The sequence below is a fragment of the Pecten maximus genome, chromosome 8 (assembly GCF_902652985.1).
Source record: "Pecten maximus chromosome 8, xPecMax1.1, whole genome shotgun sequence".
NCBI lineage: Eukaryota > Metazoa > Mollusca > Bivalvia > Pectinida > Pectinidae > Pecten > Pecten maximus.
In genome coordinates, this window is record NC_047022.1 from 1,981,822 (window position 1) to 2,053,910 (window position 72,089).

The following is a 72,089-nucleotide window of genomic DNA, read 5'->3' on the forward strand; positions in this document are numbered from 1 at the left end:
GGGACAAAGGGAAACATACATATGAAAATTGAAATAACAAACTTCAAATGTCAAAATCCAAGATGGCCACCTGTCGGCCATGTTCTTTTCCAATCGCTCCCAAAAAGTAATATGCACAACTAGGGACCAAGGTGAACCTACATATGAAATTTGAGAAAGACCCCTTCAGTACTTTTTCAGAAATAGCGATAACAAACTTCAATTGTCAAAATCCAAGATGGCCACCTGTCAGCCATGTTCTTTTCCAATCACTCCCAAAAAGGAATATGTACAACTAGGGACCAAGGGAAACCTACATATGAAATTTGAGAAAGATCCCTTCAATACTTTTTCAGAAATAGCGATAACAAACTTCAATTGTCAAGATCCAAGATGGCTGCCTGTCAGCCATGTTCTTTTCCAATCGTTCCCAAAATTGGATATGCACAACTAGGCACCAAGGGGGAACCTACATATGAAATTTGAGAAAGATCCCTTCAGTGCTTTTTCAGAAATAGCGATAACAAACTTCAATTGTCAAAATCCAAGATGGCCGCCTGTCAGCAAATGTTAATTTCCAATCGGTCCCAAAATTGGATATGCACAACTAGGGACCAAGGGAAACCTACATATGAAATTTGAGAAAGATCCCTTCAATACTTTTTCAGAAATAGCGATAACAATCTTCAACTCTCAAAATCCAAGATGGCCGCCTGTCGGCCATGTTCTTTTCCGATCGCTCCCAAAAAGGAATATGCACAACTAGAGACCAAGGTGAACCTACATATGAAATTTGAGAAAGATCCCTTCAGGACTTTTTCAGAAATAGCGATAACAAACTTCAATTGTCAAGATCCAAGATGGACGCCTGTCAGCCATGTTCTTTTCCGATCGCTCCCAAAAAGGAATATGCACAACTAGGGACCAAGGCGAACCTACATATGAAATTTGAGAAAGATCCCTTCAGTACTTTTTCAGAAATAGCGATAACAAACTTCAATTGTCAAGATCCAAGATGGCCGCCTGTCAGCCATGTTAATTTCCAATCGTTCCCAAAATTGGATATGCACAACTAGGCACCAAGGGGAACCTACATATGAAATTTGAGAAAGATCCCTTCAGTACTTTTTCAGAAATAGCGATAACAAACTTCAATTGTCAAAATCCAAGATGGCTGCCTGTCGGCCATGTTGTTTTCCAATTGGTCTCAAAATGTAAAATGCATAACTAGGCACCAAGGGGAACCTACATATGAAATTTGAGAAAGATCCCTTCAGTACTTTTTCAGAAATAGCGATAACAAACTTCAATTGTCAAGATCCAAGATGGACGCCTGTCAGCCATGTTCTTTTCCGATCGCTCCCAAAAAGGAATATGCACAACCAGGGACCAAGGTGAACCTACATATGAAATTTGAGAAAGATCCCTTCAGTACTTTTTCAGAAATAGCGATAACAAACTTCAATTGTCAAGATCCAAGATGGCCGCCTATCAGCCATGTTAATTTCCAATCGTTCCCAAAATTGGATATGCACAACTAGGCACCAAGGGGAACCTACATATGAAATTTGAGAAAGATCCCTTCAGTACTTTTTCAGAAATAGCGATAACAAACTTCAATTGTCAAAATCCAAGATGGCTGCCTGTCGGCCATCTTGTTTTCCAATTGGTCTCAAAATGTAAAATGCATAACTAGGCACCAAGGGGAACCTACATATGAAATTTGAGAAAGATCCCTTCAGTACTTTTTCAGAAATAGCGATAACAAACTTCAATTGTCAAAATCCAAGATGGCTGCCTGTCGGCCATGTTGTTTTCCAATTGGTCTCAAAATGTAATATGCATAACTAGGCACCAAGGGGAACCTACATATGAAATTTGAGAAAGATCCCTTCAGTACTTTTTCAGAAATAGCGATAACAAACTTCAATTATCAAGATCCAAGATGGCCGCCTGTCAGCCATGTTCTTTTCCGATCGCTCCCAAAAAGGAATATGCACAACTAGGGACCAAGGTGAACCTACATATGAAATTTGAGAAAGATCCCTTCAGTACTTTTTCAGAAATAGCGATAACAAACTTCAATTGTCAAGATCCAAGATGGCCGCCTGTCAGCCATGTTAATTTCCAATCGTTCCCAAAATTGGATATGCACAACTAGGCACCAAGGAGAACCTACATATGAAATTTGAGAAAGATCCCTTCAGTACTTTTTCAGAAATAGCGATAACAAACTTCAATTGTCAAAATCCAAGATGGCTGCCTGTCGGCCATGTTGTTTTCCAATTGGTCTCAAAATGTAATATGCATAACTAGGCACCAAGGGGAACCTACATATGTAATTTGAGAAAGATCCCTTCAGTAATTTCTGAGAAATAGCGATAACAAGAATTGTTTACGGACGGACGGACGGACGGAGGGACGGACGGACGGACGGACGGACGGACGGAGGGACGGACGACGGACCACGGACGCAAGGCGATTTGAATAGCCCACCATCTGATGATGGTGGGCTAAAAATGTGATTTCTCTATATAAACTTTAGTAAAGTTTACCCCCTCCCCAGGGGCAAACGTGAGACCCCAGGGTCATGCAATTCACAATTTTGGTAAAGCACCACAAGACCCTTTCATCTATAAAGAGTGTTTGACTCCACAATATCAGAGAGTAGAGAAGATTTTTGAAGTTTTAGTCAATTTGACTCTTTTTGGCCCCACCCCTCAGGCCCCTGGGGGGTGGGGACCATATAATTCACAATTTTGGTTGACCTTCAGCCATAGTAACTTTTTGCCAAATTTCATTGAATTTTGTTCAGTGGTTTTGGAGAAGAAGTTGAAAATGTAAAAAATTTACGGACGCACGACGGACGACGACGGACGACGACGACAAAAGGCCATTAAAATGCTCCAATTTTAAATCAAATTACAAGATGGCAAAATGCTGATTCACGGACCAAGGTACTAATGGTGAGAAATATCAATATTTGTCCCAGAAAAGAATTTAGACTGATCACAGGTGTTCAGTTGCTAAAAAAATAATATAAACTCATGTGCTTATTTAGATACAAAGTAGTTTATTTATATACACAAAAAGGGATGGAGACAAAAATAAAACAGAATTTAAACAATTCATATATCATATATCATCATTATCAACTCCTTATGTTAACACTGTGGAGTATTAAATATCAACTCCTTATGTTAACACTGTGGAGTATTAAATATCAACTCCTTATGTTAACACTGTGGAGTATTAAATATCAACTCCTTATGTTAACACTGTGGAGTATTAAATATCAACTCCTTATGTTAACACTGTGGAGTATTAAATATCAACTCCTTATGTTAACACTGTGGAGTATTAAATATCAACTCCTTATGTTAACACTGTGGAGTATTAAATATCAACTCCTTATGTTAACATTGTGGAGTATTAAATATCAACTCCTTATGTTAACACTGTAGAATATTAAATATCAACTCCTCATGTTAACACTGTGGAGTATTAAATATCAACTCCTTATGTTAACACTGTGGAGTATTAAATATCAACTCCTTATGTCAACACTGTGGAGTATTGAATATCAAATCCTTATGTTAACACTGTAGAATATTAAATATCAACTCCTTATGTTAACACTGTGGAGTATTAAATATCAAATCCTTATGTTAACACTGTGGAGTATTAAATACCAACTCCTTATGTTAACACTTGGAGTATTAAATATCAACACCTTATGTTAACACTGTGGAGTATTAAATATCAACTCCTTATGCTAACACTGTGGAGTATTAAACATCAACTCCTTATGTTAACACTGTGGAGTATTAAATATCAACTCCTTATGTTAACACTGTAGAATATTAAATATCAACACCTTATGTTAACACTGTGGAGTATTAAATATCAACTCCTTATGTTAACACTGTGGAGTATTAAATATCAACTCCTTATGTTAACACTGTGGAGTATTAAATATCAACTCCTTATGTTAACACTGTGGAGTATTAAATATCAACTCCTTATGTTAACACTGTGGAGTATTAAATATCAACTTCTTATGTCAACACTGTGGAGTATTAAATATCAACTCCTTATGTTAACACTGTGGAGTATTAAATATCAACTCCTTATGTTAACACTGTGGAGTATTAAATATCAACTCCTTATGTTAACACTGTGGAGTATTAAATATCAACTCCTTATGTTAACACTGTGGAGTATTAAATACCAACTCCATTTATTGACACTGTGGAGTATTAAATACCAACTCCATTTATTGACACTGTGGAGTATTAAATACCAACTCCTTATGTTAACATTGTGGAGTATTAAATACCAACTCCTTATGTTAACACTGTGGAGTATTAAATACCAACTCCTTATGTTAGCATTGTGGAGTATTAAATACCAACTCCTTATGTTAACACTGTGGAGTATTAAATACCAACTCCTTATGTTAACATTGTGGAATATTAAATATCAACTCCTTATGTTAACACTGTGGAGTATTAAATATCAACTCCTTATGCTAACACTGTGGAGTATTAAATATCAACTCCTTATGCTAACACTGTGGAGTATTAAATATCAACTCCTTATGTTAACACTGTGGAGTATTACACATCAACTCCATTTATTGACACTGTGGAGTATTAAATACCAACTCCTTATGTTAGCATTGTGGAGTATTAAATACCAACTCCTTATGTTAACACTGTGGAGTATTAAATATCAACTCCTTATGTTAACACTGTGGAGTATTAAATATCAACTCCTTATGTTAACACTGTGGAGTATTGAATATTAACTCCTTATGTTAACGCTGTGGAGTATTAAACAACAACTCTTTATGTTAACACTGAAGAGTATTAAATATCAACTCCTTATGTTAACACTGAAGAGTATTAAATATCAACTCCTTATGTTAACACTGTGGAATATTAAATATCAACTCATTATGTTAACACTGTGGAGTATTAAATATCAACTCCTTATGTCAACATTGTAGAGCGTTAAAATATTAACATAATGGACGAAAACGACTGAATACACGACATGACATTACTTATTCTGACAATTACCAATGTATCTTAACATTCTCAATTATAACATATTACATCGTCTTCATCATAACAATACAAACAAACATACATTATGGCCTCGCAATCTTTCCAAACCTTCAAACACAGCTCGCCACATTATCTCACATCATGGATTCAAAAATCTAGCACTCTTTTTATCTTTCAAAACTAGAGTTCTCAATGGTGTGAAAACACCAATAATTAACAATCCAAGGGAAATAACTCTTGTAAATTATTAACTAAGTGTTTGTTACAGCACAATTTATAACATAGTACATGTCATAAATTTGCCATATCAACTGTTAACAGTTTGTATACTCTACATTCGACCCATACAGGGTCAGAGGTCAGATTTCAAGCCTCAGAAACAAATATTGCAAGGCCTTCTTTTTTAAATTGATATAAATGTCATATAAATACCTTACACAAAGAACTTCTACATGGTAATAACATGCATATGTATATGTCATATAAATGTCTTATACCACAGACTTTAACATGGTAATACTACGTACATATACATGTATATAAATGTCTTATACCACAGATTTTAACACGGTAATACCACGTACATATACATGTATATAAATGTCTTATAAATGTCTTATACCACAGACTTTAACACGGTAATACCACTTACATATACATGTATATAAATGTCTTATACCACAGACTTTAACATGGTAATACCACGTACATATACATGTATATAAATGTCTTATACCACAGATTTTAACACGGTAATACCACTTACATATACATGTATATAAATGTCTTATACCACAGACTTTAACATGGTAATACCACGTACATATACATGTATATAAATGTCTGATACCAGACTTTAACATGGTAATACCACGTACATATACATGTATATAAATGTCTTATACCACAGACTTTAACATGGTAATACCACGTACATATACATGTATATAAATGTCTTATACCACAGACTTTAACATGGTAATACCACGTACATATACATGTATATAAATGTCTTATACCACAGACTTTAACATGGTAATACCACGTACATATACATGTATATAAATGTCTTATACCAGACTTTAACATAGTAATACCACGTACATATACATATATATAAATGTCTTATACCACAGACTTTAACATGGTAATACCACATACATATACATGTATATAAATGTCTTATACCACAGACTTTAACATGGTAATATCACGTACATATACATGTACATAAATGTCTGATACCACAGATTTTAACATGGTAATACTATGTACATCATATACATGTGACTTTACAATATAATTTAAAATGTTGTAAATATTTAATTACATTTTTTTACAACAGCTATATACGACCCTGTACATCACATTATAAACATCTTCATTGTGGTTTCATATAAAGTACCATAACATTATTACTCATACAACATAAACAGTTGTTTACATGTTGCTTTGATAAATATACTTCATTTTAGTCCTACAACATATCAGTGATGTTTGTAAATCCTATGAGTCTATTTATAACATCAAATACTATATAATCACTGTCTCTTCATTGTTTATCTAGTCTGTATACTATTTACACAAACAAAAGCCAACAAACAATAGTAACACAAATAATACAACAAACAAAATTTACATATCAATTAGTAATTAAATTATCTGTCAATCATCACACTCCCGTAAATATCAACTCTCTCTCTTGCTCTGTTCCTGGTAATTTCTGGGAAATCCAATACAGTACCGGTCAAAGTATTGATGTAATAAGTACAGTACCGGTCAAAGTATTGATGTTATAAGTACAGTACAGTACCGGTCAAAGTATTGATGTTATAAGTACAGTACAGTACCGGTCAAAGTATTGATGTTATAAGTACAGTACAGTACCGGTCAAAGTATTGATGTTATAAATACAGTACAGTACCGGTCAAAGCATTGACGTTATAAGTACAGTACAGTACCGGTCAAAGTATTGATGTTATAAGTACAGTACAGTACCGGTCAAAGTATTGATGTTATAAGTACAGTACAGTACCGGTCAAAGTATTGATGTTATAAGTACAGTACCGGTCAAAGTATTGATGTTATAAGTACAGTACAGTACCGGTCAAAGTATTGATGTTATAAATACAGTACAGTACCGGTCAAAGTATTGATGTTATAAGTACAGTACAGTACCGGTCAAAGTATTGATGTTATAAGTACAGTACAGTACCGGTCAAAGTATTGATGTTATAAGTACAGTACAGTACCGGTCAAAGTATTGATGTTATAAGTACAGTACAGTACAGTACCGGTCAAAGCATTGACGTTATAAGTACAGTACAGTACCGGTCAAAGTATTGATGTTATAAGTACAGTACAGTACCGGTCAAAGTATTGATGTTATAAGTACAGTACAGTACCGGTCAAAGTATTGATGTTATAAGTACAGTACCGGTCAAAGTATTGATGTTATAAGTACAGTACAGTACCGGTCAAAGTATTGATGTTATAAATACAGTACAGTACCGGTCAAAGTATTGATGTTATAAATACAGTACAGTACCGGTTAAAGTATTGATGTTATAAGTACAGTACAGTACCGGTCAAAGCATTGATGTTATAAGTACTGTTATAAATACAGTACAGTACCGGTCAAAGCATTGATGTTATAAGTTCAGTACAGTACCGGTCAAAGTATTGATGTTATAAGTACAGTACAGTTCAGTATCGGTCAAATTATTGATGTTATAAGTACAGTACAGTACCGGTCAAAGTATTGATGTTATAAGTACAGTACAGTACCGGTCAAAGTATTGATGTTATAAGTACAGTACAGTACCGGTCAAAGTATTGACGTTATAAGTACAGTACAGTACCGGTCAAAGTATTGACGTTATAAGTACAGTACAGTACCGGTCAAAGTATTGACGTTATAAGTACAGTACAGTACCGGTCAAAGTATTGACGTTATAAATACAGTACAGTACCGGTCAAAGTATTGACGTTATAAGTACAGTACAGTACCGGTCAAAGTATTGATGTTATAAATACAGTACAGTACCGGTCAAAGTATTGATGTTATAAATACAGTACAGTACCGGTCAAAGTATTGATGTTATAAGTACAGTACAGTACCGGTCAAAGTATTGATGTTATAAGTACAGTACAGTACCGGTCAAAGTATTGATGTTATAAGTACAGTACAGTACCGGTCAAAGTATTGATGTTATAAATACAGTACAGTACCGGTCAAAGCATTGATGTTATAAGTACAGTACAGTACCGGTCAAAGTATTGATGTTATAAATACAGTACAGTACCGGTCAAAGCATTGATGTTATAAGTACAGTACAGTACCGGTCAAAGCATTGATGTTATAAGTACTGTTATAAGTACAGTACAGTACCGGTCAAAGTATTGATGTTATAAATACAGTACAGTACCGGTCAAAGTATTGATGTTATAAGTACAGTACAGTACCGGTCAAAGCATTGATGTTATAAGTACAGTTCAGTATCGTTCAAAGTATTGATGTTATAAGTACAGTACAGTACGTATACCGGTCAAAGTATTGATGTTATAAGTACAGTACAGTACCGGTCAAAGTATTGATGTTTTAAATCCTTAAGTACAGTGTAAGAGTTATTTAGATATGAACAGACAAGGTTCTTGTAGTAAATATTCAAATACGACTTTGAGATTATGTTGATGCAGCATTTTATTTAATAATCAAAACAGCTTATGAACTAAAAAAATCACTTTAAAAATAAACTACTGGTTTTTGTTGAAAGGAGACCTTTTGGATTTAACAAAGATTGACCCAATACTAGAAATAAAAAAAATAAAAATAAACATCAACAATAAAATCAATAGCATGTCTAATATTTACAAGGATTTGATATTGATGAGTTTTTAAAAAATTAATATATGTTTTTATCTATTTTTTCAGATAATTTCCTTTTTTTCTTTTCAAATAGTATTTGTAATCAAATACAAATATATATTGTAAATAGCCTGAATGGTTCCCTAGGTCCCTACCGTACCCCAAGTCTACAGGTAAAGACCTGAATGGTTCCCTAGGCCCCTACCGTACCCCAAGTCTACAGGTAAAGGTCTGAATGTTCCCTAGGTCCCTACCGTACCCCAAGTCTACAGGTAAAGACCTGAATGTTCCCTATGTCCCTACCGTACCCCAAGTCTACAGGTAAAGGTCTGAATGTTCCCTATGTCCCTACCGTACCCCAAGTCTACAGGTAAAGACCTGAATGTTCCCTAGGTCCCTACCGTGCCCCAAGTCTACAGGTAAAGACCTGAATGTTCCCTATGTCCCTACCGTACCCCAAGTCTACAGGTAAAGACCTGAATGGTTCCCTAGGTCCCTACCGTGCCCTCAGTCTACAGGTAAAGACCTGAATGGTTCCCTAGGTCCCTACCGTGCCCTCAGTCTACAGGTAAAGGTCTGAATGGTTCCCTAGGTCCCTACCGTGCCCTCAGTCTACAGGTAAAGCCCTGAATGGTTGCCTAGGTCCCTACCGTGCCCCAAGTCTACAGGTAAAGCACTGAATGGTTGCCTAGGTCCCTACCGTGCCCCAAGTCTACAGGTAAAGGCCTGAATGTTCCCTAGGTCCCTACCGTACCCCAAGTCTACAGGTAAAGGCCTGAATGTTCCCTAGGTCCCTACCGTGCCCCAAGTCTGTGTTGAGCTCCTCAGCCGGTTATTAGTATCACCGCTCTCTTTTCACTTGGCTCGCCATAATGACGCGGATAAATAGTTCACTTAAACTGTAACTTTGTTTGGTTCTACATCATGTCATACAATTTAGTGAATAGAAATAGTGGGAATATTTAATTTTAGTTAGTAAACAATTTGTTAAGGTAATCATACAATGGGATGTTATATGAAATGTTCAACTTTCTCACGCTCTCTGTCAATTCCTTTGCCAGGTCTAAACCAGATTTCCCGTGTTTAGTAAGGATGGTCATGATGTCATTCTTACCCCCTGTTGTCTCTACGTGATGTTTTACGTAACGTTCACAATCAGTGAACATGTCTACATCTGATTGCACGGCTACGTCATCTAGAAAATTACATCCAGGGTTATCTACAGCTGTAGTTAAATCTGGGTACGTCTTACCCAGGTATCTACTAAGCTGTCTGTGTCCCCTTCTCATTACTATAGTGTAATACTGTATACCCGTATAACTCGTCCACTAACTGTGACATGTACTGTCCACACACACAACTCTTATGTACCACATGACCATCTTCTGACTCACACTTATGGTGTACATCCTCAACTCTACACAAGGTCTTAAGTACCAATCTCTCCACTATCTGAAATATACTTAAGTTCCCTGTCATTGCCACAAGATGGAGCGTGCTTTGTCCGAAATGATCAGTCTCATGTACCAAGTGTGGGTAAGTGTCACACAACATTGTCACCATCTCTTCTCTCTCAAACAAACACGCCTCATGTAGGACATTGATATTTACAGCAAAATGTGATGATCGTGACCTGTGTGCCCTCGCTGTAGGAATGACGTTCATACTTTAACATTTGTGTCAGTAGTTGTACATTCCCATCCTCCACTACCCTAAACGGTGTATCATTGTCAGATGTGACACCCGCAGAAAGGAGATACGAGACACGATCTTCTAAACCAGTAGAGCAAGCTACATTTAACAAGGCACATTTTATCAGTTGCTGTAAGTTTTTGTCATCATTCTGACTACTTAGCCATCTGATAAATCCCTGTAGAAACAGGGTGTCTGTCCATACATCTAATGTAGCTAAATATTCACACTCACTCAAATACCAGTAACTTTTAGGATCAACAGATTGAAACTCTTTCACTATACGTTTATACATGGCATTGGTTTGATTATCAGAAGATATAATTATTCTGTTTGGGGTGTTTTTTGTTGTAGTTATATAACTGAGGAACTTTTTGGGACAATTCTGTATGTAGCCAATGGGACTTTTCTCTCCATACAGAAGTGCCACTGTTTCCTCAATGGAGTCGTGGTTGAATTTGTAAGAGGGACAATTTCCCCACGGTGTAGATTCTTTTCTCACCAGCCAACCCAAAAGGCATTCTAATGACTCCTTTACAAATTCAACTTTCTCCTCTTTTTTGTAAATAAGCTCAGGTGTTAGGTTAACTTCTACTACATCAAAAGCAAATGCTGCTTTCATTTTCTCATTTTCCTCAATATTTTCAATGGAAGGGTGTAAATCATGTTCTACAACTGAGCCGTCATTGAGGAACAGATACAGCAGACCATAAAATTTCCCGTCTTCTAATTTAGATAAAGAGGATTTAAAATAATGCAAAGGCCTTTCAAAGAATTTGACTCTCTCTGTTTGTAAACTAGGCGTGTCCCTAAATAATCTACAACACTGTGGAAACCCAATGTCTGGGGCCGAGGCCACAATCTGTTTCTCCTCATCATCTGTCCATTCAACAAATTCAGTTTTTGGTTCATACAACCTTAACAATGCAAGTTTTTCTTTTTCTTCTTTGTACTGGCTAAGGTCAACAATGTTTTCTTTAGTAAATGATATTCCCAGGCCACTTAAAGACTTAATAATTCTACTGCGACTTGTAATGACCAGATAATTGGCCTCAGATTCATTTCCAGAAAGTTTTGCAATAATTTCTTTTTCTCGTTTCTCCCATTCTTTCACATCTTCCTGACAAACAACATTCTTTCCGAAGATGTCATCAAAATACATAACTAATTGTGACTTTGGTGCCACTAAATCCAAGTCTTTTATTTCGTGTAGTTGTAGTGGTTGTCGACATTGTTTCTGTTGCCCCTCCTCTTCATCACAGCACAGCAAACGGAGAAGTTCAATTGCAGTAGACGATTTCCCGTCCCCCGAGTTTCCCTGGATTATGACGATCTTGTTCTCCAGAAGTTTTTGATGGGCATCTTGGAGACTTTTGGTAGGAAAAAAAACGCAGGTTTCATTTTCTGTCTGTATTGTTGATTTTGTTACATCTGCAGGGAAAAAGTATTATACTTATGAACAAACATCAGCATGAAAAAGCCAAAATTCATGCGTAATTTTTTTTTACATTAAAAGAAGACGGCCTCAGCCTCTACCCCCCCCCCCCCCCAAAGAAAAGAACAAAAATAACTACAATATATAATTATTTGTATCAATTGTCACATATTACTGAATCTATTAATACATTAAATGTTTCTCTATCAGAAAAACATTTATTCAACTTTTTTTAACACAAACTATGTTTATTACAAAAGGCACACAGAGCCTGCATCGCTCACCTATTGATAAAAAATGCCCCTTACAAACATTTTTCAAGCCCTTAACATTTAAAATTAATAAAAGTTCAGGATAAATGTTCAGGGTTAACAACGATTTTGAAACAATTAGACTTTACAAATAATGTTTAATTATATCGGTCCTTCTTGATAAGTACTATGAAATTTTCCAAATTTTATTTAACAAATTTAATGGATAGAATCTCAAATCTTGTGATGTTTAACCCACGACACTGGGGAAATAATTTCATCACTCCTGGGATTTCTGTGCCAACCAATAATGATCCTGTTTGGTTCTGTGTAAGACTGATCATTTCTTTACTTTTTCTTCTTTCCCCATTTTAAGTTCAGTATTTCTCTCAGTAAGAACAAACATCAAATGTCAAAATATATACTTTCAGTCATTTTGTTTCCCCAAAAGGTCTCAATATTAAATGGGACACAACTTGGGTCTACATATAAGTTGAGAATTACTGTTTTAGTAGCCTTCCAATATTTTTCAAGAAATAGTGATCAACTTCAAACTGTCAAAATATAATAATCAAAAATGGCTGTCTGTTTGTTGTTTGGTTTTTCCAACCAGGCTGTCTTTGGAACGGACACGTTCCAAGAACCTCCATGAAAAGTTTACAAAAGATCCGTCTCCTATTCCTCAGGGCATAGCGACAACAAGGATTTGATGGACAGAAAATGAACTACAAATAAATGTCTATTTGAATTGTCCACTATCTGATATACCTGTAGAGAGGTGGGGTGGTGATGGTGGTGACTGTGGTTTGGTTTGGTTTGGTTTATTTTGTTTAATGTCCTGGTGAGGGTGGGGGTGGGGGTCTAAAATAGTAATTTAAGAATGAGAGGCCTGAGTGGACACCTGCGTTCTAGTACATTTAAGTAAATATGACCCATTTTGTCCGTACTCATAAACCCTTGGGAATCAGTTAGGGCCAATAAGTGCATACCATCAACCTGCCATCCCATAATGATAATTCTAACCAAATTTAAAGGCAATACAGCCAGGATTGTCATGAAAATTGACATGAATAATCTTTGTGTCACCTTTTACTTTCTTACAACATATTAATGCCTAGTATGCCTTTACATGCTAATTTTCTCAATGTCTGGACTTTTTGGAGAAAAAAAGTCATTTTTCAAAAAAGTGATGTTTTCAAAATTAGAATGAAAACATGCCACAATTCTCTTTAAATGTTTAGTTCTTAAAGGGAGAATCATATTTTAGCTAAGAAGTTAACCTTCTCGTAAGAATTCAATTTGTTTTTCTCAGTAAAATTGTTTTGTAAATTTAATTCCTCCCAAGGAAGAATCATGAAATAAACAATTTTCTCAACTATCTTAGACCCTTCCATCTATGAAAAGCAATTTTGATTCTACCTTATTTGGGTCTTGAGAAGAATATTTTGGAAATTTCAGTCCACTGGATGCCTTTTTCTTTTTTGGCCCGTCCCCCAGGCCATATAATTCACAATGTAGGTTGATTTTGGCCATGACAATTTCTGCAAAATTTCATTAAAGTTGGTTGGGATGTTCTGAGAGAAGTAGAAAATGTTAATGGTTTGAGGATGGACAACGATGGACAAAAGGTGATTAGAATAGGTCATTTTGGACTTTATCTCAGGCGACCTAAACAGTTGACAGACAACAGATGCTGGCCATGACAATAAGACAACCTATTTCCATCAGCCAGACTACATGACGTATCAGATAACATGCATGTGGCCTTGACCTTTGATGGATGATTAATGAACTATTATTCAAAATATTTTTTGTGTGCTTTTTCACACATAAACATAAATGTTTCAACTTTCAATATCTTCTCATGTTGTTCCTGGTGAATTCGGTACGGATACTTTGCTGCATTTCACTTTCATCAAACAAATATCTTCACGTTCGACCTAGTCCTGCAAACTCACCTATCTTAGCTGCAAGCTTTACTGTAAAATAGAAAGATTCATACTATAAGATATATTAAACTAAACAATAATTTACATAATATGACACAGACCTCACTATCTTATATGCGGTGGACTTTGTCTAAATCAGACTCCATTGGGACTATAATTCACATAATATATGACACAGATCTCTTATGTACAGTGGACTCTGTCTAGACCAGACTCCATTGGGACTCTATGATTTTGCTGGTTTTCAGAGAGCTCGGGATTGTAGAGAGTCTGCTTTTATTTCATTTCATGTACAATAAAATTATAATGTAATATTTAATTGTGTTATATACATATATATTTTAAAGTATACACACAAATCACATGTTCTGGTTGTTAATCCGATTTTATCAGTCCAATCTTGTTGAAGATTTCAAATTTAACACGGCTATAACATTTGTCACATATCATTATATTGTCAAGTGGGACAACATTGACAATTAATATTTTCTTTTATCGCATTTCCCATTCAGAAGAAATACTCTCAATTTCAAATTAATCTTTTATATTGGTGGCTGTGGCGTTATCAATAACTTGAGCGAGCTATCATCATTCTCGATTTCCTCATCTAGGTATTCCGCAATTGTGATGCCCTCGAGAGGATGTCTCGCTTGGATATTTAAACATATTGTAATTGTATTAGACACAAAAAGGACCCATTGGGCCCGAATCGCTCATCTGATATCCAGTGATCTATTTCATGAATAAAAATAATTAAGAACAGGTGTATCAGAGACCATATATAATATCCAAGGCCAATTTAACTCTTTCAAACTTAAATTATGATCAAGGTCATTCATTTGAACAAACTTACTAGCCTTCATCCAAGAATGCTTAAAGCCAAATATAAGGTCTCTAAATATTTCACTTATTGAAAATAAGTCTTGGAATTTGTTTAGCCTATTTGACTGCTCTCACTATGAAAGGTCTAGGTCATTCATTTGAACAAACGCGGTAGTCCTTCACCCCAGCATGCTACAGACCCAATATCAACTCCCTGGAACTCATGGTTATTGAGAAAATCATTAAAATATTTCAGCCTATGTAATCCATGTGACCTTGATTGAAGGTCAAGGTCATTCATTTGAACAAACTTGGTAGCCCTTTACTCCAGCATGCTACAGACCCCATATCGACTTCCTGGGGGACTTGGTTAATGAGATGAAGTCGTTTACAGATTTCGGCCTATTTGACCCCTGTGACCTTGAATGAAGGTCAGGGTCATTCATTTGAACGAATTTGGTAGCCCTTCATACCAGCGTGCTACATACCCAATATCAACTCCCAAGGACTCATGGTTATTCAGAAGAGGTAGTTTAAAGATTTCAACCTATTTGTTCCCTGTGACATTGAATGAAGGTCGAGGTCATTTATTTGAACAAACTTGATAGCACTTCACCCATCATGCTATAAACCCAATATCAACTTACTTGGCCTTTGCGTTTTTGAGAAGAAATTGTTAAAATATTTCAGTCCATTTAATTTGTGTGACCTTGAATGAAGGCCAAGGTCATTCAGTTGAACAAACTTGGTAGGCCTTCATTCTAGCATGCTTCAGGCCCAGCATTAGGTCTCTGGGCCATTTTGCTATTGATAACAAGTTGTTTAAATGTTGATGCCGGATGGACGGCAGGGCGTCGGACGGACGACGGAAGGACGACGGACGCTGCGCCACGGCATAGGCTACATTAAAATATGTTTTGATTAACAAGGCAGCATTCTGTATTATACATGAAAAGAGTTAAAGAGTTTGGCTGATGGTGTCGACCTTCACAGTGACAATGTAGGGTTAAATGATAATTTATCTATATCGATAATGTATAAACACCGCCAGGCGCCCTGAAAGCCACCGCAACACAGAATAGATTAAGAAAGAACAGCATCATCGAAATATGGCTGGATTACAGTTAAACTTCTACATATAAAGAAGGAATTTTTCAGGACTAAATCATCTGATCGGTATAAACAGAGATCCGACTGGAGAGAGTCCGGTTCAGACAAAGTCCACTGTATAAGTATATAGATGTATAAGGCATACACTATCTGACACAGGTCTGAATGTCTTGTGTATATCTATATAGATGTCTTATACACAATCTGACACCGGTTGCACTGTCTTGTGTATATATCTAAATAGATGTCTTATACACAATCTGACACCGTTTTCACTGTCTTGTGTATATCTATATAGATGTCTTATACACAAAATCTGATACTAATTCGTTCTGTTTATAATTCAAACATTGTTTTCTTTGATATCAAAACAGAATAACATAAGGCTATATCCTCCTCACTACCTACCGTTCAGGACTCTTTCAGTTCTCGGTCTTTTTGCTGCTGGTGGTCCTGTAAGTAAATGAATGGTATTATATACCGGATAAATACTCATAGACAACCAGCCATCAATACACTGTGTTACCATTAGGAATCAAACTATTACAAACAGGCATCAAATAATAAGTATTTTCTTATATCACAAGGACCCACCAATGAATGATCATTATTGTTTCTATGTGATATTGATGTTTTCTCTATTTTTTATTATTCTTTCCTTTTTATCTTTGGAGTCTCTTGGCTATGAAGAAATCATTCTTTAAAGATTCTAACATATGGAACTCCTGTAACATTGAATGTAGGCGAAGGTCATTTATGTTTTTATGTTTGTCTTGCGGATAATTAATGTTGGAGAGGTATCGCAGCTTCCGAAATATCTTTTGTTATCTATTTCTAATGGAATGTCTTCATCACCTTCTATTTTAAACCACTGAATTGATGTAACCTTCGGTGATGCAATGACGTAGGATTGGATGATGGCCGTTTTCCCGACGGGAACAGTGAACTCGGTGACAAATTGTGTCACCAAGGCAAGGTGTTAAGTATCGATAATCGAGAGTTTGCATACCTGAACGTAAACAAAATTAGCCGTCCGATAATATTTTGTTCTCTTCCGCCAATTTATTCAGCCTCGAAATAAGGACACTAGTGAATAGTTTCAGGATGCGACTTAAAAGATTTTCTTAGTTTCAAAACTGCCGTTTCAATTTCTGGAAGTTTGAAATTCTCATTAATTAAATAATTAGTTAAATACAACACCACCATGAACCGAAATCTCTTTCACCGCCTAATGTCTTGAAATAAGTATAGAAGTCATCAAAACTTGCGTTCGGTTTCAATTTCTGTAGCTTGTTGTACCTAAACAATTCTTTTTCATGGGGTTACATTGGTTATATGAATGAAAAGGTAGCATATTGGTTTTAATAGTATCTACCAAGGAGGTAAATAAACCAGTAAAGTGAATAAACTCGGTAACCCTTCATCCTTGCATGCTACAGACCCAATATCAAATCCTATGGCCTCTTTGCTATAAATAAGAAGTCATTAACATTTTGAGCCTATTTGACCAATTAACCTTAAATGTAGGTCAATGTCATTTATTTGAACAAACTTGATAGCCTTTCATTTGCTAGGGACAGGACAGATGACCCTTTTAAGGGCAGGCACCAGTGCCTCTATAACATTTACATGTTCACTCTTGATATTTAAATCATACATGAATTATTCAGGAGTACGACATCACTGAATTGGTCATCTCACTTTTTGACAATTGTTTAAAATCAGCTATCATAATGTGGACTTGCCCTCTAAATGAGCCTCGGATTATATTTAAGGGGCATAGAAGATAACTTGAGAGGTGAACGGACGGACCGACGGACTGTCGGACGAGAGTCATATCTGATATTCCTATATACATACACACTGGTTTTAGTCATCTAAAACGAAGCCTTCCTCCAAGGTTTATGGAAGGATATCAAAACATATCTGATAGTACAAAACTGATCATCCCACTAACAATGGTTTAAAGGTCTTATCAACAGATAAAACTTTTTGAAAACAATGCACCCCTTAAGTTGTCTTCTCACTTACAATAGTTTAAAGGTCTTATCTTGATCAACGGTAATTCAATGAGCTGTGAATGTATAGGGGGTCATTACGGGTAAACATTATACCCATCAACATCTTTTGCGGGGCATCCCCTTGGAGCCATTCATCAATCGGGAGAGGCGCCTTGAAGGACAGTGAATATTAATCTCGAGAGGTAACCGCTGGGAGTTAGGGTCAGAAGACCCTTTGGGTCAGGTAACAATATATACTTAAACCCCTTGTAATATCCCTGGGGGTATTGTGGGTAGGGGGCTACCAGTTTGGGGGCACACCATTTGATGGCACACCCTAAGGGGATAGGGGATCTTGAGGGGTCGGGGCATACCCCCAAAGGCGCAGAAACCATATACTATGCTACTGATGTTTCATTAGTTCTACGGTAAAGATATATATTTAATCATATAACAAATTAAAGAACAAGAATTCCACAAAAGTGGAGGTGTCGTATGCATAGCAATCAAAATGATTTGCTCCACAAATCAAAGCAAGTTTCATGCAAAATTTAAGTTGTTTTCATACAGAAACCAGTAAGCACTATATGGGTTTTTAGGTTGATTGACCCAATGAGTTTGAGTTTGATTGGCCAAAGGGAATTCGAGCTATTGCATAGAAACCATTTTTCTATCAATAGTAACAGTGATTTTGACCTTGGACCTTCAAACCTGAAAAGTAATACCAAGCCAGCAATTTTGATTAGATTACACTATCTGACACAGGTCTGAATTTCTTGTTTATATCTATATAGATGTCTTATACACAATCTGACACAGGTCTGAATGTCTTGTGTATATCTATATAGATGTCTTATACACAATCTGACACAGATCTCACTGTCCTGTGTATATCTATATAGATGTCTTATACACAATCTGACACAGGTCTAACTGTCTTAGGTATATCTATATAGATGTATTATACACAATCTGACACAGGTCTGAATGTCTTAGGTATATCTATATAGATGTATTATACACAATCTGACACAGGTCTCACTGTCTTGTGTATATCTATATAGATGTCTTATACACAATCAGACACAGGTCTCACTGTCTTGTGTATATCTATATAGATGTCTTATACACAATCAGACACAGGTCTCACTGTCTTGTGTATATCTATATAGATGTCTTACACACAATCAGACACAGGTCTCAATGTCTTAGGTATATCTATATAGATGTCTTATACACAATCAGACACAGGTCTCACTGTCTTGTGTATATCTATATAGATGTCTTATACACAATCAGACACAGGTCTCACTGTCTTGTGTATATCTATATAGATGTCTTACACACAATCAGACACAGGTCTCAATGTCTTAGGTATATCTATATAGATGTCTTATACACAATCAGACACAGGTCTCACTGTCTTGTGTATATCTATATAGATGTCTTACATACAATCAGACACAGGTCTCAATGTCTTGTGTATATCTATATAGATGTCTTATACACAATCTTACACAAGCTTCACTGTCTTAGGTATATCTATATAGATGTTTTATACACAATCTGACAAAGGCCTTATTGTCTTGTGTATATGATTGTTCTTTATTACAGTATACACTGTCCCATCTATATGACTGTATGTCCTTCATTACAGTATTAACTGTCCTATCTATATGATTGTATGTCCTTCATTACAGTATACATTGTCCTATCTATATGATTGTATGTCCTTTATTACAGTAAATACTGTCCTATCTATATGATTGTATGTCTTTCATTACGGTAAACTTAGTTATAAGCTGCTGAAAATCATACAAATCAACTTGCTTCAATTAATCGGATTAATATTGTTATCCTATTATAGAAACCAGGATTTCATTGCACTACCTGTGGCCCCTAACAATATGAGGTTTTATTCCCTCACATATAGATATCCCCCCCCCCCCGCCCCCCAAAGGGGACAGGGGTTAGATGTGCACCATTTATACACAATTATATATAATGTTTCCCTCACATATATATATATCCCCCCATGGGACAGGGGGTTAGACACACAATATACACAATTATATCAAATATTACCCTCACATATAGATATCGCCCTTCACGGGACAGGTGTTAGACACACCATTTCGCACAAAAGAAGGATTTAAACAAGAGACCAAAAAGAATAAACTGAGTTCAGATATATTTCAGTCAATTTGACCGTTTTTGCTCAGCCCTTCAATCCGTGGTATTGAGTATCTATCATTAAACTACCAAATCTTTGAAAACATCAGCAATGACAATTAAAAAACAAGTAATTTTCAAATTTATAGAAAATGCTAGATCCTTAATAGAGGCAAACCGGAGACCCGGAGTAAAAACATTACACATTTTCTATATGGAAAAGTATCTGAAGATATTTACATCTATCATGTGTATTTGATTCAACCATAATTTGGGACTTAAAGGGATATTTTTTTTTTAATTTAACCCAACATATCTGTCAATCATACCTTTGTCTTTGAATTGATATTGTTCGGTGGCAGTGGGATCGCCTCCCCTAATGGCATCATCGTCTGTTCTAACGGCATCACCGTCACCGCTAACGGCACCATCGTCAGTTCTTATGGCATCACCGTCACCGCTAACGGCACCATCGTCTGTTCTAACGGCACCATCGTCTGTTCTAACGGCATCAGCGTCACCGCTAACGGCACCATCGTCAGTTCTTATGGCATCATCGTCACCGCTAACGGCATCATCGTCTGTTCTAATGGCATCATCGTCTGTTCTTATGGCATCATCGTCACCTGTTCTAACGGCATCATCGTCTGTTCTAACGGCACCATCGTCTGTTCTAACAGCACCATCGTCTGTTCTAACGGCACCATCGTCTGTTCTAACAGCACCATCGTCTGTTCTAACGGCACCATCGTCACCGCTAACGACATCATCGTCAGTTCTTATGGCACCATCGTCACCGCTAACGGCACCATCGTCTGTTCTTATGGCATCATTGTCTGTTCCAACGGCACCATCATCTTTTTCAATAGAAATGACGTCATCATTTCCTGTCGAAATGCAATGATGAATTTTATGTTTCATACACATGTTTTCAATCGTCAGACAAAACCTTGTGAAATGGCAATTTATCATCAGGTTAAAATACATTCTAATGAACCTAAGTTTTAAAATATAAGCCCAGTTTCAACATTAAAACCTCGGGAATAACTCGGGTACTGGAATATTCTATTTCCTTTTTCTACCGAGGAAACCTCCACCAGAGAATCGTGCACACCATATAGTTTTTTAGCACATTTTATACAATTTATGAATGAGTGAGGGTCCACTATGGAAACATTCACACAATTTATGAATTAGTTAGTGTAGTCTATGGACACATTCACACTATTTATGAATGTGCGAGTGTCCATTATGGAAACATTCACATAATGTATGAATGAGTGAGGGTCCACTATGGAAGCATTCACACAATTTATGAATAAGTAAGCATCCACTATGGAAACTTTCACATAATTTATGAATAAGTAAGTGTCCACTATAGAAACATTCATACAATTTATAAATGTGTGCGTGTCATCTATGGAAACATTCACACCATAGCTGGTCGTGTGGGTTAATGCTGCATTTATAATTAAACAAAACGAATATTGTCAAATTGTCCATCTTACCTAGAAAATGAGGAAAAGTGCCGTTAATACCTCTATTTATTCACGTACAGTTATATAACGGCGTTATAAACTGGTATTAATTGTCGAAGTGCCGACTAATTTACTCATTCTAAAAATAATTTTGTCGATGTTTGTCATTTTCGTAAGAAGATACAGCACTTTTTCTTTCATCACGTACAAATACTTTCATGCTCTTATCTGTTATTGATTTATAGTGTTATGGGGTGCTGCGATCACAAATGCACTGATACAGTGAAAGTTGAAGACCACATTCAAACCTGGTATTAATTAAGGTAAAATACCTCGTATTAATTAAGGTTGCTTTACCATATTTGATCAATTAAAGTTTAATATAACTAACAAAAACACTAAGCAACACAGAATAAAGCCTTCGTGCCAGGTAGTGCAGACACAACGAGGGATCTGTAAACAATATGACGTCATCGAAATGTACCAGTTGCAACAATGAGTTACAGAATAGAACGCAACATTAATCCACATGCGTGTAGGGTGATCGGGAAACGTTCATCAAATAGCTGGGGGATAAGTTTTCACTACGAAAACTTCAACACCATTGTGGGGTAAATATTTAGTCGGGGAACCTTCACACCATAGCTGTGGGATAAGTGTATAGTCGGAAAACCTCCGAATTATAGCTGTGGGTTACGAGTTTAGTCGGGAAACCCACAAACCATAACTGCGGGGTAACTGTCATGTCGGGAAACCTCAACACCATAGCTGTGGGATAAGTGTTCACTACGGAAACTGGCCGGATCACAGAATAGACAGAGTTAAACTTCTACATATAAAGAAGGAATTTTTCAGGACTAAATCATCTGATCGGTATAAACGGAGATCCGACTGGAGAGAGTCCGGTTAAGACAAAGTCCACTGTATAAGTATATAGATGTATAAGGCATACACTATCTGACACAGGTCTGAATGTCTTGTGTATATCTATATAGATGTCTTATACACAATCTGACACAGGTCTGAATGTCTTGTGTATATCTATTTAGATGTCTTATACACAATCTGACACAGGTCTGAATGTCTTGTGTATATCTATATAGATGTCTTATACACTATCTGACACAGGTCTGAATGTCTTGTGTATATCTATATAGATGTCTTATACACAATCTGACACAGGTCTGAATGTCTTGTGTATATCTATATAGATGTCTTATACACTATCTGACACAGGTCTCACTGTCTTGTGTATATCTATATAGATGTCTTATACACAATCAGACACAGGTCTCACTGTCTTGTGTATATCTATATAGATGTCTTATACACAATCTGGGACCGGTTGCACTGTCTTGTGTATATCTATATAGATGTCTTATACACAATCTGACACAGGTCTGAATGTCTTGTGTATATCTATATAGATGTCTTATACACAATCTGACACCGGTTGCACTGTCTTGTGTATATCTATATAGATGTCTTATACACAATCTGACACAGGTCTCGCTGTCTTGTGTATATCTATATAGATGTATTATACACAATCTGACACCGGTTGCACTGTCTTGTGTATATCTATATAGATGTATTATACACAATCTGGGACCGGTTGCACTGTCTTGTGTATATATCTATATAGATGTATTATACACAATCTGACACAGGTCTCACTGTCTTGTATATATATCTATATATATAGATGTATTATACACAATCTGGGACCGGTTGCACTGTCTTGTGTATATCTATATAGATGTCTTATACACAATCTGGGACCGGTTGCACTGTCTTGTGTATATCTATATAGATGTCTTATACACAAAATCTGATACTAATTCGTTCTGTTTATAATTCAAACATTGTTTTCTTTGATATCAACACAGAATAACATGTAGGCGAAGGTCATTTATGGTAGGGCTTCACACAAGCATTCTACAGGCCCAATATTATCTGTTTCTTTTACATTGATAGAAAATAAAATCGTATTTACCAGATTGTATGGACAGGACCGAAACATCGCTCCAACCTGTTCCGTTACAGTTGGTAGCTGTACACCTGTACTGTCCCTGATCGTCGATGTTTGTCTTGCGGATAATTAATGTTGGAGTGGTATCGCAGCTTCCGAAATATCTTTTGTTATCTATTTCTAATGGAATGTCTTCATCACCTTCTATTTTAAACCACTGAATTGATGTAACCTTCGGTGATGCAATGACGTAGGATTGGATGATGGCCGTTTTCCCGACGGGAACAGTGAACTCGCCATGGCTGATGTTGACATACGGAAGATCTATTCAACGAAAGAAATATAAAGTAAATATCAAGGACACGTAACAATTTGCTTCATAATCTGTATCAGATATATTTGTTCATTTGTTATCTCTAAGGTCGTATAAAGACCGTACTCGGTGACAAATTGTGTCGCCAAGGCAAGGTGTTAAGTATCGATAATCGAGAGTTCGCATACCTGAACGGAAACAAAATTAGCCGTCCGATAATATTTTGTTCTCTTCCGCCAATTTATTCAGCCTCGAAATAAGGTCACTAGTGAATAGTTTCAGGATGTGACTTAAAAGATTTTCTTAGTTTCGAAACTGCCGTTTCAATTTCTGGAAGTGTGAAATTCTCATTAATTAAATAAGTAGTTAAATACAACACCACCATGAACCGAAATCTCTTTTACCGCCTAATGTCTTGAAATAAGTATAGAAGTCATCAAAACTTGCGTTCGGTTTCAATTTCTGTAGCTTGTTGTACCTAAACAATTCTTTTTCATGGGGTTACATTGGTTATATGAATGAAAAGGTAGCATATTGGTTTTAATAGTATCTACCAAGGAGGTAAATAAACCAGTAAAGTGAATAAACTCGGTAAGCCTTCATCCTTGCATGCCACAGACCCAATATCAAATCCTATGGCCTCTTTGCTATAAATAAGAAGTCATTAACATTTTGAGCCTATTTGACCAATTAACCTTAAATGTAGGTCAATGTCATTTATTTGAACAAACTTGATAGCCTTTCATTTGCTAGGGACAGGACAGATGGCCCTTTTAAGGGCAGGCACCAGTGCCTCTATAACATTTACATGTTCACTCTTGATATTTAAGTCATACATGAACTAATCAGGAGTACGACATCACTGAATTGGTCATCTCACCTTTAAATAATTGTTTAAAATCAGCTATCATAATGTGGACTTGCCCTCTAAATGAGCCTCGGATTATATTTAGGGGCATAGAAGATAACTTGAGAGGTGAATGGACGGACCGACGGACTGTCGGTCGACGGACGAGAGTCAAATATAATATTCCTATATACATACACACTGGTTTTAGTCATCTAAAACGAAGCCTTCCTCCAAGGTTTATGGAAGGATATCAAAACATATCTAATAGTACAAAACTGATCATCCCACTAACAATGGTTTAAAGGTCTTATCAACAGATAAAACTTTTTGAAAACAATGCACCCCTTAAGTTGTCATCTCACTTACAATAGTTTAAAGGTCTTATCTTGATCAACGGTAATTCAATGAGCTGTGAACGTATAGGGGGTCATTACGGGTAAACATTATACCCATCAACATCTTTTGCGGGGCATCCCCTTGGAGCCATTCATCAATCGGGAGAGGGGCCTTGAAGGACAGTGAATATTAATCTCGAGAGGTAACCGCTGGGAGTTAGGGTCAGAAGACCCTTTGGGTCAGGTAACAATATATACTTAACCCCCTTGTAATATCCCTGGGGGTATTGTGGGTAGGGGGCTACCAGTTTGGGGGCACACCGTTTGATGGCACACCCTAAGGGGATAGGGGATCTTGAGGGGTCGGGGCATACCCCCAAAGGCGCAGAAACCATATACTATGCTACTGATGTTTCATTAGTTCTACGGTAAAGATATATATTGAATCATATAACAAATTAAAGAACAAGAATTCCACAAAAGTGGAGGTGTCGTAATTGCATAGCAATCAAAATGATTTGCTCCGCAAATCAAAGCAAGTTTCATGCAAAATTTAAGTTGTTTTCATACAGAAACCAGTAAGCACTATATGGGTTTTTAGGTTGATTGACCCAATGAGTTTGAGTTTGATTGGCCAAAGGGAATTCGAGCTATTGCATAGAAACCATTTTTCTATCAATAGTAACAGTGATTTTGACCTTGGACCTTCAAACCAGAAAAGTAATACCAAGCAAGCAATTTTGGTACTAAAGCACTGTACGAAGTTTGAGTTGGCTCATTAGAACTCAAGTTATCGCATTAAAACCGTTTGTGCAGACGCAGCCGCAGCCGAGACCACGAACGTCGACATATAGTGATACCTTTTTCAGGCAATATAAAAACTATCTGTCTGTTGATTGCAACAATTCTATCAATTGATGAAGGTTTGTCGACAATCACAATTTTCTCGGAATTGGGTCGTTTCACTAGGTCGATGGAGTTCTTTATCTTGATTGTGTATTTGGTGTATTGAGACGAGGCCTGTGGTTGTTAGATATACTGTTGTATATATGTTGATTTTATAGTATACAAAATGTACTTATTACCGTTGTTTATCGATTCGATGATGCATTGGTGAATATCATAAATATACGTCATTACACTGATGCTTTTTCAGTTTGTAAGCTGATATCAATTGTTCAATAAAATAATAACTTACCATCCTCTCTTGCCTTATGTGGTATTATCTGGAAACTATCGTTGTCTATATCTAACACTGTCTGTGATTCGTCAGTTAGTTGTATGGTTCCACCATCCAGCAGGTAATGCTTAAACTCTTCAGCGAGATGTACAGAAGATGGTTCTGATGGACTCCTAGCACCCGTAATATATATACATACTTGTACAGAACCTGTATAGTAAAATTACAAAGAAAAACACTTTTTGAAAGGAATTTCACTATCTTTAGCGAATAGTATAAGTGTTTGAGAAAGTGCAAATCTTCCCCTTTTTAACATAAATGTAATTAACGTTATGATCTGGATATCGAATCTTCATTTTAGTGACATAAACACTTCATAATTACATTATCACTAAATATTACATTTAAAAGTTCTCCTAGATAGCTTAGATATAGCCATGAGTAAACTGAAGTGAACTTTTAGTTATCCTTGTACTGTTTCAATGATATCTACGAGTATTTATATTTTGGTTCGTATTTGCTTTCTGTTTGAATTACATGGTGATTGTTTTAGAGAATATGCCTCATAACATGTAGAAACTGTACTGTTAAGCTGGCTTCATGAGGGAAATTGTGCATGTGTCAACTAAACGCATAGTAATGTTTAATTTGATGAATTGAATTTAAACACTCTAGTTGTAACGCATTTGCCTTTCACCTTGGCGACCGGGGTTAGATTCCCCAATCGGACGTGAAAAAGGAATTGGGTCACCTGCCCAACCACAATAACACCCCTCGTGCACTTCCATCCGGGCCAATAAGCGTGATTAATATAAGTTGATATAACCTGTTTCGCAACTGCTGTTAACTAAATAAAGTTTACAAAGTCAGAAAGTTATTTTCAATTTAATTTCAAAGTAAAACCTGCTACTACTTCTTCATGCCAACGTAACAAAACCACGACAAGACTTTGTTAGTATTCCGAGGAAGCAGTTGGTGTCTGTTAGGAGTAAAACTTCTATGCTAACCTTTAAGTTTAGTACAAAACAGTAAAAGGCGATTGAAATTTGTTTTTACTACAATATCCGGGACTGTGAGGGTAACAAAACTATTGCCAGCAATAAAGGATTTTTATCAAGTTTGATACCTTTGGGGAAAAACCTGACAGGAACAGAAGATAAAGAGACTGCATATGCAGCCAAGAAATAATTAGCTGCTCAATCTTAAGTAGTGACAACAAGCTGAAGTTGTAGCCCGGAAAGGAAAGTGAACAGCAGTTTTCTGTTGTTGTTTTTTTTACTTTGTTTCTATGATAACATATATTATATAGAAATGAAATGTCATCAATAGTAAAAGGTACAACTAGGACACTAACCTTTATACAGAAAGTTTTGTGATGTTGAGTTGAACGGTTTAGAAATTACAGCCAAGAAAAGCCCTCAGACGGACAAACGGACGAAGATATAATGATAGAACAACAAACATATAGTACAATGTAATATAGCTTAGAGGAAATGGGAAGGAGGCAGGCTCCTATGTGAAATTAGCACTTCTGGAAATATGTCAACATACCAGTCTCAAAGCGGTTCACTAATTATCATATGTAGTTCTTTGGCATTAGTAACCAGCAAATGCCATTCCTAACTCCCATTTCGGCGCTAACAACTTACATGCTACATTTCTTGCACTGCCCTATACCAGGTACTCAATTACAGCGGAGTCGCCTAGAACACAATTGAGTAAAGTATCTTGTTCAACGATACATCGCCCGTGCCAGGACTCGAACCAGCGACATGTCTCCTACGTAGCCCCGCGTTCTACCATTTAAATATTACACTTACTTTCACGAGTTACCAGCTAGTTATATGCAGGAATGTAAATTCTCAAAGATAGCTAAAATATAGTCATGCGTAAAACTTCAATTAACTTTTAGTTATCCTTGTTCTGCTTCAAGGGTCTCGACGATTATTTATATTTTTGTTTGTATTTGTTGTCGGTTTGTGCGATGGTGACTGCTTTAGAGAATATGCCTCATAAAATGTAGAAACTGTAATTTTTAGCTGGCTTCTTGAGGGAAATTGTACGTGTGTCAACTGAACGTATATTAATACAGTATTTAATTTGATGAAGTGAATTCAGAAACTCTATATGTTTCTGATTTATTGTGATATTTTAAGGTATTTCTAGTGAATATTGTATTGAATATTTTAATTTGCCTGGTTTTTGCCTGCAGGACAGTTTTTGTATGTAAAAAAATCTACTTAGTTCATTGGTTTCAACGCGATTTTGTATCAAAGATGTAAGGGCATCACAATCATCAACTATGTCTATAAATAGGTACTCATTATTGACATTCCATGCCTACCTAACATAACTAGCTCAACACTTATAATTAAGTGGGCTTATCGACTGGTAAAAATTTCAAAGCGTTTGTTCAGCTTTCTCTTCTTGTAAGTTAAAACGCGTACTACTTTTTAAATATATATACACGTATATGGACCTTGGGCTGGGAATCGGTGCCCAGTCCATATGCTTTGATACGACGATTTGGTATTTTCAAAATGTACAACACACTTACCAGTTTTCAGTTGGACATTCTTCACTCGTTCTTCCTGATGAGTTCTTTTTGCAAATGTGCTTTCAATGTCTTTTTTCGACTCTTGTCTTTCCATGTCAATGTTAGCATTTCTAGCTTTAAACAACATCAAGCAACCTTGGTTAGGACTACAGATGTCTGCAAAAAACAACAACAAACCAATGTATATTAGTAGTGTGTTGACTGTTTGACAGTACACCGCACAATACAAGTTGGTAAAGTTGGTAAAACTGTTCATAGTATCCCAAGACAATACTGCCTTGAAAGGTTTTGCTTGAAAGGAATATATTTCATGAATAAAATAGACAAAAAGTAAGAACAAGAAGTAAAATATTATCTCCCTTCGTGAAGCGTTTAAATTCTTTTAATGTTGTTATATTCTGCCGAATGTTATATTTTCTATATAAAATTTATTATTTACATAGTGTGGTTAACGTTCCTACCTCCAACAAAAGGATTTGGTTTGTTTTGGTTTGAAACCAATGAACCACCGGCCTACGGTCAGTACCTAGCAACTGCCCCACGTAGGTTTCGAACTCGCAACCCAGAGGTGGAGGGCTTATGATAAAGTGTCGGGACACCTAAACCACTCGGCCACCGCGGCCCCATCCACGCATCTGCTCTACATACGTGCTATTTCAGACAACCACAATTGTGTAATGTCGATCTGAATTGTACACACAGAACTGGGGATGCTATAGACATGTCTGAAATACTGTGTTTGTCTTATTTCATGCAATGTGCACAATTTTAATGAACATATTCCACGACCCCAGCAGTACGTCTACACCCAGAACTAGAGATGTCTTATAAAAGTATGAACTGAATCTGCATGTCTAGTTTCATACACAATGACTTATCAAAACTTTTGAATCAATCACTTTAGTCAGATTTCCCGCTGACAGAAAATTTCCTGAAATAAATCGAAATTTTGTGTTGATAAGTCGAATCTTTGATTTACTAACTTGACTTTTTTGGTTAAAGTCACGTGACAGCAACACACTTTTGTAGAATGATGTATAATGTGAAATGGTTGTGTGTAATTTCATGGTATAACAACCCGAATATGATACATATATATGTAAATTCTTGGATAATTTCGCGAAAGTTTCTTTCTTGAATACCCTATATAAAACAAGGGGCCCAATGTTCCTGTATCGCTCACATGCTTCTGAACCAAATTTGAGTTGTCCAAGTCGTTTATGCAGATATTAAGGTGATAACGACTAATAACCAACATTCATTGTAGTCTAGGTTAATTCATGTCAATAAATTGTGTAGCCCTTCATTCCAGCAAATTTTGTCCCAGGTCATTGAGAAATCATTGTTTAAATATTTTATTTTTTTGGCTCCCTACGACCTTGAATGAAGATCAAGGTCATTCATTTGAAGAAATTTGGTTGTCAAACTGAGCATGCTGCAGGGACATATCAGATGCAAGGGCCTTTTTGATAGTTTAAAGATGCTAGCCATTTCAACGCCGCGCCCTTGAATCCAATTATTTTAACAAACTTGGAAACCATTCACCCAAGCATGTTACAGGCTGATATCTTATCTCTGATGTTGTTTTAATTACATAACAAAGAACAATGGCATTATTCTTTCCTAACTCGATGAACATTCAAAAAGACGTTAATCAAGTTCTCTGTTTTTGAAGGTTGAGGATTCAATGTTTATGTTTGTTTCTTACAAAGACTATTACGATACCAAAGCATGCTGTCATCAAGTGAAAATGAAATACCGGTAGATACCTTTGAAACGACACCAGAGCCAATCGGAAAATAGAGCTGCCACCGTAGAAACAATTAAAGTCCATCCATTGCTTGTTAGATATGACAACGAGGATCCATGATCATAGTCAAACAGCACCCTTTGTATTCCAGAAATGACCAACACCAAGGCTACAGTGTAAACTGTCTTCATCTTCATTGCTGTAATGATTATCAAGTCATTCACATTAAGGGTAATTTATAGCAGAATCATGTTGCATTTCAAGCACGAATCAATTTCCCCAAAAAAAATGCATAAAACTAGTCATGTAACATACCAAAACGTTTCTCTGAATATGTAGTTTGTTAAAATTACCAATTGTTATTGTTATGCTCATAAGTATATCTAACACAGGGAAGGGGCATCTCTTTGACTGGATTTGACTTCATGCATTTATTAACACTTTTTTGTTTTTATCTTCAAATGCTAATGGCGGCTGTGAATAACATTACAAAAATAAGGTACAAAAGTATACCCACCTCGTTCACCCCTCTGTTGTGGATGAAGTTCTGTTGTACTGAAAAAAGTACACAACATTAGTCCAGTCTTAAATTTCTAAATTCTTAACGTTGTGAACAGCTGTGTGTCTGAGAACATTCTACTGAATAGTTTCTTTGAAATAAAATCTGAATTTCTGAAACATTAATTACAAGTAACGTCTAAAGAGGGTTTTACTTAAATTGAAAAAAAAAAAATCAATAGGTTTGAAAGTACTGATGGTAAACCAATGTAAGCATTCCTTCATCCTAGCACAGAAGATTTCTGTCGGCTTATGTAACGTCAGATGAATGTCCGGGATGGGTAGTTTTACGTTCCTCACAAGTGTCAGTTTGTGTTTCTCGGGAAACTGAGGAATGCAGCGGTTTGTGGTGACGTGGTTGTGTCATTGGACAAGACACATTACCTAATTAATCTGAATGCGACGTAAGTCGCGTATGTGGTTTAATAAGGTATCCACCAGCTACTAAAAAGAGACTCCGCATCAAAGTGTCTCTTGCTATTCAAGAGGTGATAAAGCCACCCAACCAACAAACGACAAACCTAATACAGAGCGTTCCTGGTTGCACTTATATGTGTAACACACAATTTCGTTAACACATAAATCGGGAACATGGATGCCTTCTATCAAAGGATAATTACGGTTACTGTCAGTGAAGATTATTTCCAAGACCCAGATATGACATTCTAGTGACCAGACAAAATGCGGGCGGACAAAAGAACAGATTGACACAGCAGAAAAATAGTCCCCCACCCGTGGAACTAGTAAGGGGAGTAACAATGACTTTAATCTCGGACCTTTTGATTAAAAAAGTTATTCCAAGCAAGCACTCCCAAAAGGGGAGCAATGTTCATGGTTTAAGATTGACATGTCGGTATGAACGTGAGTTATTTTACGGTAAGGGAATTTACAATATCCCTTCCTATTTTCGACTGGGGATAACTAGCATATTGGGGGTATCTTTTAATCAATTACATGTCCTCGTTTTGCCTCCCCAACATCTTCATAAAAAATGGCAAATTTCGGAACATGCCAAATTCAGCAAAAAAAAAAAAAAAAAACCAGCAATGTTTTTCCTGTTTCGCAATCTGCAACAATAATACTTGACTCCAAAAGTGTCAGCATCATATTTAGTTAGGAAACAAGAGGCCCAGAGGGCTTTTATCGCTCAACAGTATATTTCAGTAGTTATGGCAAAATATTCTTAGCTTATATTTCAAATATCTCCTTCTTTTGAACTGCCTCTCCCAACAATAGTTCAAACCACAGGTCGACCAATTACTATCATTCTTGAACAAATCCCCCCCCTGCTCCATGAGTACCACATCCTTTATTAGATCATTTCATTGAAATCAATACCCGTATTTCCCTATTTGGCCCAGTCCCTCCTGCTCCAGGAAAACAACATCCTCAAGTTTTACAAGATTAATTTTTTTGACCCAATAATGCTCAAGACGAAATTTCATCACATTCCATTCAGACGTTCAGGATTAGTAGGGGTTTAAAGTATTTATCTAAATTTCCCGATTGGACTCCGCCCCTCTGGCCCCAAGGGAGTCACACCTTCCGTTTAAACCACATTATATCTCCTTTTCAAAATAATTTTCATCAAAACCCATTCAATCGTTCAGGGCAAGTAGGGATTTAAAGGCTTTACCTCAATATCCCTATGATAATATGATTGAAGGTACAACAAAAACTAAGAATTTCTAAAATATAAAGTTGTCAATACTTATATTACAGGAGCAGTGATCAATTTCTGTTACCCTTACCTATATTCTTTGTTGTTTAGAATAATTAATATCATGTAAATTGTTAATAGTCCAGAGAGTTCTGAAAGCCTTCTTGAATATATAACTTCACCTGTATGTAGGATGATCGATTGTCGTCATTACATACCTACTCTCCCTTGGTTCATCATCAGCTGTAGGAAAGAAATAATAATCAAAATGCAGGTTTAAATGTAGGTCTTATTTCATCTGATTTTAACTACATTCTCTTTCAGTTTACTATTCGTTGACATTCCCCTTAATAACTATTCAGTTCCGACCTTTTATTATCAATTTGTGCTTTCGTGATATATAAGTTGAAATAAGTTTGAGAAGTAAGGCAGTAACACGCAGAGAAGTGTAGAAGGTAGAAAGAGATCAATTCAACTCGATTCCCCAACTGTGGACAGGACACAAGATGTTTGGACTCAATATACACCACCTTAGGACAGGACTCAAGATTGTTGGATATTTGTCACCCGAAATAGTCATAAATATATCTGTTTAAATATTAAAGGTGGTGTAGTGTTAGAGGAAATTTCATCAAAATTTATACGATTGAAATATTATATTCTACCGCAATCGGTTGGTGTTATTAAACTCCCAAGGCATTAAATAACCAATACAACTGTTTAATAACAAACAGTTTATACCACGCGTGAAATAAACTCTAAACGCGTTTGGATTGGTTGACACGTTGATCTTTGACTGGGACCATTTTCTAATCACATGACTATGTGTGTTTTCATTGGCTAACGCTTAAAGGCCGTTTCACGATGTCTTGGAATTGATAACACACAAGAGTTGTTCGCAGATGTCTTATGCCATATTTTAAAATATATATTAGGATTTCTTTCTTATGCGCTAAAGCTCGTGTTTTTTGTGACTTTGGAAAAATAACTTACTTGAGTGAAAGAAATACTATAAAAACGACTAATGGTTGTGTAACATCTATTTCTTTAATGAAGTTATTTCATTGTGATTTGAAGAGTCTGTAACCTTATATATTTGTAACATTTATATTTTATTTGTTTTGCTTCGTCTACCATTTAATTTGGTGGTAAAGTAGATATTTATATAAATGGTATTTCAATATTATTTACAAATTTGTTAGATAATTCGCAAATAAACTGTTGAGGGTGTTTTTGATTGCTCCTAATACAATTCTCAGTGTTTTGATTTGGATCCATTTTATAGTATATAGAGCATTGCTTTGAGCAAAAAGATATATTTGAAAACTGTTATAAGTTTGAGATATTTAAGTACTTTATATATCTCTTTTAGAGTAAAGTTTGTTTATCTCAGTCTACTTGTTTTGTACCTTTATCCGTTTTATATTAGGAAAATAAATATCAATGTACCACAAATCTAGCTTGAAACCATGAAAGAAATTATCTGCAAACGTGCAATAGTCTATACTTACACACTTTTAGTTCTACGATATCGCCATATACTCTATTTCCATTGGCTTCTGCCGTACATTGATAGTGAGCTTCATCATATATTTTGTTCGGGTTTCTTATCATAAGTGTAGGCGATGTTGTCCTATAATGGTATTTACGATTGTCAGCAAAAAGTTTTCCCGTTGGTGGTGGACTTTTGTTTCGTTTCCATAAAATTCTTTCTGGTACAGGATGCACTGTACAATCCAAGAATGCCGTGGATCCTACTCTGGTGTGATATTTTGGCTCGTACATCATAATAACCGGATCTTCCGCCGCTGTAAAGAATCATGTGAAATAATGTATATGATGGTATCATCAACCCAGTCAAACACAGTATTGCGTAATGTTTTAATTTTGACTAAAGCAAAAGCTTAACACAAACTTCATCCAAGCATGCCACTGGCATAGTCCAGGGCCTCTTTCTTTCAATTTGTTCGATTATTTTCACACATTTGAATCCTGCGACTATGAAAATGGTCAAGGTCATATACTTGACCAAAACTTTGTACTCCTTTATATTTGCATGTTATGCTGGAATGTAGCCCTTCATCCAAGCATTTTCTGCCTCAATATCATAACCCTGGATCTCTTGGTAATTGAGAAGATATGATTTAAAGATTTGAACAAAATCATTAATTGAAAATATATATATATATATTTATATATTTTATTATAAATATTTCTCTCGGTACAACTACGACAGGAATTCAAATCTAAATCTTCGGATCACCAACACATAGTGTATAACGTATATGATACATTGTGCTAATCAATAGATATATAAATAGCAACACAAATGACGAAGGAAGACAACTTTTTGACTCGTGTCCTGACCGGGCCTCGAACTCACGATCTGCGGCACCCAATCGCCTAGCCAGAAATATCCGCAGCCTATACCGCTGCGCCACATCGGCGTTCTTAAAAAAAGAACGTTTCAATGGCGCAGTGATGGTCGGCCTGATACCCTGACATGATCATTGTGGAAGTCGTCTATAAGATGATATAGAATACCTAGATCGCAATGTATTTACATACATGTACATGGATATGAGTTGTACATATAATGTATATACACATATATATATATTCTCGCCACACACAACAAATATTGTGCACAGGTTCATAGCATATAGGAGCACATGTGTTATCAAAGGACCTTTCAACGGACGGGGAAACCCCCATCTGGGGAATTCCCGCCTTTTTTCCACCTGTAGTCCTACGTATATATACGCCATCCTTTTTTTAGTAGGGATGTATATGTTTGTTCTTCAAACCTTATTCCTATAATCTCTATTCTCGCTTATAGGAAGTACCCACTCCATATGTTAATTAATCAGACCAACCCCTACAGGCCCCACAAACACACTTTCCTTAGGGACTTGGGTTACATGAAACAGCAGCTGATCATGATTGGCTGAATAAGTTGGGCGAGTACATGTTGTCGGTTTGTGACGAGTCGTCCTGACATTCGGTTTTCGTCACGATAATAGGATCTTTCGACCACCTTTTTGTTTGGTTTCTAATGCCTAAATTTTACCTTTCTACACAATAACATCTATATGTTTTTAATATTTGTTCCATTTCGTTTAAACGAACTAATTTTAATATGGGATTGGCCACCCGATATTGTCACTGCAACCCGCTGTTTGGGCCGAGTTTTGCGGGACGAAATGTATATATCGAGGGGACAAAAAAAAAAAAAAAAAAAAAACATTCATGACATAACACGCGCTGCGCATGCCATCACATCGAATCGACCCGCGATGCTTTTCTGTTAAACCTTTAAGTTATATTATTTATTTATTTATTTATTTATTTGTTCATTCATTCATTCATTCATTCATTCATTTACTTTTAGCATCTGTTCACCACCAAAGATGTTTCCTTATTAATCATAATAGGCCCTCGGCGAATTAAGTATCGGCCGAGGGGGATCATTTTTAAAACATTACGATATTTTTTGTTGTTTATACCTACCATATTTGTGTAACTGTTCCATGTTCTATGTCTATATGTGATCGTATGTAATTTACCTGTGTCTTGATAAAGGGGCAGATTGCCTCGAAAATTGGACAATTTACTTGTCTGTACTGTCGTTATTACTACTTGACATATATATATATTGGTACAACTACGAGTTCATTTTCTGAAATAATTAAACATCAAAAGGGACTGTTACCAGTCCTGTCAATTTTGCTTTATTTATTAACACATTTGATTTAGATGGGATTACAATTATTACTTACCTACACAATATGTAATTATTGTAGAACTTCAAACTGTATATGAGTTAAAATATTAGCTGTATATTTCATATGATGTAAAAAAAAAAACAGAGTGGAACAATGTACGCCCGTTTAATGTCATCTATTGTTATATACTATCGTCTAATAATTTAATTTTGTATGAAACAAGCATTTTCATTGGCTGAAATAATTTTGTTATACCCCCATAACAAAATTTTTGACGTTGCGAAATGTAACATCATTTTTTATTGGCTGATGACGCTGCGTAATAATTTATCACAAAAAAAGAGTTCGTCAAAGAAAGTGAAATATCTTGCGCCACTATTTGGGAGGAACACAACCACAACACAGCTCGTAGTGCGAGAGGAACATTTAATAATGATAAACCGGAACATGAGGGGCGAGTATAAACAAGGGATCAACAAATAGATCCGGACTGCAATCCGGAATGTACTAAACGTTCATGTTCTAATACTGGCGTTGGTGTGTATAAGACGAAATCAAATTATAAGAATTAACATTAATTATTTTTTCTGTTATACTGTCATAAACCGCTTCGCGGTTTATTTAGAGTACACTCCAGTTTTTTCTGTTATGACTGTCTAACAGAAAAAATAATTGATGTTAATCCTTAATTAAAATAAAATTGACATCACCTGAAGTGTAGTGTGGCTATCTGGCATGCTATATATTTCACTGTTCACTACAAAGTCAATATTTAATTTTCTGACAGTTTAATTGAGGAAAACAGGCACTTAAGTGTGCAACATCAGAAATTGCCAGCAATAACTTTTGAAAAAATAGTTGAATAAGAATTTATGCGTGGAAACATAATATTATATCATGACTTTAATACATTCTACGTTTCAAAGAATTCGGTCGAAAAATATAGGCGGTGATATCCAAACAAATATTAAATACTGAAATAAACAATAGGCAGTAAAAGCCAGGAAAAAACAGTCGAATAAGCAGCATGCCTATAACCACGACGCGTGTTTCATTAAGCATAATTGCATTATGTTAAAGTACAATCATAATTTATCTTTACCCCCGCACATTCGTTTTTGTTAACGAATTAAGTCAAGGTCATTAATTTAAACAAATATTGTAACACTTTACTCCAGCATGTAACGGGCTGAATATCAGGTATCTGGGACTCTCGGTTATTGAAAAGATTTGGTTGAAAGAATATAGCCTATTTGACACTATGGCCTTGATTGGAGGTCAAGGTCATTCATTAAACCAAACTTTGTAGCCTTAATTCCAACATGCTAAAGGGTTGATATCAGATATCTGGGCCTCTTTGTTATTGAGATTATTTGACCCATGCGACCTTGAATAATAATTCGAAGATGTTTTATGTCATATCTTAAAATATATATTAGGATTTCTTTCAATTTGGTGCTTTGAGAATTGATTATTCGCTAAAGCTCGTTTTTTTTGTGACTTCTGAAAAATAACTAGCTAAAATGAAAGAATCAAAGTACTGGAAGTACTGTAAACGAACATTATTGTTTAATGCAAAATCAGTAATCTTCTAAGTTGATAAATTTACTGATATTGGTTTAGGAATTAATTGCAAATAATTTGAAATGTTTGCAGCCGTTCTGATATGATTGAACACATGCATGTTTCTGTCAGGTCCTAATTGAAATTGGAAGTTTGTTGATCTATCTTGGATGGATGAAAATAAAATATGTCTTCTTTCTTTCGGGAAGGCATTATCAGTTATAATACAGCCAGGACTCTGTGACCTTATTGATGCCAACTTCTAATATGCACTAAATTTAGGCTAGTTCCATCGTTAGTTAAGCATATTTCAACTTAATATGATGAAACACACATAAAGAACTACTGAAAACCAAAACCAGAGCTGCTAATCAAGGCCCGGATTAGGAATGTATCCTATTGAAACTGTACTCAAGGATGTATGGTACTTCAAAACAAAAAACTTGACTCCTTTTGTTCAGGAATCATTTGATGTTAATAAGTCTTTATATGAGAAGATATACTTCTGGTATAATTACAGTATTGTACACAATGTGATAAAGAATAACAACCATATAAAGACTATCTTCATCAAATAATTCAGCAAACAGGAAAAGAAAACTTCAAGCTTCATTTTCAACTTCAAAGCTGATAAAGGTTACAGTCTATTCGATGGGATGACGCATTCCCTATTTATTGTCCCTTTCCTATGTTGATCATCCAATCATAGTGATTAGGAATGTATCCTATTGAAACTGTACTCAAGGATGTATGGTACTTCAAAACAAAAAACTTGACTCCTTTTGTTCAGGAATCATTTGATGTTAATAAGTCTTTATATGAGAAGATATACTTCTGGTATAATTACAGTATTGTACACAATGTGATAAAGAATAACAACCATATAAAGACTATCTTCATCAAATAATTCAGCAAACAGGAAAAGACACAGTTCAGCAATGTAATTGCACAAATCGCATCCTTTATGTGGAGAGAACATTTTTCGGGGTGTTATAAGATTCCATAACTGTATATGCAAATTTGTGAATCATTCCATATCTATATCTATATATATACCATACGTGTATATATTTACACATCAAAATTGGAATGACACAGGAGATTTGCTAGTTTAAGTTCACCATCAGTCATGGGAGGTTTATGTAAAATGTTATATTTACCGGGGTAATTAGTAATTTTGATAATATATTTATGAAGCTCTATTCTGTACTTTCTACCAGTGCTTATATTAGAGAATGGACACAATTATATGTTCTCCAATGTCAGAATTAATCATATGTAAAATATCAGGGGTTTATTTGACCGAGACGTATTTAAATTTTGTGTAATCATTCGTCATTCGAGGCCTGATTGCCGTCATAGTTGAATTACCAAAATGGACCTGAAATCAATATTTTAAAAGAGAATGATCTGTGACTTGAATATTTCATAAAATTAATTTAATACATTGCTTATTAACTTCATTCAGATCTTCAGACACCACATAATTTGTGAAGTTATATATAGAAATATATGAACCATTTTGTTATTGATTTATAGTTCACACAAGTAAGCACTAGATGTAAGCAGTAAGTATATGTACCGCTATCTACTGGCACGACTTTGAGTACAGTAGACTACACTCGCTTTGTGGATATTGACATGATAACATATATTTACATACTAATTCAATTTTAGAATTGTAACTGAAATCTTGTAACAGCATGGCACAAATAGTCATCTGAAGATTTGTTGTATATTGAAAAAATATTTAAGGTAAATATTAACTCATTTGCTTGACTTCAATTTTCAGTTTATCAATTCATTGATTACTCCGTGTTTGAAGTATGGTTTAGTGAGAATTTCAAGTCTTGATCATGACTTGATGAAAACTCTAAATTAACAAATTATTAAAATGAATTTGTTTGAAAAATAACACAAGTTCCACAGCAATATTATATAGAGTATCAATCACAATATATAGGAAGTTACAGATAACAATTAACGGCTGAATATCAAATTAAGTGAATATCACAAGTATTTTTGCATTTGTTTTTAGGTAATCCGGATCTCCGTCTTTAAAAAAAGTTACCTCGTAGACGTAGTAAACGTAGCCATGTAACAGCTGATTTTAATCAGATTGACTTAACATGAACTTAACACCGTCTCAGTAGTTCGTCACTATCGAAAATTTGGTCATGAATTCGGTATTTTACAAATTATTTCAAAATACTTCCAGGTAAATGAAAAAAAAATTCTCGTAAAAATATCGATTTTGGGTCCACTATCGGCCATTTCGGTAATTCAACTCTAACGACCATCGGGCCGCGATTCGCAAATGAATAATTAATTTAAAATTCGGTCAAATAAACCTCTAATATTTTATACATGATACAATTAGGCATTGAAGAACATATATTTTGGTCAACCTTCTAAAAATAATGCCAATTTATATTATAATAAAGCCCCATTTTTCTTCGTTTCGGTATTTCCAAGTCCGCTTCACGTGTTGTCTGTTTCAGTAAATATTCTCGTCTTTGCCGAAATAAAAACAAGCTATATAATTGTTCATTTTAAGCATGACAACTGCCAACCACACGTATCCAAAAATGTTATTGTTGATATCATCTGAATATTGCCGTAGTTATCTGTCACTTCGATTGTAAACCCCCTGCCAAAGTCAAGGAAGAATCGACCAATCAACATTGGTTTAACTTTTGATTTCCGTAATCTTGCAGTTACCTCCCTTACAACAGTAATTACGCTCCAAGTATCGCCTACATAAGCAATCCCGTGCACATAACAAGATATTATCATTTGCATTTGATTTTTTGGTCATTTTCGTCAAAGGAAATTGGTATATGGAAATCGATGACAACGTTAACGCTATGACCAGTCACCCTTGACCACAAATGCCACCTAATTGTAAGGCTATACATATGTACAGTTCTTTCTCGCAAACACCGTTAACACGTACAGTAACCTATAGTATGATACAATGTATCGTCTCGTATGCCGTTATTGATATATTTCTTTCTCTAAATTATAGAAATACATACCTAGTTGATAATGATGTAACATTCTAGAATATTCATATTACACATTTAAGTAAATCGCGGACATATTTTCAGACCTATGCTATAATGTCAGCCGTTTTGGAATGAACACGGAAGAGCAAAACTTTCTAAACATCCGGAGACGAATGCGCCTGCGCAATAGTTGTTTACATAAATATAGATTGACCTGGAGTTATTCGCAAAGTTCAGGTTCATTTAGTCTTAACATTTCGCTAGCGTTATGCATTTCTCAAATCGTATGCATCTTGAAAACATCTACTGAATATATTTCAACATGTTTGGTAAAACTACTACATTTGTATATAAAACGAAGATGTTTTGCAAGTAAATTATTTGAAGCGTAAGGCAATGGGGGCAGCCATATTACATTGAAACAGACAGTAGATGGCGTATTGGTGAATGTGGTTACCAAATATGGTCATATTTCTCAGTCCAGTTCTTGATTGCAATAACCGAACATTAATGTTCGTTTAAAAACTATCTACAACGACTACTAGTTGTGTAACATCTATTTTTTTAATGAACTTATTTATATGAAGATTTGGAGTCTTTTATCTTATATTTTATGCATTTGAACCAACTTTGTAGCTCTTAGCCCCCACATACTACAGGTTTAATATCAAATCTCTGTGCCTCTTGTTTATTGAGAAGTTGTTTAAAGAATTCAGCCTACATGGCATCTGTGACCTTGAAATAATGTCATTAATTTGAATAACTCGGTAGCCCTTGATAAAAAAAACCATGTAATTGTAAAGAAATCTTACCAGGTAACAGAATACACAGATATTTTTTACCGATAATCTGTCATACATGTATATATGTGTTACATTCAACTGGAAACCAATCAATAACATACATGTATGTGTACTTATCATTCTGTTGAGATCATATACTGAAAATAATGAACTGAATGATTGAATCATAGGTTGTTTGCTTCTCCCAATCCAGATTTTCATATTTTGCCAACCTTATTTTAGTTTTTTGGTCGCCTTTTAGTTACTACCACTTTAGGGCCTTAACATCACTGACGAGTCCTGGATATACGGAACAGCAGTATGATGGAGTGTTGTTTATTTCGACTGCATTTAACTTTCAATTTGTTTTTAAAGGTACTGACAAGCTTGTGCGTTTTGTGCAATACTTTGACGATTCCACATTATGCTCATGGTTTCGTTATGAAAAAGACTTAGTTACATATATATATACAATACTAGTGTGTGTTAACAAGTTTAGGGAAGTACATACAAAAGTAAGATGATGTACAGTTTAAGCTCTAATTCGCTTTGTCTACATCATGCTAACTTTAGTACAGTTGAAAATTACATATCCAAAAACACAAATTTAAAACATGCATGATCAAACCAATTAACCTTATTACCACTTACCTGTCTTTTCGGTTTCTGGTTCCGATTTGAGTATTCTCCTGATATCCTCAGTGCACTGATTTACGATATCACACAGTATAGGCTTCACTGACTCCAGTTTTGGTACTAAGATTTTGTAGTCTCCATAAGAAATTATTTTTTCGTCCATGAGGCGAGTAATCAGAACAGGCACTGTGTTTATTGTTATCATATCAACTCGGGTAAGTGGAATATTGTTATAAAGATCTTTTAATCTCTGTAAATCCTCTGGTGTTGTATTTTGCGACAATTTATCAACCATGGTGTTATGGATGTCAATAACCGTTGTGGGTAGGTTAGTAGCCATGGTGTAGGTGGCTTATAATCTGAAAACAAACAAAATGTCACTTTTAGTTGTTATTACCTGGTATTGTATTTTAGTTGGTATTTTATTTATCAAATGTTTATCATGATGTAAGTATTGTTAATCTGTTTGATTCTGTTGTTCTCTTTCCTATACAGCAAGTTACATCCATAGATAACACGCATATCCATAAACATGTATCTTACCTTACCCGAGGATGAGATATAGAAGTGACAGGAATACTTGTATATCCTCCACCAAAGCCTCACAGAACTGGTCACTTCTGTCACCTCCTGGCAATTACATGACATATAGCCATGTTCTATTATGGCTACCCATCAGGTTTCCGGGAGTGATTCATCATGGAATCTCTTATTGAATTCAAACTGGAATGGTATGGAATCCTTAAATAAGGTCAACTACATGTACTCAAGGTTGAGAAGGAATTGTTTGCTCTTGTCGTGCATCTGCAATAATAAAAAAAAAGTGTATTAATTACATTCCTACTCCAACAATGTAAGAGAGTGAGACAACGGGAAACTTATATTGTGCGTCGTGCAACCTGTATTATTTCTTAAGGCGGATTCACACTGCCAAGACTGTCAAAGTTTAGAATTTGATCATATCAAACAGCAAAATTACATATAAACAGCTTTTACGGTACAATGCTATATTTTCTTTTCATAAATCTATTATTAAATCCACATTTATAGCAATCAAAGACACAAAATCATCACTATTGACATTTTCTGGCCTTCTTCTGCTAACAACTCGGAATTAAAAACGGCGGTCCGGTAAATACAAAAATAAAATTAAATGAAAAAACAAACGAAAAAATATTTTCTTTATATTTTCTTTTTGTTCCGCTTAATACATGAAAAATAGAATGAAAAAAAACATGTTTTTGACTCAAATGCCGCGCCCCTCGGGAATCAAATAATGATGCCTGTTAGTACCATTAAATTTCAAACCCTGTCCTGTCTTTTCACAAATTCAAATATTTCTCTTTGTTATATATTGAAAACTCAATTTGATAACTTCTGTAAGGATACCGCTGCAATACAAAAAAAAAATAATAATAGAACAGCTTCCTATTGTTTTCTCCATTAGTCACATGCGATCAGAATTGTAGTCACGCATAAAGTCAGTCTAAGAAAGCAGGATTTTGCACCATTTATTCGAGAGCTTCTAGGGGCACGTCAAGGTGAAAAAAAGGCAGCCCCAGACCCCTCGCCCTATTCCTTTCTGTCCCATGTCCCCTTAAGATAAAATCCTGGAACTTCGACAAAGAAATTGGATTTTTTCCTAACTGAAATGCTGACACAAACTTTTGTTTCTAAAAAGTTAAGTAATTATTTTTTTGACAAACTCCGTATGCAGAATTTTTACAATATCTTCGAAAGCTTCTATATGGGTTTTGTGATTTTACTTACATTTGCGTTTTGACCAATAAAATAGATAGAAAATAGCGCAAGCGCATAATTCGAGATTCTTACTGTATACAAGGTGAAAGTATATATAGAAGATGTACGGTAACTTTATACAATGACGACTAAGTTTCTGAATAGTAAATATGTTCGTGATTACACAATTCTTTAAAGAAACAGAGAAAATGGCTACCTCGGTAAAGATACATCAGTCATGTATAGGGTCACAGTGTGTGTATACCGAGGACCGTTAGGGATCTATTTATATGTCGATGGAACAGTCGGGTATATGATAATAGCATATCAAAACAGCAGAGCAAACTCAACCACGAACAAAACAAAATTACCTTCCAGTAAGGTACATTATACTAACATTATACAACAGTACAGATAATACTACATATATATCAGAACACCCATACAAACTCACCGGTGTACCAATACACACATATCAGTATACCTTTACATAGATGTCAGTATACCCATACACACATATCAGTATACCTTTACATAGATGTCAGTATACCCATACACACATATCAGTATACCCATACACACATATCAGTATACCCATACACACATATCAGTATACCCATACACACATATCAGTATACCCATACACACATATCAGTATACCCATACACACATATCAGTATACCCATACACACATATCAGTATACCAATACACATATATCAGTGTACCAATACACACATATCAGTATACCCATACACATATAACAGTATATCAATACACACATATCAGTATACCCATACACACACATATCAGTGTACCCATACACACATATCAGTATACCAATACACACATATCAGTTTACCCATACACATATATCAGTATATCAATACACACATATCAGTATACCCATGCACACATATCAGTGTACCCATACACACATATCAGTATACCCATACACATATAACAGTATACCAATACACATATGATTACACCCATACATACATATCAGTATACCCATACACATATATCAGTATACCCATACATATATATCAGTATACCCATGCACACATATCAGTGTACCCATACACACATATCAGTATACCCATACACATATAACAGTATACCAATACACATATGATTACACCCATACATACATATCAGTATACCCATACACATATATCAGTATATCAATACACACATATCAGTATACCCATGCACACATATCAGTGTACCCATACACACATATCAGTATACCCATACACATATAACAGTATACCAATACACATATGATTACACCCATACATACATATCAGTATACCAATACACACATATCAGTATACCCATACATATATATCAGTATACCAATACACACATATCAATGTACCCATACACACATATCAGTATACCAATACACACATATCAGTTTACCCATACACACATATCAGTATACCCATACACACATATCAGTGTACCCATACACACATATCAGTATACCAATACACACATATCAGTATACCAATAAACACATATCAGTATACCCATACACATATATCAAAATACCCATACACACATATCAGTATACCCATACACACATATCAGTATACCCATACACACATATCAGTATACCCATACACACATATCAGTATAGCTATACACACATATCAGTATACACATACACACATATCAGTATACCCATAACACATATCAGTATACCCATACACACATATCAGTGTACCCATACACATATATCAGTGTACCCATACACACATATCAGTATACCAATACACACATATCAGTGTACCCATACACACATATCAGTATACCAATACACACATATCAGTATAGCTATACACACTAATCAGTATACCAATACACACATATCAGTATACCCATGCACACATATCAGTGTACCCATACACACATATCAGTATACCCATACACATATAACAGTATACCAATACACATATGATTACACCCATACATACATATCAGTATACCCATACACATATATCAGTATACCCATACATATATATCAGTATACCCATGCACACATATCAGTGTACCCATACACACATATCAGTATACCCATACACATATAACAGTATACCAATACACATATGATTACACCCATACATACATATCAGTATACCCATACACATATATCAGTATATCAATACACACATATCAGTATACCCATGCACACATATCAGTGTACCCATACACACATATCAGTATACCCATACACATATAACAGTATACCAATACACATATGATTACACCCATACATACATATCAGTATACCAATACACACATATCAGTATACCCATACATATATATCAGTATACCAATACACACATATCAATGTACCCATACACACATATCAGTATACCAATACACACATATCAGTTTACCCATACACACATATCAGTATACCCATACACACATATCAGTGTACCCATACACACATATCAGTATACCAATACACACATATCAGTATACCAATAAACACATATCAGTATACCCATACACATATATCAAAATACCCATACACACATATCAGTATACCCATACACACATATCAGTATACCCATACACACATATCAGTATACCCATACACACATATCAGTATAGCTATACACACATATCAGTATACACATACACACATATCAGTATACCCATAACACATATCAGTATACCCATACACACATATCAGTGTACCCATACACATATATCAGTGTACCCATACACACATATCAGTATACCAATACACACATATCAGTGTACCCATACACACATATCAGTATACCAATACACACATATCAGTATAGCTATACACACTAATCAGTATACCAATACACACATATCAGTATACCCATACACACATATCAGTATACCCATACACATATATCAGTATATCCATACACACATATCAGTATACCCATACACATATATCAGTATACCCATACACATATATCAGTATACCCAAACATATATATCAGTATACCCATACACATATATCAGTATATCAATACACACATATCAGTATACCCATACACACATATCAGTGTACCCATACACACATATCAGTATACCAATACACACATATCAGTATATCCATACACACATATCAGTGTACCCATACACACATATCAGTATACCCATACACACATATCAGTATACCCATACACACATATCAGCATACCCATACACACATATCAGTATACCCATACACACATATCAGTATACCCATACACACATATCAGTGTACCCGTACACACATATCAGTATACCCATACACACATATCAGTATACCCATACACACATATCAGTATATCCATACACACATCAGTATACCCATACACACATATCAGTATACCCATACACACATATCAGTATACCCATACACACATATCAGTGTACCCATACACACATATCAGTATACCCATACACACATATCAGTATACCCATACACACATATCAGTGTACCCATACACACATATCAGCATACCAATACACACATATCAGTATACCAATAAACACATATCAGTATACCCATACACATATATCAAAATACCCATACACACATATCAGTATACCCATACACACATTTCAGTGTACCCATCAACATATATCAGTGTACCCATACACACATATCAGTATACCCATATACACATATCAGTATACCCATACACACATATCAGTGTACCCATAACACATATCAGTATACCCATACACACATATCAGTGTACCCATACACATATATCAGTGTACCCATACACACATATCAGTATACCAATACACACATATCAGTGTACCCATACACACATATCAGTATACCCATACACATATATCAGTATATCCATACACACATATCAGTATACCCATACACATATACATGTATCAGTATACCAATACAAACATATCAGTATACCCATACACACATATCAGTATACCAATACATATATATCAGTATACCCTAAATATATATCAGTATACACATACACACATATCAGTATACCCATACACACATATCAGTATACCAATACACACATATCAGTATACCAATACACACATATCAGTATACCCATACACATATATCAGTGTACCCATACACACATATCAGTATACCCATACACATATATCAATATACCCATACACACATATCAGTATACCCATACACACATAACAGTATACCCATACACACATATCAGTATACCAATACACACATATCAGTATACCTATACACACATATCAGTATACCCATACACATATATCAGTATATCCATACACACATATCAGTATACCCATACACTTATATCAGTATACCCATACACATATATCAGTACACCCAAACATATATATCAGTATACCCATACACATATATCAGTATATCAATACACACATATCAGTATACCCATACACACATATCAGTGTACCCATACACACATATCAGTATACCAATACACACATATCAGTGTACCCATACACACATATCAGTACACCAATACACTTCTATCAGAATACCGATATACACTTATCAGCATACCCATACACATATATCAGTGTACCAAAACACATATCAGTACACCCATAGATATATATCGGTATACCAATACACACATATCAGTATACAAATACAATAATATCAGTACACCCATACACACATATCAGTTTACCCATACACACATATCAGTATACCAATACACACATATTAGTATACCCATACACACATATCAGTATACCCAAACATATATATTAGTATACCCATACACACATATCAGTATACCCATACATATATATCAGTATACCCATACACATATATCAGTATACCCATACACACATATCAGTATACCCATACACATATATCAGTATACCCATACACACACATCAGTATACATATACACATATATCAGTATACCCATACACACATATCAGTATACCAATACACACATATCAGTATACCCATACACATATATCAGTTTACCCATACACACATATCAGTATACCAATACACACATATCAGTATACCCATACACATATATCAGTTTACCCATACACACATATCAGTATACCAATACACACATATTAGTATACCCATACACATATATCAGTATACCCAAACATATATATCAGTATACCCTTACACACATATTAGTACCAATACACACATATCAGTATACCCATACACATATATCAGTATACCAATACACACATATCAGTATACCCATACACATATATCAGTATACCCAAACATATATATCAGTATACCCTTACACACATATTAGTATACCCATACACACATATCAGTGTACCCATACACATATATCAGTGTACCCATACACATATATATTAGTGTACCCATACACACATATCAGTATACCAATACACACATATCAGTATACCGATACACACATATCAGTATACCCATACATATATATCAGTATACAAATACACACATATCAGTATACACATACACATATATCAGTGTACCCATACACACATATCAGTATACCAATACACACATATCAGTATACCCATACATACATATCAGTATACCAATACACACATATCAGTATACCCATACACATATATCAGTGTACCCATACACACATATCAGTATACCCATACACATATATCAATATACCCATACACACATATCAGTATACCCATACACACATAACAGTATACCCATACACACATATCAGTATACCAATACACACATATCAGTATACCCATACACACATATCAGTATACCCATACACACATATCAGTATACCCATACACACATATCAGTATACCAATACAAACATATCAGTATACCAATATACACATATCAGTATACAGATGCAAATCAACAACCAAACGCGTATGATAGCAAGTCCCTAATATTTTTATACTGGATACACGAGGTGACATAAGTCATTGTAAGTGTAATGTTGTATAAGTACCTACCTTTATAGAGGATTTAGGATGAACAACTGTAAGGAGGACAACGTTTCTGAATCGTGGTATTTTTTCTCGCTTATGTTTTGTTGAAATACAACAAACAAAATGGCTATCTGTCCTTAGTAAAGCTACCTCAGTCGTGTATAGGGTTACATAATCACGTGACAAGAATTAAAAAAGAGTCAATCGAGTATGTCGCTGTTGTATGGAATGTATAATTTGTGTATTTACCGACGGTTGTTATGGGTGTATTTATATGTCGATAATAAACTTTGGCCAAACTTGTGATCATATAGTAGACATCTCATCAAAGGTTTTAATTCATGGAACATCTTCAAGATTTTATGGTCCAGTTATTGTAATTAAGCTATATGGACATACTGGAAATGTGGACTTTTTAGTTTTGTATATATGTAACTTGATATAGTTTGTCAAAAAGTATCAATGCGTTTTCAACCAAACTTGGCATTGTGGTATGCATATATCTTGACACACCCTATAGAGATTACATGAACATTAATTTCTGCTGTATTTTTGGATTTGGATTAGATTTTGAAAAATTGATAGACAAATGCACATTTAAAAGTTTCTCCAATTGGTTTATGAGTACTTTATAGCCGAAACAGAATGAATTCTATAAGAAATCAGAACTTATTGTGTTTTGACCAGTCTGGATTAGTCTAGAATTGTCTTCACTAATCCAGATTAACTTAGTATAACTCAGGTTTATTACAAATGTTTTAGCATTTTCATTTTCTTTATTTTTGCTGTCAAAGCAGCTGTCATCAATGAGAGAAAATGCCGGAAAAACAAGGACAGCTTTTGTTGCATGAAAAAAGTGAAACTAAGAATAATTAAATACTATACCTTGAACTATATTTTAGTGTTTAAGTAATTTGTTTTAGCTGAAAGACTATAAATTGGTTCAAAGATACAGACTCACTGTCAGGGATTTTCCACTAAAATATCTATAACCAACTGGAGGACTAGGTTTGTCAAACACAAACCACTTTTTTAGAGATTTCAATTCAAACAGCACCATGAAAGCTGCATTTTCAGGTAGCTTCCTGTTGGATATATATTCACTGGAAAAGCTGTTACAGTTAAGCTAGGTGCTGGAGTTCCACTTGAAATCCCCTTAGTATAACCACTTTGAACCCACTTATGATACACTTGGAATCCCCTTAGTATAACCACTTTGAACCCACTTAGGATACACTTGGAATCCCCTTAGTATAACCACTTTGAACCCACTTATGATACACTTGGAATCCCCTTAGTATAACCACTTTGAACCCACTTATGATACACTTGGAATCCTCTTAGTATAACAACTTGGAACCCACTTAGGATACACTTGGAATCCCCTTAGTATAACCACTTGGAACCCACTTAGGATACACTTGGAATCCCCTTCGTATAACCCCATACACGTATATTAGTATACCCATACACACATATCAGTATAACAATACACATATATCAAAATACCCATACACACATATCAGTATACCCATACACACATATCAGTATAACAATACACATATATCAAAATACCCATACACACATATCAGTATACCAATACACATATATCGGAATACCCATACACATATATCAGTATACCCATACACACAGATCATTAAACTTATACACACATATCAGTATACCAATACACACATATCAGTTTACCAATACACACATATCAGTATACCCATACACACATATCAGTATACCAATACACACATATCAGTATACCAATACACACATATCAGTATACCAATACACATATATCGGAATACCCATACACGTATATCAGTATACCCATACACACATATCAGTATACCCATACACACATATCAGTATACCCATACACACATATCAGTATACCAATACAAACATATCAGTATACCAATACAAACATATCAGTATACCAATATACACATATCAGTATACAGATGCAAATCAACAACCAAACGCGTATGATAGCAAGTCCCTAATATTTTTATACTGGATACACGAGGTGACATAAGTCATTGTAAGTGTAATGTTGTATAAGTACCTACCTTTATAGAGGATTTAGGATAAACAACTGTAAGGAGGCCAACGTTTCTGAATCGTGGTATTTTTTCTCGCTTATGTTTTGTTGAAATACAACAAACAAAATGGCTATCTGTCCTTAGTAAAGCTACCTCAGTCGTGTATAGGGTTACATAATCACGTGACAAGAATTAAAAAAGAGTCAATCGAGTATGTCGCTGTTGTATGGAATGTATAATTTGTGTATTTACCGACGGTTGTTATGGGTGTATTTATATGTCGATAATAAACTTTGGCCAAACTTGTGATCATATAGTAGACATCTCATCAAAGGTTTTAATTCATGGAACATCTTCAAGATTTTATGGTCCAGTTATTGTAATTAAGCTATATGGACATACTGGAAATGTGGACTTTTTAGTTTTGTATATATGTAACTTGATATAGTTTGTCAAAAAGTATCAATGCGTTTTCAACCAAACTTGGCATTGTGGTATGCATATATCTTGACACACCCTATAGAGATTACATGAACATTAATTTCTGCTGTATTTTTGGATTTGGATTAGATTTTGAAAAATTGATAGACATATGCACATTTAAAAGTTTCTCCAATTGGTTTATGAGTACTTTATAGCCGAAACAGAATGAATTCTATAAGAAATCAGAACTTATTGTGTTTTGACCAGTCTGGATTAGTCTAGAATTGTCTTCACTAATCCAGATTAACTTAGTATAACTCAGGTTTATTACAAATGTTTTAGCATTTTCATTTTCTTTATTTTTGCTGGCAAACCAGCTGTCATCAATGAGAGCAAATGCCGGAAAAACAAGGACAGCTTTTGTTGCATGAAAAAAGTGAAACTAAGAATAATTAAATACTATACCTTGAACTATATTTTAGTGTTTAAGTAATTTTTTTTAGCTGAAAGACTATAAATTGATTCAAAGATACAGACTCACTGTCAGGGATTTTCCACTAAAATATCTATAACCAACTGGAGGACTAGGTTTGTCAAACACAGACCACTTTTTTTAGAGATTTCAATTCAAACAGCACCATGAAAGCTGCATTTTCTGGTAGCTTCCTGTTGGATATATATTCACTGGAAAAGCTGTTACAGTTAAGCTAGGTGCTGGAGTTCCACTTGAAATCCCCTTAGTATAACCACTTTGAACCCACTTATGATACACTTGGAATCCCCTTAGTATAACCACTTTGAACCCACTATGATACACTTGGAATCCCCTTAGTATAACCACTTTGAACCCACTTATGATACACTTGGAATCCCCTTAGTATAACCACTTTGAACCTACTTATGATACACTTGGAATCCCCTTAGTATAACAACTTGGAACCCACTTAGGATACACTTGGAATCCCCTTAGTATAACCACTTGGAACCCACTTAGGATACACTTGGAATCCCCTTCGTATAACCCCATACACGTATATTAGTATACCCATACACACATATCAGTATAACAATACACATATATCAAAATACCCATACACACATATCAGTATACCCATACACACATATCAGTATAACAATACACATATATCAAAATACCCATACACACATATCAGTATACCAATACACATATATCGGAATACCCATACACATATATCAGTATACCCATACACACAGATCATTAAACTTATACACACATATCAGTATACCAATACACACATATCAGTATACCAATACACACATATCAGTATACCCATACACACATTTCAGTATACCCACACACATATATCAAAATACCCATACACACATATCAGTAACCCATACACATATATCAAAATACCCATACACACATATCAGTATAACAATACACATATATCAAAATACCCATACACATATATCAGTATACCCATACACACAGATCATTAAACTTATACACACATATCAGTATACCAATACACACATATCAATATACCAATACACACATATCAGTATACCCATACACACATATCAGTATACCAATACACACATATCAGTATACCAATACACACATATCAGTATACCAATACACATATATCGGAATACCCATACACATATATCAGTATACCCATACACACATATCAGTATACCCATACACACATATCAGTATACCCATACACACATATCAGTATACCAATACAAACATATCAGTATACCAATATACACATATCAGTATACAGATGCAAATCAACAACCAAACGCGTATGATAGCAAGTCCCTAATATTTTTATACTGGATACACGAGGTGACATAAGTCATTGTAAGTGTAATGTTGTATAAGTACCTACCTTTATAGAGGATTTAGGATAAACAACTGTAAGGAGGCCAACGTTTCTGAATCGTGGTATTTTTTCTCGCTTATGTTTTGTTGAAATACAACAAACAAAATGGCTATCTGTCCTTAGTAAAGCTACCTCAGTCGTGTATAGGGTTACATAATCACGTGACAAGAATTAAAAAAGAGTCAATCGAGTATGTCGCTGTTGTATGGAATGTATAATTTGTGTATTTACCGACGGTTGTTATGGGTGTATTTATATGTCGATAATAAACTTTGGCCAAACTTGTGATCATATAGTAGACATCTCATCAAAGGTTTTAATTCATGGAACATCTTCAAGATTTTATGGTCCAGTTATTGTAATTAAGCTATATGGACATACTGGAAATGTGGACTTTTTAGTTTTGTATATATGTAACTTATATAGTTTGTCAAAAAGTATCAATGCGTTTTCAACCAAACTTGGCATTGTGGTATGCATATATCTTGACACACCCTATAGAGATTACATGAACATTAATTTCTGCTGTATTTTTGGATTTGGATTAGATTTTGAAAAATTGATAGACATATGCACATTTAAAAGTTTCTCCAATTGGTTTATGAGTACTTTATAGCCGAAACAGAATGAATTCTATAAGAAATCAGAACTTATTGTGTTTTGACCAGTCTGGATTAGTCTAGAATTGTCTTCACTAATCCAGATTAACTTAGTATAACTCAGGTTTATTACAAATGTTTTAGCATTTTCATTTTCTTTATTTTTGCTGGCAAACCAGCTGTCATCAATGAGAGCAAATGCCGGAAAAACAAGGACAGCTATTGTTGTATGAAACTAAGAATAATTAAATACTATACCTTGAACTATATTTAATGTTTAAGTAATTTTTTTTAGCTGAAAGACTGTAAATTGATTCAAAGATACAGACTCACTGTCAGGGATTTTCCACTAAAATATCTATAACCAACTGGAGGACTAGGTTTGTCAAACACAAACCACTTTTTTAGAGATTTCAATTCAAACAGCACCATGAAAGCTGCATTTTCATGGTAGCTTCCTGTTGGATATATATTCACTGGAAAAGCTGTTACAGTTGAGCTAGGTGCTAGAGTTCCACTTGAAATCCCCTTAGTATAACCACTTTGACCCCACTTATGATACACTTGGAATCCCCTTAGTATAACCACTTTGAACCCACTATGATACACTTGGAATCCCTTAGTATAACCACTTTGAACCCACTTATGATACACTTGGAATCCCCTTAGTATAACCACTTTGAACCTACTTATGATACACTTGGAATCCCCTTAGTATAACAACTTGGAACCCACTTAGGATACACTTGGAATCCCTTAGTATAACCACTTGGAACCCACTTAGGATACACTTGGAATCCCCTTCGTATAACCCCATACACGTATATTAGTATACCCATACACACATATCAGTATAACAATACACATATATCAAAATACCCATACACACATATCAGTATACCCATACACACATATCAGTATAACAATACACATATATCAAAATACCCATACACACATATCAGTATACCAATACACATATATCGGAATACCCATACACATATATCAGTATACCCATACACACAGATCATTAAACTTATACACACATATCAGTATACCAATACACACATATCAGTATACCAATACACACATATCAGTATACCCATACACACATTTCAGTATACCCACACACATATATCAAAATACCCATACACACATATCAGTAACCCATACACATATATCAAAATACCCATACACACATATCAGTATAACAATACACATATATCAAAATACCCATACACATATATCAGTATACCCATACACACAGATCATTAAACTTATACACACATATCAGTATACCAATACACACATATCAATATACCAATACACACATATCAGTATACCCATACACACATATCAGTATACCAATACACACATATCAGTATACCAATACACACATATCAGTATACCAATACACATATATCGGAATACCCATACACGTATATCAGTATACCCATACACACATATCAGTATACCCATACACACATATCAGTATACCCATACACACATATCAGTATACCAATACAAACATATCAGTATACCAATATACACATATCAGTATACAGATGCAAATCAACAACCAAACGCGTATGATAGCAAGTCCCTAATATTTTTATACTGGATACACGAGGTGACATAAGTCATTGTAAGTGTAATGTTGTATAAGTACCTACCTTTATAGAGGATTTAGGATAAACAACTGTAAGGAGGCCAACGTTTCTGAATCGTGGTATTTTTTCTCGCTTATGTTTTGTTGAAATACAACAAACAAAATGGCTATCTGTCCTTAGTAAAGCTACCTCAGTCGTGTATAGGGTTACATAATCACGTGACAAGAATTAAAAAAGAGTCAATCGAGTATGTCGCTGTTGTATGGAATGTATAATTTGTGTATTTACCGACGGTTGTTATGGGTGTATTTATATGTCGATAATAAACTTTGGCCAAACTTGTGATCATATAGTAGACATCTCATCAAAGGTTTTAATTCATGGAACATCTTCAAGATTTTATGGTCCAGTTATTGTAATTAAGCTATATGGACATACTGGAAATGTGGACTTTTTAGTTTTGTATATATGTAACTTTATATAGTTTGTCAAAAAGTATCAATGCGTTTTCAACCAAACTTGGCATTGTGGTATGCATATATCTTGACACACCCTATAGAGATTACATGAACATTAATTTCTGCTGTATTTTTGGATTTGGATTAGATTTTGAAAAATTGATAGACATATGCACATTTAAAAGTTTCTCCAATTGGTTTATGAGTACTTTATAGCCGAAACAGAATGAATTCTATAAGAAATCAGAACTTATTGTGTTTTGACCAGTCTGGATTAGTCTAGAATTGTCTTCACTAATCCAGATTAACTTAGTATAACTCAGGTTTATTACAAATGTTTTAGCATTTTCATTTTCTTTATTTTGCTGGCAAACCAGCTGTCATCAATGAGAGCAAATGCCGGAAAAACAAGGACAGCTATTGTTGTATGAAACTAAGAATAATTAAATACTATACCTTGAACTATATTCTAATGTTTAAGTAATTTTTTTAGCTGAAAGACTGTAAATTGGTTCAAAGATACAGACTCACTGTCAGGGATTTTCCACTAAATATCTATAACCAACTGGAGGACTAGGTTTGTCAAACACAAACCACTTTTTTAGAGATTTCAATTCAAACAGCACCATGAAAGCTGCATTTTCAGGTAGCTTCCTGTTGGATATATATTCACTGAAAAAGCTGTTACAGTTGAGCTAGGTGCTAGAGTTCCACTTGAAATCCCCTTAGTATAACCACTTTGACCCCACTTAGGATACACTTGGAATCCCCTTAGTATAACCACTTTGAACCCACTTAGGATACACTTGGAATCCCCTTAGTATAACCACTTTGAACCCACTATGATAAACTTGGAATCCCCTTAGTATAACCACTTTGAACCCACTTATGATACACTTGGAATCCCCTTAGTATAACCACTTTGAACCTACTTATGATACACTTGGAATCCCCTTAGTATAACAACTTGGAACCCACTTAGGATACACTTGGAATCCCCTTAGTATAACCACTTGGAACCCACTTAGGATACACTTGGAATCCCCTTCGTATAACCCCATACACGTATATTAGTATACCCATACACACATATCAGTATAACAATACACATATATCAAAATACCCATACACACATATCAGTATACCCATACACACATATCAGTATAACAATACACATATATCAAAATACCCATACACACATATCAGTATACCAATACACATATATCGGAATACCCATACACATATATCAGTATACCCATACACACAGATCATTAAACTTATACACACATATCAGTATACCAATACACACATATCAGTATACCAATACACACATATCAGTATACCCATACACACATTTCAGTATACCCACACACATATATCAAAATACCCATACAAACATATCAGTAACCCATACACATATATCAAAATACCCATACACACATATCAGTATAACAATACACATATATCAAAATACCCATACACATATATCAGTATACCCATACACACAGATCATTAAACTTATACACACATATCAGTATACCAATACACACATATCAGTTTACCAATACACACATATCAGTATACCCATACACACATATCAGTATACCAATACACACATATCAGTATACCAATACACACATATCAGTATACCAATACACATATATCGGAATACCCATACACGTATATCAGTATACCCATACACACATATCAGTATACCCATACACACATATCAGTATACCCATACACACATATCAGTATACCAATACAAACATATCAGTATACCAATATACACATATCAGTATACAGATGCAAATCAACAACCAAACGCGTATGATAGCAAGTCCCTAATATTTTTATACTGGATACACGAGGTGACATAAGTCATTGTAAGTGTAATGTTGTATAAGTACCTACCTTTATAGAGGATTTAGGATAAACAACTGTAAGGAGGCCAACGTTTCTGAATCGTGGTATTTTTTCTCGCTTATGTTTTGTTGAAATACAACAAACAAAATGGCTATCTGTCCTTAGTAAAGCTACCTCAGTCGTGTATAGGGTTACATAATCACGTGACAAGAATTAAAAAAGAGTCAATCGAGTATGTCGCTGTTGTATGGAATGTATAATTTGTGTATTTACCGACGGTTGTTATGGGTGTATTTATATGTCGATAATAAACTTTGGCCAAACTTGTGATCATATAGTAGACATCTCATCAAAGGTTTTAATTCATGGAACATCTTCAAGATTTTATGGTCCAGTTATTGTAATTAAGCTATATGGACATACTGGAAATGTGGACTTTTTAGTTTTGTATATATGTAACTTTATATAGTTTGTCAAAAAGTATCAATGCGTTTTCAACCAAACTTGGCATTGTGGTATGCATATATCTTGACACACCCTATAGAGATTACATGAACATTAATTTCTGCTGTATTTTTGGATTTGGATTAGATTTTGAAAAATTGATAGACATATGCACATTTAAAAGTTTCTCCAATTGGTTTATGAGTACTTTATAGCCGAAACAGAATGAATTCTATAAGAAATCAGAACTTATTGTGTTTTGACCAGTCTGGATTAGTCTAGAATTGTCTTCACTAATCCAGATTAACTTAGTATAACTCAGGTTTATTACAAATGTTTTAGCATTTTCATTTTCTTTATTTTTGCTGGCAAACCAGCTGTCATCAATGAGAGCAAATGCCGGAAAAACAAGGACAGCTATTGTTGTATGAAACTAAGAATAATTAAATACTATACCTTGAACTATATTCTAATGTTTAAGTAATTTTTTTAGCTGAAAGACTGTAAATTGGTTCAAAGATACAGACTCACTGTCAGGGATTTTCCACTAAAATATCTATAACCAACTGGAGGACTAGGTTTGTCAAACACAAACCACTTTTTTAGAGATTTCAATTCAAACAGCACCATGAAAGCTGCATTTTCAGGTAGCTTCCTGTTGGATATATATTCACTGAAAAAGCTGTTACAGTTGAGCTAGGTGCTAGAGTTCCACTTGAAATCCCCTTAGTATAACCACTTTGACCCCACTTAGGATACACTTGGAATCCCCTTAGTATAACCACTTTGAACCCACTTAGGATACACTTGGAATCCCCTTAGTATAACCACTTTGAACCCACTTATGATACACTTGGAATCCCCTTAGTATAACAACTTGGAACCCACTTAGGATACACTTGGAATCCCCTTAGTATAACCACTTGGAACCCACTTAGGATACACTTGGAATCCCCTTCGTATAACCCCATACACGTATATTAGTATACCCATACACACATATCAGTATAACAATACACATATATCAAAATACCCATACACACATATCAGTATACCCATACACACATATCAGTATAACAATACACATATATCAAAATACCCATACACACATATCAGTATACCAATACACATATATCGGAATACCCATACACATATATCAGTATACCCATACACACAGATCATTAAACTTATACACACATATCAGTATACCAATACACACATATCAGTATACCAATACACACATATCAGTATACCCATACACACATTTCAGTATACCCACACACATATATCAAAATACCCATACACACATATCAGTAACCCATACACATATATCAAAATACCCATACACACATATCAGTATAACAATACACATATATCAAAATACCCATACACATATATCAGTATACCCATACACACAGATCATTAAACTTATACACACATATCAGTATACCAATACACACATATCAGTATACCAATACACACATATCAGTATACCCATACACACATATCAGTATACCAATACACACATATCAGTATACCAATACACACATATCAGTATACCAATACACATATATCGGAATACCCATACACGTATATCAGTATACCCATACACACATATCAGTATACCCATACACACATATCAGTATACCCATACACACATATCAGTATACCAATACAAACATATCAGTATACCAATATACACATATCAGTATACAGATGCAAATCAACAACCAAACGCGTATGATAGCAAGTCCCTTATTTTTCTATACTTGATACACGAGGTGAAAGACATAAGTCATTGTAAGTGTAATGTTGTATAAGTACCTACCTTTATAGAAGATTGATGGTAAACAACTGTAAGGACGCCAACGTTTCTGAATCGTGGTATTTTTTCTGGATTATGTTTTGTTCAAAAACTCCAAACAAAATGGCTATCTGTCCTTAGTAGGCTACCTCAGTCGTGTATAGGGTTACATAATCACGTGACAAGAATTAAAAAGAGTCAATCGAGTATGTCGCTGTTGTATGGAATGTATAATTTGTGTATTTACTGACGGCTGTGATGGGTGTATTTATATGTCGATAATAAACTTTGGCCAAACTTGTGATCATATAGTAGACATCTCATCAAAGGTTTTAATTCATGGAACATCTTCAAGATTTTATGGTCCAGTTATTGTAATTAAGCTATATGGACATACTGGAAATGTGGACTTTTTAGTTTTGTATATATGTAACTTTATATAGTTTGTCAAAAAGTATCAATGCGTTTTCAACCAAACTTGGCATTGTGGTATGCATATATCTTGACACACCCTATAGAGATTACATGAACATTAATTTCTGCTGTATTTTTGGATTTGGATTAGATTTTGAAAAATTGATAGACATATGCACATTTAAAAGTTTCTCCAATTGGTTTATGAGTACTTTATAGCCGAAACAGAATGAATTCTATAAGAAATCAGAACTTATTGTGTTTTGACCAGTCTGGATTAGTCTAGAATTGTCTTCACTAATCCAGATTAACTTAGTATAACTCAGGTTTATTACAAATGTTTTAGCATTTTCATTTTCTTTATTTTTGCTGGCAAACCAGCTGTCATCAATGAGAGCAAATGCCGGAAAAACAAGGACAGCTATTGTTGTATGAAACTAAGAATAATTAAATACTATACCTTGAACTATATTCTAATGTTTAAGTAATTTTTTTAGCTGAAAGACTGTAAATTGGTTCAAAGATACAGACTCACTGTCAGGGATTTTCCACTAAAATATCTATAACCAACTGGAGGACTAGGTTTGTCAAACACAAACCACTTTTTTAGAGATTTCAATTCAAACAGCACCATGAAAGCTGCATTTTCAGGTAGCTTCCTGTTGGATATATATTCACTGAAAAAGCTGTTACAGTTGAGCTAGGTGCTAGAGTTCCACTTGAAATCCCCTTAGTATAACCACTTTGACCCCACTTAGGATACACTTGGAATCCCCTTAGTATAACCACTTTGAACCCACTTAGGATACACTTGGAATCCCCTTAGTATAACCACTTTGAACCCACTTATGATACACTTGGAATCCCCTTAGTATAACCACTTGGAATCCACTTATGATACACTTGGAATCCCCTTAGTATAACCACTTGGAACCCACTTAGGATACACTTGGAATCCCCTTAGTATAACCACTTGGAACCCACTTATGATACACTTGGAATCCCCTTAGTATAACCACTTGGAATCCACTTATGATACACTTGGAATCCCCTTAGTATAACCACTTGGAACCCACTTAGGATACACTTGGAATCCCCTTAGTATAACCACTTGGAATCCACTTATGATACACTTGGAATCCCCTTAGTATAACCACTTGGAACCCACTTAGGATACACTTGGAATCCCCTTAGTATAACCACTTGGAATCCACTTATGATACACTTGGAATCCCCTTAGTATAACCACTTGGAACCCACTTAGGATACACTTGGAATCCCCTTAGTATAACCACTTGGAACCCACTTAGGATACACTTAGAATCCCCTTAGTATAACAACTTGGAACCCACTTAGGATACACTTGGAATCCCCTTAGTAAAACAACTTGGAACCCACTTAGGATACACTTGGAATCCCCTTAGTATAACCATTTTGAACCCACTTATGATACACTTGGAATCCCCTTAGTATAACCACTTGGAACCCACTTAGGATACACTTGGAATCCCCTTAGTATAACCCCATACACGTATATTAGTATACCCATACACACATATCAGTATAACAATACACATATATCAGTATACCCATACACACATATCAGTATACCCATACACACATATCAGTATACCCATACACACATATCAGTATACCCATACACACATATCAGTATACCCATACACAAAATTATATCAGAATACCCATACTCACATATCAGTATACCAATACACACATATCAGTGTACCAATACACACATATATCAGTATACCCATACACATATATCAGTATACCCATACGCACATATCAGTATACCAATACACACATATCAGTTTACCCATACACACATATCAGTATACCCATACACACATAACAGTATACCCATACACACATATCAGTGTACCCATACACACATATCAGTATACCAATACACACATATCAGTATACCCATACACACATAACAGTATACCCATACACACATATCAGTGTACCCATACAAACATATCAGTATACCAATACACACATATCAGTATACCCATACACACATAACAGTATACCCATACACATATATCAAAATACCCATACACGTATATCAGTAACCCATACACATATACCAAAATACCCATACACACATATCAGTATAACAATACACACATATCAGTATACCCATACAAACATATCAGTATACCCATACACAAAATTATATCAGAATACCCATACTCACATATCAGTATACCAATACACACATATCAGTGTACCAATACACACATATATCAGTATACCCATACACACATATAAGTATACCCATACACACATATCAGTATACCCATACACACATATCAGTATACCCATACACACATATCAGTATACCCATACGCTCATATCAGTATACCAATACACACATATCAGTTTACCCATACACACATATCAGTATACCCATACACACATAACAGTATACCCATACACACATATCAGTGTACCCATACACACATATACCAATACACACATATCAGTATACCCATACACACATATCAGTGTACCCATACACACATATCAGTATACCAATACACACATATCAGTATACCCATACACACATTTCAGTATACCCACACACATATATCAAAATACCCATACACACATATCAGTAACCCATACACATATATCAAAATACCCATACACACATATCAGTATAACAATACACATATATCAAAATACCCATACACATATATCAGTATACCCATACACACAGATCATTAAACTTATACACACATATCAGTATACCAATACACACATATCAGTATACCCATACACACATATCAGTGTACCCATACACACATATCAGTATACCAATACACACATATCAGTATACCAATACACACATATCAGTATACCAATACACATATATCGGAATACCCATACACGTATATCAGTATACCCATACACACATATCAGTATACCCATACACACATATCAGTATACCAATACAAACATATCAGTATACCAATATACACATATCAGTATACAGATGCAAATCAACAACCAAACGCGTATGATAGCAAGTCCCTAATCTTCCTATACTGGATACACGAGGTGACATAAGTCATTGTAAGTGTAATGTTGTATAAGTACCTACCTTTATAGAGGATTTAGGATAAACAACTGTAAGGAGGCCAACATTTCTGAATCGTGGTATTTTTTCTCGATTATGTTTTGTTGAAATACAACAAACAAAATGGCGATCTGTCCTTAGTAAAGCTACCTCAGTCGTGTATAGGGTTACATAATCACGTGACAAGAATTAAAAAAGAGTCAATCGAGTATGTCGCTGTTGTATGGAATGTATAATTTGTGTATTTACCGACGGTTGTTATGGGTGTATTTATATGTCGATAATAAACTTTGGCCAAACTTGTGACAATATAGTAGACATCTCATCAAAGGTTTTAATTTATGGAACATCTTCAAGATTTTATGGTCCAGTTATTGTAATTAAGCTATATGGACATACTGGAAATGTGGACTTTTTAGTTTTGTATATATGTAACTTGATATAGTTTGTCAAAAAGTATCAATGTGTTTTCAACCAAACTTGGCATTGTGGTATGCATATATCTTGACACACCCTATAGAGATTACATGAACATTAATTTCTGCTGTATTTTTGGATTTAGATTAGATTTTGAAAAATTGATAGACATATGCACATTTAAAAGTTTCTCCAATTGGTTTATGAGTAGTTTATAGCAGAAACAGAATGAATTCTATAAGAAATCAGAACTTATTGTGTTTTGACCAGTCTGGATTAGTCTAGAATTGTCTTCACTAATCCAGATTAACTTAGTATAACTCAGGTTTATTACAAATGTTTTAGCATTTTCATTTTCTTTATTTTTGCTGGCAAACCAGCTGTCATCAATGAGAGCAAATGCCGGAAAAACAAGGACAGCTTTTGTTGTATGAAAAAAGTGAAACTAAGAATAATTAAATACTATACCTTGAACTATATTTTAGTGTTTAAGTAATTTTTTTTAGCTGAAAGACTATAAATTGGTTCAAAGATACAGACTCACTGTCAGGGATTTTCCACTAAAATATCTATAACCAACTGGAGGACTAGGTTTGTCAAACACAAATCACTTTTTTTTTTAGAGATTTCAATTCAAACGGCACCATGAAAGCTGCATTTTCAGGTAGCTTCCTGTTGGATATATATTCACTGGTAAAGCTGTTACAGTTAAGCTAGGTGCTGGAGTTCCACTTGAAATCCCCTTAGTATAACCACTTTGAACCCACTTAGGATAGACTTGGAATCCCCTTAGTATAACCACTTTGAACCCACTTATGATACACTTGGAATCCCCTTAGTATAACCACTTGGAACCCATTTAGGATACACTTGGAATCCCCTTCGTATAACCCCATACACGTATATTAGTATACCCATACACACATATCAGTATAACAATACACATATATCAAAATACCCATACACACATATCAGTATACCCATACACATATCAGTATACCAATACACACATATCAGAATACCCATACACACATATCGGAATACCCATACACGTATATCAGTATACCCATACACACATATCAGTATACCCATACACACAGGTCAGTATACTAATACAAACATATCAGTATACCAATATACACATATCAGTATACAGATGCAAATCAACAACCAAACGCGTATGATAGCAAGTCCCTAATCTTCCTATACTGGATACACGAGGTGACATAAGTCATTGTAAGTGTAATGTTGTATAAGTACCTACCTTTATAGAGGATTTAGGATAAACAACTGTAAGGAGGCCAACGTTTCTGAATCGTGGTATTTTTTCTCGATTATGTTTTGTTGAAATACAACAAACAAAATGGCGATCTGTCCTTAGTAAAGCTACCTCAGTCGTGTATAGGGTTACATAATCACGTGACAAGAATTAAAAAAGAGTCAATCGAGTATGTCGCTGTTGTATGGAATGTATAATTTGTTTATTTACCGACGGTTGTTATGGGTGTATTTATATGTCGATAATAAACTTTGGCAAAACTTGTGACAATATAGTAGACATCTCATCAAAGGTTTTAATTTATGGAACATCTTCAAGATTTTATGGTCCAGTTATTGTAATTAAGCTATATGGACATACTGGAAATGTGGACTTTTTAGTTTTGTATATATGTAACTTGATATAGTTTGTCAAAAAGTATCAATGTGTTTTCAACCAAACTTGGCATTGTGGTATGCATATATCTTGACACACCCTATAGAGATTACATGAACATTAATTTCTGCTGTATTTTTGGATTTAGATTAGATTTTGAAAAATTGATAGACATATGCACATTTAAAAGTTTCTCCAATTGGTTTATGAGTACTTTATAGCAGAAACAGAATGAATTCTATAAGAAATCAGAACTTATTGTATTTTGACCAGTCTGGATTAGTCTAGAATTGTCTTCACTAATCCAGATTAACTTAGTATAACTCAGGTTTATTACAAATGTTTTAGCATTTTCATTTTCTTTATTTTTGCTGGCAAACCAGCTGTCATCAATGAGAGTAAATGCCGGAAAAAAAAGGACAGCTTTTGTTGTAAGAAACTAAGAATAATTAAATACTATACCTTGAACTATATTTTAGTGTTTAAGTAATTTTTTTTAGCTGAAAGACTATAAATTGGTTCAAAGATACAGACTCACTGTCAGGGATTTTCCACTAAAATATCTATAACCAACTGGAGGACTAGGTTTGTCAAACACAAACCACTTTTTTAGAGATTTCAATTCAAACAGCACCATGAAAGCTGCATTTTCAGGTAGCTTCCTGTTGGATATATATTCACTGGAAAAGCTGTTACAGTTAAGCTAGGTGCTCGAGTTCCACTTGGAATCCCCTTAGTATAACCACTTGGAACCCACTTAGGATACACTTGGAATCCCCTTAGTATAACCACTTGGAACCCACTTAGGATCCACTTGGAATCCCCTTAGTATAACCACTTTGAACCCACTTAGGATCCACTTGGAATCCCCTTAGTATAACCACTTTGAACCCACTTATGATACACTTGGAATCCCCTTAGTATAACAACTTGGAACCCACGTAGGATAAACTTGGAATCCCCTTAGTATAACAACATGGAACCCACTTAGGATACACTTGGAATCCCCTTAGTATAACCACTTGGAACCCACGTAGGATACACTTTGAATCCCCTTAGTATAACCACTTGGAACCCACTTAGGATACACTTGGAATCCCCTTCGTATAACCCCATACACGTATATTAGTATACCCATACACCCATATCAGTATACCCATACACACATATCAGTATACCCATACACACATATCAGTATACCCATACACACATCAGTATACCCATACACACATATCAGTATACCCTTACACAAAATTATATCAGAATACCCATACTCACATATCAGTATACCAATACACACATATCAGTGTACCAATACACCCATATATCAGTATACCCATACACACATATCAGTATACCCATACACACATATCAGTATACCCATACACACATATCAGTATACCCATACGCACATATCAGTATATCAATACACACATATCAGTATACCAATACACACATATCAGTATACCCATACACACATAACAGTATACCCATACACACATATCAGTGTACCCATACACACATATCAGTATACCAATACACACATATCAGTATACCCATACACATATATCAGTATACCCATACACACAGATCATTAAACTTATACACACATATCAGTATACCAATACACACATATATCGGAATACCCATACACGTATATCAGTATACCCATACACACATATCAGTATACCCATACACACATATCAGTATACCAATACAAACATATCACCCGATATCAATCGTGGTATTTTTTCTCGATTATGTTTTGTTGAAATACAACAAACAAAATGGCTATCTGTCCTTAGTAAAGCTACCTCAGTCGTGTATAGGGTTACATAATCACGTGACAAGAATTAAAAAAGTCAATCGAGTATGTCGCTGTTGTATGGAATGTATAATTTGTTTATTTACCGACGGTTGTTATGGGTGTATTGATATGTCGATAAAACAGTCGGGCATATGATTATAGCATATCAAAACTAGCACATGTACAGGAAATACTACCACAAACAACATTTACCTACCAGTAAGGTACATTATACTTACATTATAAAACGGTACAGGTAATACTACCACAAACAACACTTACCTACCAGTAAGGTATATTAAACTAACATAATAGAACAGTACAGGAAATACTACCACAAACAACACTTACCTACCAGTCAGGTACATTATACTAACATTATAAAACAGTACAGGAAATACTACCACAAACAACATTTAGCTACCAATAAGGTACATTATACAAACATTATAGAACAGTACAGGAAATACTACCACAAACAACATTTACCTACCAGTAAGGTACATTATACTAACATTATAAAACCTTACATCAAATACTGCCACAAACAACATTTACCTACGACAGTAAGGTACATTATACTTACATTATAAAACAGTACAGGAAATACTACCATAAACAACATTTACCTACCAGTAAGGTACATTAAACTAACATTATAGAATAGTACAGGAAATACTTCCACAAACAACACTTACCTACCAGTAAGGTACATAATACTTACATTATAAAACAGTACAGGAAATACTACAACAGACATTTACCTACCAGTAAGGTACATTATACTTAAATAATTAAACGGTACAGGAAGCACTACATATGTATCAGTATACCAAGATACACATATCAGTACACCCATACACAAATATCAGTATACCAATACACACAGATCATTAAACTCATACACACATATAAGTATACCAATACACACATATATCAGTATACCAATACACAAATATCAGTATACCCATACACACATATCAGTATACCCATACAGAAATATCAGTATACCCATACACATATCAGTATGCCAATACACATATATCAGTATACCAATACACATATATCGGAATACCCAAACACACATATCAGTATACCAATACACACATATCAGTATACCCATACACACATATCAGTGTACCCATACACACATATCAGTATACCAATACACACATATCAGTATACCCATACACAAAATTATATCAGTGTACCCATACTCACATATCAGTATACCAATACACACTTATCAGTGTACCAATACACACATATCAGTATACCCATACACACATATCAGTGTACCCATACACACATATCAGTATACCAACACACACATATCAGTATACCAATACACACATATCAGTATACCCATACACAAAATTATATCAGTGTACCCATACTCACATATCAGTATACCAATACACAAAATTATATCAGTATACCAATACACACATATCAGTATACCCATACACACATATAAGTATACCCATACACACATATCAGTATACCCATACACACATATCAGTATACCCATACACACATATCAGTATACCAATACACACATATCAGTTTACCCATACACAGATATCAGTATACCCATACACACATAACAGTATACCCATACACACATATCAGTGTACCCATACACACATATCAGTATACCAATACACACATATCAGAATACCCATACACACATAACAGTATACCCATACACACATATCAGTGTACCCATACACACATATCAGTATACCAATACACACATATCAGTATACCCATACACACATTTCAGTATACCCATACACATATCAAAATATCCATACACACATATCAGTAACCCATACACATATATCAAAATACCCATACACACATATCAGTATAACAATACACATATATCAAAATACCCATACACACATATCAGTATACCCATACACAACGTCAGTTTACCATACCACATTCAGTAACCCATACATATATCGGACATACCCATACACATATATCAGTTATACCCATACACACAGATCATTAAACTTATACACACATATCAGTATACCAATACACACATATCAGTATACCCATACACATATATCAGTATACCAATACACATATATCAGTACACCCATACACACATATCAGTATACCCATACACACATATCAGTATACCAATATACACATATCAGTATACCAATATACACATATCAGTATACCAATATACACATATCAGTATACAGATGCAAATCAACAACCAAACGCGTATGATAGCAAGTCCCTAATCTTCCTATACTGGATACACGAGGTGACATAAGTCACTGTAAGTGTAATGTTGTATAAGTACCTACCTTTATAGAGGATTTAGGATAAACAACTGTAAGGAGGCCAACATTTCTGAATCGTGGTATTTTTTCTCGCTTATGTTTTGTTGAAATACAACAAACAAAATGGCTATCTGTCCTTAGTAAAGCTACCTCGGTCGTGTATAGGGTTACATAATCACGTGACAAGAATTAAAAAAGAGTCAATCGAGTATGTCGCTGTTGTATGGAATGTATAATTTGTGTATTTACAGACGGCTGTTATGGGTGTATTTATATGTCGATAAAACAGTCGGGCATATGATCATAGCATATCAAAACTAGCACATGTACAGGAAATACTACCACAAACAACATTTACCTACCAGTAAGGTACATTATACTTACATTATAAAACAGTACAGGAAATACTACCACAAACAACACTTACCTACCAGTAAGGTACATTATACTTACATTATAAAACAGTACAGGAAATACTACCACAAACAACACTTACCTACCAGTAAGGTACATTATACTTACATTATAAAACATTACATCAAATACTACCACAAACAACACTTACCTACCAGTGAAGGAGTGAAATGTAAATTTGATGAAAATTATTATTTTCCTATTTTGCATTAGGTATCAAACTTTACGGAACAGTCAACTTCAATTGTAGTAAAAATCTGATTTCTTATTCAATTATGACCGTATTCTTATTAATGAGAATAACAGGCCTTCAACTGTCTACGTAAGCTTGAAAAGGAAGTGTATGAATACACATGAAAATGATGGTTCGAAGTGATTTTCCGAACGATGACCAAACTAACAAGAACTATAGCTGTTGATAGGCTAAACAATATGGCTGCGCACAGTCCATTC

General features: G+C 34.9%; 1 protein-coding gene across 1 annotated transcript; it reads right to left on the bottom strand.

The window, feature by feature from the left end:
* Nucleotides 1-16,578: 16,578 nt before the first annotated feature.
* LOC117332846 lies at nt 16,579-43,057 on the bottom strand. The gene is made up of 10 exons (XM_033891897.1): nt 42,733-43,057; nt 34,515-34,811; nt 33,222-33,246; nt 31,303-31,340; nt 30,805-30,984; nt 29,036-29,191; nt 26,497-26,688; nt 23,825-24,124; nt 20,680-21,237; nt 16,579-16,631 (listed from the first exon to the last, which is right to left on the bottom strand). The coding sequence occupies exons 1-10, from the start codon at nt 43,055-43,057 to the stop codon at nt 16,579-16,581; spliced, it is 2,124 nt and encodes a 707-aa protein (XP_033747788.1).
* Nucleotides 43,058-72,089: the final 29,032 nt, after the last annotated feature.

Coding starts and splice junctions, on each gene's coding strand:
- LOC117332846 (XM_033891897.1), bottom strand. CDS start 43,057: ATGGCTACTAACCTACCCACAACGGTTATTGACATCCATAACACCATG. Junction 30,985..31,302: donor ACAACAGAGGGGTGAACGAG/GTGGGTATACTT, acceptor TAATCATTACAG/CAATGAAGATGAAGACAGTT. Junction 21,238..23,824: donor GGTCCTGTCCATACAATCTG/GTAAATACGATT, acceptor GCATTTCGACAG/GAAATGATGACGTCATTTCT.